The 72,089-nt window shown below is 40.7% G+C and overlaps 1 protein-coding gene across 2 annotated transcripts; it reads left to right on the top strand.

Annotated features, from left to right (window-relative positions):
* The first annotated feature begins 21,367 nt into the window (after positions 1–21,367).
* LOC138821819 (probable G-protein coupled receptor 141) lies at positions 21,368–59,005 on the top strand. 2 transcript variants are annotated; one of them, XM_070014279.1, is made up of 3 exons: positions 21,368–21,490; positions 38,018–38,124; positions 56,442–59,005. In XM_070014279.1, the coding sequence occupies exon 3, from the start codon at positions 56,456–56,458 to the stop codon at positions 57,371–57,373; it is 918 nt and encodes a 305-aa protein (XP_069870380.1). In that variant the 5' UTR covers positions 21,368–21,490; positions 38,018–38,124; positions 56,442–56,455; the 3' UTR covers positions 57,374–59,005. The 2 variants fall into 2 exon arrangements, with proteins under 2 accessions (XP_069870380.1, XP_069870379.1); XM_070014278.1 differs by lacking the exon at positions 38,018–38,124.
* Positions 59,006–72,089: the final 13,084 nt, after the last annotated feature.

Here is a 72,089-nt window from a genome sequence, read left to right as displayed (position 1 = left end):
GAGCTTTTTATTGGTCCCAGTCCTGGGACTTGAACTCAGGGCCTGGGCACTGTCTCTGAGCTTTTGTGCTCAAAGCTGGCCCTCTTCCACTAGAGCCACAGCTTCACATCTAGCTTTTTGGTGGTTAATTGCAAATGAGTCTCAAGGACTTTGCTGCTCAGGCTGGCTTTGAACTGTAATCCTCAAATCTCAGTCTCCTGAGTAGCTAAGATTACAGGAATGAGCCACTGGTGCTTGGCTAGGCTTCACTTTTAATTGTCCATTATAATGTTTAAACAACTCTATCATTTGTTTAGAAAATGTAAAAAATACATGCAGGTGTATATAGACACATATATTCCATATGATATTATTACAGGTGTAATACAAATTATATAGTATGCATAAAATATGTATACTATATATAGTGTGCATAAAATGTGTACATACACATAAATTATGTACATTATATACATGATACACATATATATGTATAGATAGATATGAGAATGATAAAGCAAACACACACTTTTTTTGTTTTCTCTTTTTGGTCTGAGACAGGGACTTGAGCTCACTACCTGATGCTTTTGCTCATTTATTAATGCTATTCCAACTGAGTCATGCCTCTAACCGCTTGAAGTTTGATTATTTCTTTGCTTTCAAGCATAGTCTTCTGTTAAAAAGACTAAGTTGGGTGGAAATGTGGCTTAGTGATAGAGTTTTTGCCTAGCATGCATGAGGCCCTAGGTTTGATTCTTCTGTACCACAAAAACAAACAAATACATAAATAAAAATTTAAAACAGAACCTGCTTAGGTTCTTGAAATTTCTAAGTGGGAAGATACAGCACTTTGTACATATTTTCTCTTCTGTCCCAGAAATCTTCAAACTATATCAGATAATTATGAAAAGCTAGTCATTGGAGCAGAAATCTGGAAGTGCTGCAAACTTGGAGGCACAAGAACTTCGGGAACACAGCGCACATACAAGTTGGAGAAAAGCTATCTCGTGTGGGAATCTTTCCTCCTTGAAGACTTATAGGGAAATGGAAAGGAGTTAGAGATAGAATAACAGCAGACTCCAGCTCATCACTTCCCCAGTCAGGCTTGGGAAACTCTAGTCGCTGGGTCATATCGGCCCTCACAATCACTTGGTCTAGGATGAGGTGGCCCCGTTTGCTTCTTGCTGGGTTTGTGCCCTTTCTGTACATACTGATAATGTTGCATAGCTTGTCAATGATGTAATGATATCCAAATAGTTCTTAGCAAAAGAAAGATTCCCCACTCCTGAGTGAAAGCCAGAGTGTGAGTTCATGCAGAGCAGGCCCCGTGTGGACACTCCTAGACAAACATTTGGGCTGTAGGAAGAATGGAGAATCCTCTGCTCATGTGGCCTCTTGTGTACTCTGCCCAGGCTCACCTTGACTCCTCTCAAAAACACAACCTGCTCCTAGTAAAGAGTTCCATTCACAAGCAAGTGAAATGGAATTGTCTTTTGAATAATAAAAATAATAAAATATAATAATTAAATAATAAAAATAATGTTGGTTTGTGACCAACATTATTTTAATCTAAACTATCAATTTAAGAAGAGGGCATGGGGCTCCTGGAGGGGGAGGATCAACTTCGTGAAAATGGCAATACTTCCCAAAGCTATCTACAAATTCAATGTGATACCTATTAATATTCCAAGCTCATTCTTCAAGGAAATAGAAGAGGCAATCCAAAAATTCATATGGAACAATGAAAGATCCCGAATAGAAAAAATGACCCTTAACATAAGAACAATGCTGGAGGAATATCAATACCAAATTTCAAACTCTACTACAAAGCCATCAAAACAGCTTGGTACTGGCACAAGAAGAGACCTCAGGACCAATGGAATAGAATTGAAAACCCAGAAATGAGCCCACAGACCTATAGCCACCTAATCTTCGATAAGGGAGCTAAAAAAAAATAGAATGGAAGAAAAACAGCCTCTTCAGTAGATGGTGCTGGCAAAATTGGTTAATCACTTGTAGAAAACTAAAGCTAGATCCTAATATATCACTCTGCACCAGAATCAACTCCAAATGGATTAAAGACCTTGGAGTCAAAGTAGACACTGTGAAAACATTACAGGATGGGATAGGAGAAACCCTAGGTCTCCTTGGCTCAGGCCCAGATTTTCTTAATAGAGACCCAGAAACACAACAAATCAAAGAAAGGTTGGACAAATGGGATTGCATGAAATTGCAGAGCTTTTGCATGGCAAAGGACATAGCTAGCAAGACCAATAGAAAGCCCATGGACTGGGAGAAGATCTTCACTAGCCATACAACAGACAAGGGTCTCATATCTAAAATATACCTGGAACTCAAAAAATTAAATCCCCCAACAACAAATCCTCAAGGAAACAACTGCCCAATAAATAAGTGGGCGAAAGACTTAAAGAGAAACTTCTCTGAAGAGGAAAGAAGGATGGCCAATAGTCACATGAAGAACTATTCAACCTCTCTAGCCATAAAAGAAATGCAAATCAAAACAACATTGAGATACAACCTCACCCCAGTTAAAATGGCTATAGTAAAGAACTCTAGTAACAACAGATACTGGAGGGGATGTGGACAGAAGGGAACCTTACTGCATTGTTGGTGGGAGTGTAAACTTGTTCAACCACTTTGGAAAGCAGTATGGAGGTTCCTCAAAAGACTCCACATAGAGCTCCTCTACGACCCAGCAATCCCACTTTTGGGCATTTACCCGAATGATCAAAAACAAGACCATACTAAAGCTACCAGCACAACTATGTTTATCGCACATTATTTACCATAGCTAAGATATGGAACCAACCCAGATGCCCCTCAGTAGATGAGTGGATCAAGAAAATGTGGTATATATGCATAATGGAATTCTGTGCTTCCATCAGAAAGAATGACATTGCCCCATTTGTTAGGAAATGGAAAGACTTGGAAAAAATTATATTAAGTGAAGTAAGCCAGGCCCAAAGAAACATAGGATCCATGGTTTCCCTTATTTACAATAACTAGTATATGTCTGAGACAAGCAGAAAAGGTCAGATAAGATGATGTTAAGTGAAATGAACCCCAAGATAAGGATTCAAATGTTTTTTTTCTTTCTTGCTATTGTTTCGAATATATTTATAAGGTACCATGTGATTTTTTTGATGCTTTGTATGTCCCTCCTCCTCAGTATAACCCCTGTTTTCACTATATTTGATGTTAGTATAATTTGGGGAGGGAAAGGGAAGAAACAAATTGTTTAAATAGGGATATAGGTCGACCCATTGCAACAATGAGATATACAAGACGTTATGTTGAAAAACAAAATGAACTTTACAATTTAGGTGTGGGGAGAGGGGGGACGAAGGGAGGGAGGAGGGGAGTGTAGTTGAGGAGATAGGAGGGAAGGGATGGGAGGGGGAAAACAAAGGAGGAGGCAACAATGCTTGATAAGAAATGTACTCATTACCTTGCTCATGTAACTGTAACCTCTCTGTACAGTATTTTCACAATAAAAAACTTAATTAAAAAAAAAAGAGAGAGAGCATGGGGGCTGGGAAGGTGGCTCAGTGGTAGAGTGCTTGCCTTGCATGCATGAGGCCCTGGGTTTGATTCCTCTGTACCACATAAGCAGAAAAAGCCGGAAGTGGCGCTGTGGCTCAAGTGGTAAAGCACTAGCCTTGAGCTGAAGAGCTGAGGGACAGCGCCCAGGCCCAGAGTTCAGGCCCCATGACCAATGACAGAGAGAGAGAGAGAGAGAGAGAGAGAGAGAGAGAGAGAGAGAGAGAGAGAGAGAGAGAGAGAGCGAGAGAGCATGGGATTCTAAATGCTCAGGAATTTTAAGAAAATGACAACATGAAACAGAGACAGCAATATTACAGAAACTCAAGAACTGGGTGAGGAAACATTGCTAATAGGGGAGGACAGAGAAAATTTCACATTCTGGATAATTCAGCAGATGCTAAGAGTATGTTCTGCCAGATTATTAGAGCCAAGCTGGGCAGGAGTGTGTTCTGGGAGCTACCTGCCAAATGCAGCTGTTTCAGAGGCCTGCTTGGGCCCAAGATAGAATTTATGCAAAAGAACTTTCTCTGAAATGACAAATAGGAGCATTCTTTCTAAACTTTGACAATGTGGATAAAAGAGATGGTTTATACTGAAAACTATTGAATTACTGTGAAAGAAATATTTTTGAAAGAAACTTTCTATTTCAGGAATGCCAAAATGGGAATCATTTTTATTTTAGGTTAATTTGAGGAAAAGGATGGAAAATTGATCAATTTATCAGGGAAGGGGTTTTAAACCTTCTAAAAGTATCTTTTTTTTTTTTTTTAATTTTTCTGGTCCTGGGGCTTGAACTCAAGGCTTGGGTACTGTCCATTACCTTTTTTGCTCAAGGCTATTGCTCTACCACTTGAGCCACAGTGCTATTTCTGGCTTTTTCTGAGTAGTTTATTAGTGATAAGAGTCTCATGGACGTTCTTGCCTGAGCTAACTTCAAAATGCCATTTTCAGATTTCAGCATCCAAAATAGACAGGATTATAAATCTGAGTCACCGGAGCCCAGCATTTTTTTTTTTTAAGGCATTGAGTGAGATCATTTTGTCTGATTCAGTTAAGTTAGGAGTTGCTGAATTGTTTAACAAAAGTCTAAAACTTAAAATGAGTGAGTTTTTAAGTGTCCTTCAGGATTTTATGACTGGTTAGCTGAGCATCAATGGCTCATGCTTATAATCCTAGCTACTCAGGAGGCTGAGATCTCAGAATTACAGTTCCAGGCCAGCCTAGACAGGAAAGTCTGTTTGACTCTTAATTCCAATTAACACCAAAAAACCTGGAAGCGGAACTGTGGCTCAGGTAGTAGAGCACCAGTCTTGAACTAAAAAGCTCAAGGACTGGGCTGGGAAGGTGGCTCAGTGGTAGAGCGCTTGCCTTGCATGCTCAAGGCCCTGGGTTCAATTCCTCAGCACCACATAAGCAGGAAAAAAAAGCCGGAAGTGGCATTGTGGCTCAAGTGGTAGAGTGCTAGCCTTGAGCTGAAGAGCTGAGGGACAGCGCCCAGGCCCAGAGTTCAGGCCCCACAACCGGACCCCCCCCAAAAAAATAAATAAATAAAAATAAAAAGCTCAAGGACATCACCTAGGCCCTGAATTCAAGCCTTATGACTGAAACAACAAAATAAAATAAAGATTTTATGACTGGTTGCAGACATTCATCTTCCCTGAGGACTAGGAGAAGGCTTCATGTGTCCTAAGGAAAATACCTTGAGAGATTTGGGAGGTTTTATGCATCATAGCAGGAGTGAACCTTAGTTGAATCCTAAACCTTAGCTGAATTGTGAATACCCCTTGAATAAATTAGTGTCATTACATTGAAGGAGAAGCTGGAGAAGTCTTAGGAGCAACATTCAGATGGGGTTAATTATTGGGGCAAAAGTTTCACTATGGGCTCTGTCAAATTTATATTCAAAGAGTGCAGACTTTTTTCATATAACATTTCTTCCTTCCTTCCTTCCTTCCTTTCTTCCTTCCTTCCTTCCTTCCTTCCTTCCTTCCTTCCTTCCTTCCTTCCTTCCTTCCTTCCTTTCTTTCTTTCTTTCTTTCTTTCTTTCTTTCTTTCTTTCTTTCTTTCTTTCTTTCTTTCTCTCTCTTTTCTCCCTCATTCTACTTTACTTTGTTAAAGAATAATAGCGTTATATTGAAGTATACTCTTACAACATTGTATATTTCCAAAATGGTTCTTTTTTAGGGAAGTGGTATCTGCATTTCCTCGGCAGATGTGTTCTTCATTTTCTACTATTTCTACAACCATCTTTCAGGAACTGGAAGAGATACTGAGCTGGATGACAACTCTCTAGGACTAAGAAAAAACTTCCTTACCCCTAGCAGACTCCTGGAGATGTTGAGGTCTCCCTTTCCCACTCAAGTCTTGATCATTGCAGATTTGCACACTGATGAACCCTTGAGGACACATCTCTTTCGAGAGTTGAAGGTGGTCTCCAGGGCTGTGGAAATGAGACCATCAGGGATACCTGTCTGAGTGCTTTTTCTCCTTTCTTTAGGTGTTAGCAGGAGTCATCTCAAAGGTCCTGGCTTTCCATCATGCCCGAGACACACCGGGGCTACCTGGGTTTGGGAGGGGCTGGGGCAGCTCTGTGCAGGAATGTTCTCTTTTTAGTGAAAATATCCATGCCTCCTAAGGGAGGAACAAAGGAGTCTGCTTGTAATTACTGTACAGTGTAATCATGGATCCATGTTTATGTCTATTGTGGTAGGTCCAATGGTGGCTGCCAAAAAAAGCTATGTTTGCCCAGAACCACCAAATGTGAGCTCATTGGCAATAAGTTCTGCAGATGGAATAACAGCTAAAAGTCTTGAGATGAAGTCATCCTGCAATGCTGTCACTATAACAGACTGAAGAAGAGTCACAGGGGTCAGGCAGCATCTGATGATGGCAGGGGAAGACTCAGGCTATGTCCACAAGCCAAGGATATCCGGATTGTCCCCAAAGTTGGAAGCGACAAAGGATTCTCCTTGAGTTCCATAGGAGCATGCTGGTCCTTCCAGCAGAGAGTGGAGTCTGACTTCTGGCCTCTAGAAATGGGAGAAAATACATTATTGCTTTTTTAAAAAGTCATCTAGTTTTTGATGATTTGATATAGATACCCATGAAATGAATACACCTTTGGAAAGTGCCTTTTGAGGCTTTGGTACATTATGAAAAGGTAACAACAGTAATAACAAAGGTGCTTGGGTCATGGATGTCTGGAGACTACCCCTATTTAGCCCCAAGAGTTTTGAAATTTAGCCAGGACTTTTCCTTCTCATTGATGGGGTAGTTTTCCTTGCCCTGGCAATAAACCTTGTAAGCAGTGTTAGAAACAGTGATGATGAAGTTTTTTTTTTTTCTATTGTCATGAGCTCTGTTGATGCAAACATTTGCAACGAGAGTGTGTATGCACATGCAGGCAGAAGTTTATCACTAAATGCTATAAGAAGTCCTCCCAGAGAAGGCTCCTGACAGTTCCCTGCCACTAGATGTACTGGCCAACTAGAGGATCATTTTATCAGATGCTCCTGATAAAAATCACCTGATATCAATTTACCAGATGAATGAGGTGACTTATTTATCAGTTAATCAGATGATTTTTCTTTGAAATCCCTAGTAATATCTCATTTCTGGATTTTTTTTCTCTCTTTCATAGCTTATCGCAAAATAGCCTTGTCACCCTCCTAAATTAGGGGAGAATTAAGAAACCAGTTTTATGTAAGGACCAGTTGTCTTGGAATACCAAAAGCTCAGAGCGAGAATGTGTTTGAAAGCCATCAGGCCCCATGTGCTGTTGACATTCCTCTGCCTATTTTTCCAGATAGGTCGTCTCCCAAACATGCAGGCAGATGTGCACACCCGTTTGGTGAGGTAAGCAAACGCAACTTTTCCAACCATCAAAGTGATTTGGGTGTGTTCTTCAGCTTTGTGCAATGGTTTTGAGCTCAGGCACAATGCTAACTTTAGTGGACTAGACGCCCTGATGAGTTGAGCCACCAAGAATCAGTCTCTGCAATGTATTCTGGGTACCAACTCACGAGCTACTTCACCGAGCAAGTCAGCTCCAGGGTGGCCTCAAGTCTCTCTGCTGCAGACTTTTGTAGATGCATGCTGAGTTAAAGCAGGCAATGCTGGTTTAAATGCTCTCATTAAGTAGGTAATTAAAAGGAAACTCACCCTTCCCACAAATCATAGCAGTGCAGTCATCTGTGAACTAGCAGCACGATTCAGCACACACAGAGAGAAACAGGAAGTGGTCATGCTCTGTACACATCCTCACTGAGCGATGTTGGAAATACTGAACTGTAGGGCAAATTTCCAACTGAGGGAGATGAGAAATCACTTGGCAATCTGCCTCCCATGGGTTCTAATACATCTGTAGGGGATTTAAAACAAATCCCCTACAGGGTGATAATCCTGGGGACATTAAGCGTTCTGGCATAGGCTCTCAAGCCTCTGGGGACACCAGAGGGCTCTTGTTCATAGCTTTGGAGCGGTTACTGAAGAGCTAGATGGAAGTTTCTGAATAAGGTCAAACTTGGCAAATCTCAGCACCTCATTCTGTGGCCCTCTGTGTCAGGTTCTGTGTCAGCCATTTTTCCTATTTGTGGGTTACACTCACTCACTCTGTCAGAGGACCTCAACACAGTTGACCACAGGTGACCACCAACTTCCCACAACCCTGGGGTATGCTATTTGAACCTTTATGTTTGAATTCAGTGATATCTGCATTTATTCACCAATGCACTCAGAGTCATTTGATAGCTCAATAGGAAAAGTTGTCTTAAGCTGGGCACCAGTGGCTCATGCCTATATTCCTAGCTACTCAGGAGGCTGAGGATCTGAGGATCATGGTTCAAAGCTAGCCGGGGCAAGAAAGCCTGTGAAACTCATATCTCCAATAAACTACTCAGAAAGAACCAGAAGTGGCTCAAGAACCAGTGTGGCTCAAGTGGTAGAACACTAGTACAAAGAGGCTCAGGGACAGTGCCCAGGCACTGAGTTCAAGCCCCAGGAATTAAAATTAAAATAACTAACTAAATAAATAAATAAAAGTTGTCTTTTTGCATTTTTCACTTTTCACTCAAATGAATTTTTTTTTATTTCACTTGTCAAGTTCCAAGGGAAGAAAATGTTAGGAGTTTGATTTGAATTGCTTTTAATTTACAGAATTAACAACTTTACCACATTTATTCTCTATATGAAGGATCACAGTATGTCTGGTTTTCCTCTATTTGAAAAGTTGCTTTCCAATAACTTTGAATAGGTCTTCATTCAAGTCTTTGTATTTCTAGGTGCATTTGTTTCTGGGCATCTTAAGGTTTTAATTTAGTTTTGAATGGGGATGTTTTTTATTCTACTTTTAAAGAGGGCTTTCTCTTAGGCTTGAAGCTATAATTCTATAGCTCCTTTTCCAGAACCATTGCTTTTATTAACTTGCAAGGTAATTTTCTGAGATTTTTCTCCATACATCCATTCATTCATGTCATGAGAAAATAATAACTTAAAAAATTCTTTTTCAATCTTTATACTCCTTATTTTTTAAATCCATTTTTCTTCTTCATTTCCTAGCAACAAAACAATAGTATCCTTGTATTTTTACAACTTTGATAAGAATTCTCCCAATATTTAATCATTGTAACTCTCTAAAAGCAAATTCTATTTTTAAGTTAAGGACATTCATTTTTTTTATTCCTTGTTTCCTGAGAATTTTCACTGAAAGGCTGATTTTTTTTCCTTTTAGGATTGATATAGCAAATGTTTCCTTCTTTAGTAATTTATGAATATTGTGACTATCTACACAAAATTCTAGATGTGGTACTATCCTTGTATCTTTTTGTATGTGAATGTGTGTGCCAATCCTGGGGCTTGAATTCAGGGCCTGAGTACTGTCTCTGAGCTTTTTTGCTCAAAGATAATCTTCTATCACTTGAACCACAATTCTTTGGTAGTTAATTAGAGTTTTTAAACCATTACATTTAAAGTCCTTAGTTTAAAGAGTTTATGATTGGCCAGTTGGTTTGTGTGATACTAAACCAAGAAGCTGTGATAACTCCTCTCTTTTGCCACTTCTGATGCTGGGGTTATGCATATATTCTTTTTCCTGTAAGTGAAATGTGCAATTTCTATGTTTTCCCCCTCATTTTCTAAGAGGAACAGTTTAGGTATCAAGATATATGTCTTCCTGAAGGTCTAATAGAATGTGCTAGAAGCTTATATGTTCTTGAATGTCATATCATGTTTGACATCCATTTGAACTGAATGAAAACATGTGCAGAGTCAGCATTGTGTGGTGGTAATAACAAAGATGGTGGCAGTATTAAAGCAGCAACAACAACCATACTGAGGGATGTTCAGGTTTTGGTTTGGGTGTTTTGTACTCAGGCTCTCACACCTACTAGGCTGACCCTCCTCCAACCACCAAGTCAGGCCTGCAGCCTTTTCTGTGCTGGCCATGGTTGAGAAAGGGACTTGCTTCTGCTCTAGGCATGAGCCAGAGCCTCCATCCTCCTATTTTTCACTTCCTGTCTCATCTGGGATGGCAGCCATGCCTTCCTATGCCCTCTTCTCCCCTTGACAAGGACTCTCTTGCACTCTTTGCCCAGGCTGGCTTCAACCTGCACAAATGGCTAGGAAGACAGACAAAAGCATTGCACCCAGACTAGATCATAACCCATAAAAATATGAAATAGCAATCAGTCCACACAATGCACATAAGAAAAACTTTTGGCATAACACACACACACACACACACACACACACACACACACACACACACACACAGTAAAGTTAAAGTCAAGTAATGAATACATTTCTTTTTGAACAGTGTCACCTCTTCCTCCTCTCTCACTCTTAGTTTTTTCCTCTCATGTACTTTTTATTATTACTAAAAGTGTCTTGTAAGCCTTGGCTTAAGTCCTGAAAACCTACCTCTCCAGGAGGCTGAGACCTAAGGATGGTAATTCAAAGCCAGTCTGGGCTGGAAAGTCCCTGAGACTCTTTTATCTCCCACTGAGCACTCAAAAGACAGAAGTGGAACTGTGCTTTAAGTGGTAGATCACCAGCCTCGAGGGAAAAACTAGGCATACATGTAAAATAAATGTCCTTGATGTCAGACACTGACATGATCACTATGGCTCTGAGTTCAAGCCCAGGACTGGCACAAAAAAAAATGCCCTAGCTACTCAGGAAGCTGATCTATCTGGAAGAGCACAGTTGTATTCTAGCCTGCACAGAAAAGTCACTAGCCTCTATCTCCAAAATAGTTAGCAAAAAGCAGGTCTGGAGGCATGAGTTGCGTGGTAGAGCACTAGCTTAGCAAGCAAGTTGAGCCAGCGGCCCTGTGTTCAAAATCTAAATAAATAAATAAATATAAAATAAATAATGTATCAAATTCATGTAGTTTACAAGTCAAGGATGTAAGAGCAGCTGGAACATTTGAGAGTGGAGACAATGAAGTTTCAACTGAGAAAATAGTTGCAAATATTTTAATATTTGGGCCAATGAACTGAATTGTACCTGTCTTTTTTTTGGGGGGGGGTGTCAGTCATGGGGCTTGAACTCTGGTCCTGGGCATTGTCCCTCAGCTCATCAGCTCAAGGCAAGTGCTCTACCACTTGAGCCAGCGCCACTTCCGGTTTTCTGGTGGTTTATTGGAGATAAGAGTCTCACAGCCTTTCCTGTGCAGGCTGGCTTTGAACCATGATCCTCAGATCTCAGCCTCCTGAGTAGCTGGGATTACAGGCGTGAGCCACTGGCACTTGGCCTGACTTCTTTTTTGACCTATAACATTTTAAAAATGTATTTGGAACAATTTTGTTACTTCAATTTGTAGTAAATAATTCTTTTTTCAAGCAACTTTCTGAAGTAGCAAGTAGATGGCATTTTATCACTGTTCTTACTACAAAAATATTGTGCCATAAACAAATTTTCCTTTTGAGTTATCTGGAAGAATGCAAAGATTTATTCTAACTAAGGAGAACTCATGATGATGCTGGTTCAAGGAGATAATGTGGCTTGTGATTTCCTAAAATAATAATAATAATAATAATAATAATAATAATGGCTAAAATAAAACACTGTGCATACTAGCATAAGAAGCTGCAACTAGCAACATAGAAGAATCGCATGGAGGATAAGAGAAGGATGGTATCTTGTGGTTGGGGTGACTGGAGACTGGTTTTTATTTTCTTTCCCTTTCCTCATATTGATATATGACTGTTCAGAAGTTCTTCCACGGAAACGAAGCTATGGCTCAAGTAGTAGAGCACCAGTCTTGAGGAAAAAAGCCAAAGAGTATGAGGCCTTAAGTTCAAGCCCCAGTACTGGCACCAAACCACCACCCAAAAGATTGTTACAGAATAAGAAAACAGTGAGTTTGTTTGATTGTTTGTTTATATATCCTTAAGAAGGTTACTGGTCTAAAGAGAAACCTCAGAGACAGATGCCCCAGATTTAGGCTTTTTCCAGGCTTGGAGAGAGTAAAAGAAAGAGGTTCATGGTTGTGACACAGCAGATCTCCTATGTTGTCCTGGCGGGCAAGGTACAAGAGGAAAACATTGCTCCTTGCTTATGAGCAGATGGGGTTGTGGGAAACCTGTTGGCACTGTGTTTCTTGTCAGGCTCCAGTGATGGAAACTGGGATATTTTATTAAATCCACTCAGGTGTAGGTGCCTGTGGATAGCAGCTTGACCTGGGCAGCACTGAGACCTTAGCAAGAGTCACTAAGGCAGAGATGGGCTCTCGAGAGTTTTTTCATCTCAGTGTTTTCATCAGCCTGCTGGAATGTGGTCTTGACATCAGAAAATACTCGACTGGAAAACAGAACACATTTCAGAGCCTGGGGTGTGAATTGAGAGTCCTCTATGTTCTATGACTCTCTTTTCTTGAACATTCTTTGTTTTTTTTTCCCAATTGCATTTGAAAGGTTATTCTCAAATACTATTCAACAATTTTTCAATCCTGTGAGTAATTTCCTCCATGTTCAGCAAAAGCGATTTTTAGTTTGATAGGCCACTATTGGTTCACATTAAAGAATATGTGATTGTCAAACTATTCCACAGAGACAGATAAGCAAAGGAATCCTTAGGGAGTTCCAATGAAAACTCCAAACTTGGTTCTCCTAATATCCTCCTGGGGTAGCAAAGATTCCCTTCCTCCAGCCTCCTCCTTATCCCAGTCTCTTATCCCTTTCCCTCCCTCTCTTCTCCTCCTCCCTCCCCTTTCCTCCTTCTTGTCCCTCCTCCTCCCTTCTCCTCCTCCTCCTCTTGGTATTCTCCCTCCTTCCCTTCTGCTCCTTACTCAGCCCTTCTCCCTCCCTCCCTCCTCCTCTCTGTTGCCCTTCTCCTTCCCTCCCTTCTCCTCCTTCCTCGTGGCCCTCTTCCTCCCATCTCCTCTTTGTTGCCCCTCTCCCTCCCTTTCTCTTGCTCCTTGTCTGTCATTTTTCTTCTTTCCTGTGTTTTCAACCTGACACAAGTTTATGAAATCACAGGAAATAGAAGCACAGGGGTTCTGTTCAAGAATCTCAGGAATAGCTTCCTGTTGATAATTGTTCGTGGTAGGAAATGATTTAGGATATACTTACTGTACATTTTCAGCGACAAATGCAATATGGATACTGATAGGAAGTGAGAGAAAGCATAGTAAGTGTTTAAGATGCAGAAAGAAAGGAACAAGCAACTGGTTAACATGTAAGATATTGAAATAACAGGGAAAGCTAACTGCTCCCATCTCTTTTATTATCTCCCCATGACTGGATTTATAGAGACAAAAGATCACAGGAGAGGGAAGGGAGATGATCACCAATAGAAAGATGATTGGAGACAGTGTATGCGGGCCAAATGGATGCTCTGATTTCATGGCCACTATACCATATCAGCAGGAAGGATTTCGGATCACAGATGCCCATCTTTGGCACCTGGTAGAAGAACAGGACTATGTCTTCCATATGTCTGGGGCTTTAGATGAACTCATTAGCTCCATCTTAAATGGAAATGTCAGCCACCTAGTATTGCTCACTACTAAAATAATTATTCTCACCTCTGTGGGCAGGACTGGGATGAAAACTCATCTCTAGACACTGTCTCATATTTCTCTGGTGTTTCTTGTCTTCATTCAGCAGGTTTTGTGCTGTTTCTCATCTTCACACAGGGGAGATGATAATCCACCAGCACAGTTCTGCTTCTACCTCTAAGAGGCTGCTCCTCTGACAGCCACCATTGCTTGTCTGATGCTTCTCTATAATATCTTCTAACAAGACTTTGAAAAGTGTCAGAAAAAATTAGATAAATTAACCCACACCCAGTCAATTTTCAAAACCCATCATTGTGTTTGCTGGATTACCCTGCAGACAATGTAGTGTCCAGTAATATTATTAGATAAAGGCTTTCTGAACTGATAGCAAATGATACCTTCAGAATGCTGATTTGGAATATAAGTATCATCCAATATGATAACCCAGAGTGAAAATTCAGTCCAAAGATTAGATTCTCTTGCAAGTTAAAATCCAAGCACAAGTAAAGATGTGAAGAGGCAAGGAATGAAATTCAATTCATTTGGCTCAAAAAGCTTAAGTTAAGGAAAAGTTCCAAATTTATCTTACTCATTGAAAAAATATATTTCATTCCAGCTGGATGGGCTTTTGATATGAGGTAGAATTCGTGTATTTTGTCTGAAGTCTTGAGCCTCAGAGTCCCTTCTAAGTTATTAGTTCAAAGTTAAATATGGATTGTTTTATATGATTAAAGGTTGTGCTACTACTTACTCCTCTACCACCAAGGCATTTAGGAAAATAATCTTTCCAAAATTTACTTCTCAAACTTACTCTGGTTAAAGTATGTTTCTATAAAGTATTACGTGTGTGAAAAATCAAAACAAAGACAGAGGATACGAGGTTTGGATCACATGAGTGCAAAGTTGCCTACCGTGTCTGCCATATCTTGCAAGTTTAACAGGTTCAAAGTATGCAGTCAGAGAACTACAGTCACAATGAATATTCTTCATTCAATTCTCCCCAGATGACTTCCTGAAGCTCCCAGTTCCCTAGGGAAAAAATGATGAGAGAAAAAAAAAATCAAACCAAACCTGAACACCTGGAATTGTCACCAACACCTACCCACCACACATGCCTTGTGGTCTTGTGGTGTATTCAGTTTTCCAGTAGAATTAGCCTGATGTTAGAAGTCCTGGTATTGGTTGGGCATTTTTGTTTAGAGGTAGAAGGCCTTGTCCATGAATTAAGACAGCAGAAGTTGAAATAATAAATGACATCCATGATAAAGACTTTTGAAAGTTCTTGGGAAGGTCCTTCAGAGACGTTTCTGGGAACAGAAATATGATTTACCTGCATGTCATATCATTTTTATCATACAATGAAAATTCACGTTAAGGACAACGGAACAAGTGGTTGTCCAGAAAATACCTTGCCTATCTTCTGGAGAGACAATTCTAAAGAAATTAAGGAAATTAGCACACATTAGCTGCCTGACGTGACATATCAGACACTGTGTGTGTGAAGCACATCTCCTTTCACAGTCCTCTTGTGAAGATACATGAAGTGTTACGTTCGTTCTTGCTTTTTCCTGAAGACATTTCAGCCCCATTGGAAGAGGACAGAGGCAGTCTAACACTTTACCTTTCACAGGGCCCTGACTACTGTGGGCCAAACCTGAACTCAAGCTGCCTCCAAAGAATGCTCACTCTGTCTTCTTTTTCCTTCAGTTGCCAGTAGCAATGCATATTGATTAAAGTTAGGGCTTACTTTGAACTTAAAGAAACCGGAAGTATCCAGGCATAGTGGCTTAAGCCAGGGGTCAGGGATCATGGTCATGGGATCATATCTAAGTCCATGGCTGGGTGTGGTGGTGCATACCTGTCATCTCAGTGCCAGAAAGGAATACAAGTAAGAGAATTACAATCCGGCCTTGGCTAGGCATAAAGCAAGAACCTAACCTTGAAAATCACCGATGCAAAAAGGGGTTAGAGGAGTGGTTCAACAGGCAGAACATCTGCTTATCCAGAGTGAGGCCTTGAGTTCAAACTTGAGTATAATCCCCCCTCCTCACCCCTGAAAAAAATGAAACAGAACATATAATTGAAAGAAATAGGAACACAGGAATCAGAATCAAAGTGTGTCTTTCATTGGAAGAATTCCTGAGGCAGGGTTGTGGTAGAACAGCAGGTTTATGTAGCAACTGCATGGTTATCAAAAATCAGCTTCAAAATGATCTGATGTATCAAACCCAGAGAGTTGGCTACTTATTCTTAGACTTGTTTCTGTATAGTTAAATCCATGGATGCTGTTCTCATTCATCTTAGTTTCTCAGCAGAGAACCAATACTCTCTGTTGTCTTTTATTTCTTTCCTAAATAGAAAACAGGAACTTCCACCAGCCAGGCCTGGCTTGTTTTGCCATCTTTAGACCAATCCCAAGCAAAGAGGATGTATGTCACCAAGCTTGGATAAGAACTTACTGGCTCAGAATGCATCTTTGACAACAAAATTGACATTCCTTTAGAAAGGGAAGTTTCTGGGGAGGAATTGAAGGTCAGCTCATGATGATTTGTCCATACTTTAATTTGTGCAGACAAATAAGAAGAAATCAAAGACTAAACTTCAATCTCTGGAAACATTCAATAGAGATTTTGATCTTGATGTATTTACAGCAGGAATGATGAAGTCCGATGTTTCTGATTTGTAGCTGCATTCTCCTATCATAAAAACATTCTGGCTTAACTATAAGGGAAAACCAAAGTATATTTACTACTATCCTAGTTGTTAAAACATTGTGGTCCTTTCCCAATGTGTCAGGGAGGTTTGAAATGAGCTGATGATGCAATTTAACTTTACCAGAAAGAGTTCTCTTTCTGGTAATGGAGAAGTAGTGGAGATATAAGAGATTGTGTGTGATAAATCTTATTTCCAGGAAAAACAGAACTTTTCTTTGCTTGCTTCACTTTGTCAGCTGGCCCAGGAGAGGGAAGTGTAAATTAGTGAAATGATAATCTCAGTGAGATTGTCACGCACTTAAAGGATGCATTTGAGTGTGTCACTAGTAAATGCATATAATGGGACTTTGATGAAAATACTTACTGAGGGCATAAATATCCAATAAATACTAGGTATTATGACTGTAAATATCATCAATACAAATCTGACAATCAAGCATAACACCAAGTTATAATATCCTTGCGTTAATGTCTTTAGTAAATTCCCATAACACTTCTAGTTTATTTTCCCATCTGTAAAACAAGACTAATCATAAATACCCATACAGTTGTTGTGGGGAAAATACAAAGTTCTTAAAGTCTGCCTCTCATATTGCATCTATATCTATACATTCATTAAGCATACAGTGTATTTGGTGTTTTTGTGCTAAGTATTGGTGAATCAGTCCCAAATTGATTACTGCTGGGCTGTTGATTGATAAATCAGAGTCCTTACTTTCATAAGCCCCCTTCTTTTCTTGGACTAGAAACATAGCATGAATGTGAAATCCAGAGCTGGGGATGAAACCCAAAGCCTTGTGTATGTGAGGCAAGCACCATATTACTAAGCTACTTTCCCAGCCAACCCCACCCCCCATGCTTATTATGGTAACTATATTCGTTAAAGATGGAGTGATAAGAGTGTGCAAGAGCAAAAATTGGTGTTCAGAGGGTGGGGGAAGTTAGAGAAGGAGACTCATTGGTACTCAGAGATAGGGGAATTTAGAGAAGGACACCCTATTTTGAAGAGTGCTAGAGCATAAAATGAAGCCCAGAGCAGAATCTAAGTCACAGGCAGAATCTAACAAGCAGCTCTGGGTCCATGTTGCTAAGTGCCATGATCATTCACTGAATTAATTAATTCATCTTTGGAAGAATTTCACTCTGGAATCCAGTACCCAAAAATAGACTATCATACAGTGTTATATAAAATATGCATGTAACCTTTACATTATATGTTATATATATTATAATATATAATTATACTTAAATATTACAGATATTTTCTATATTCTCACTGTTATATATATTATCTCTTCTATATGTTAAATTATCTCTCTATATATTCTATATAATATCTCTATTTTATATATTCTACATATTATCTCTATTCTATAAATAAATTCAATATTTTCTCTATTATACACATAACTTTACATAATATAAATGATAAAGGGATAAAAAATTACCTCAATTGTCTTAATTAGTACAAAGCTCAAAGTTTATCTCAGCTATTGAATAAGGAGGGTTTTAGGTGTGGATGAACTTCCAAATCTCTGTGTGCTGGTACAACTGCAAAGTCCACTCCTAATTCTTATGGCTGGTAAGTTAGGTAGCAATGACAATATCTTAGGAAGGTGACTAGACAGAAAATGGACCTTATTCATTAGTTACAGCTCCTGTGGGTTTCAGCCAGGAATTTGTGAGGTCCCTGCAGGCCCTGTTGACATTATGAATGAATGACTTTTGGGGAATGGTTCCATGCAAAGAACACTCACAAACCGATTAGTGCCCAACTGGATACTTTTTGTTTTTATTGTCAGTTGTGGGGCTTGAACTCTGGGCTTGGGCACTGTCCCTCAGCTCTTCAGCTTGAGGTGAATGCTCTACCGCTTGAGCTATAGTGCCACTTCCGGTTTTCTAGTGGTTTATTGGAGATAAGAGTCTCACGGACTTTCCGGCCTGGGCTGGCTTTCAACCATGATCCTCAAATCTCAGCCTCTTGAATAGCTAGGATTACAGGCATGAGCCACCAGTGCCTGGCCCAACTGGACACTTTTGGAACTTTGAGCCTGAGTTATAGTTTTTTTTGACAATTTTTCATTTTAAATGAAAGTGCAATGGTCAGAGTTAAGATCCAAAAAGTAATAAAATTTTTTTTTGTGAAAATCAGTTCAAGGGTCTTATAGATCCAAAATGTGAATATTGGAAGAAAGGCTGTTAGGTAATGCTTAAAGAAAGCACTACAGAGCAAGAGCCAAGACTTCATTTCCTTCAGGCTGGGAAGGTGGCTCAGTGGTAGAGCGCTTGCCTTGCATGCCTGAGGCCCTGGGTTCGATTCCTCAACACCACATAAGCAAAAAGAAAAAAGCCGGAAGTGGTACTGTGGCTCAAGTGGTAGAGCGTTAGCCTTGGACTGAAGAGCTGAGGGACAGTGCCAGGCCCAGAGTTCAGGCCCCATGACCGTACCCAAAAAAAAAAAAAAGACTTCATTTCCTGAGTTACTGCACAGGGTGCAGCTCTGAATGAATTGCAAGAAGGAGGAACTTGAGTAAACCAAAGGATATGGGAAGCGAACTGGCCAGGAGGGTAGAGGAACTCAAAACCATAGCACATTGTTTACAAAAGATTACAGCTCCAGAAATGGAGAAGACTTGTAGCCAGATAAAGCCAATGCTTTATCTGTGGAGAAGAGATTAAACTTTTTCTCTGGTGCTATTAAGCAGAAATTAAATGTGGGGGTAGGTAGGAGAGGAAAGGACAAGTTTCAACTTGTAACTACTGAGTAACTTTTTGTTTTGTTTGTTTGTTGGATTCAGGGTCTTGTTGCATAGCTCAAGTTGGCATCAAACTCATGAATCATCCTGCCTCACCCTCCCAAGTACTGGCATTATAGGAATGAATAGGCTGTCATGCTCAGCAGTAGAAAAAAGTTTAAATGCTAGAGCTGTCAGTAGATGAGGAAGTAGAACCCAATGATTCCTGTAAGGCCGTTTCTGTCTTCAAGGAGAATCTTCCAATACTGACATTTTCCACTTTACAGATCTTTCTCCTATTCTTTAAATACACCACTGTATAACCAGAGCCTCTCTCAATTTTCTAGAGGACCCCAATATTGGAAATCATTCCTTTATATAATCAAGATGATGGTGAAGATCTGCAGCAGAGTTCTCCCAGAGTTTACTTTGCAGATTGATTTCATAGGTGAGAGCTGGAGGCTTACAAATGCCATATGCAAATTTGTTCCAGATGAGCTCTAAATATAGGACCTGGCTCTAGTTGTTCTGGCTCCATTTCACTAGAGAGGAAAACATTGGCCAAACATACTTCAGAATGAGGGAAGAGGTGTTTTAGCATCACTCAGGACAATGAACAGTGCCATAGAAGTCATTTAGGAAAGAAAGACAGTCAGTCCAAAATCTAAAGGGAGACTGGAGAACATGGGCTAAGTCTCTATTTACAGGTAATTAAGCCTGACCAAAAAAATAGTGTTTTAAATCACTTATTGCACTGAATTTTCAAGGTATGCTTCCCTTCCTCAATGGGAAAGTCCTATGTGTTTTCCTAGGAGGTCTTATCTCCCTTAATTTTGTTCATGCAGAGAAACTCCATGCACCCCACATGTACATATGGTCTATATCTATGATGTTGTTACAGTGGATTAATATATTCTGTTACAGACATTTGTAACTTTCTATGTCTAAGTACGCACATGTATATGTGCATTTTCAGTTGGTTACCAATCTAAGAAGGGAGAAGCTGGATCACACTGTGGGGCTATGTTCAGCAATTTGTACTTTCTTTACCTTCTCCAATATTTGGCATTGTGTGCCCCATGCTTTTTTTTTGGTCAGCTTTGGGGCTTGAACTCAGGGCCTTGGTGCTGTCCCTGAGTTTTTTTCTCAACGTTAGAGCTCTACTACTTTAAGCCACAGTGCTGCTTCCAGTTTTCTGGTAGTTAATTGGAGATAAGGGTCACACAGACTTTCTGACCAGGCTGGCTTCAATTATTGATCCTCAGATCTCAGCCTCCTGAGCTGCTCAGATTCAGGCATGAGCCGTTGGCCCCAAGGTGGTGGGCCTTTTGAATTTGGAATTCCTGGTGTGTGTTTTGAGTGCTAGTTCTTGACAATTTATGGTCATTTACTAAATGACTAATTTGAACAAGCAATATTTCATGTGTTTGTTTAACAAATCTTGTTCCAACAGCAAATTGCTATTTCATATATTTTGTATGTCCTAATTTTACTATATTAGTTCTGTTTTTTTTTCTACTTTGTATATATTTGATCTGACTCCTTTGTCAGTTATATGCCCTGTAAATATCTGCCCTCACTCCATGGCTTGCTCCTTTAGTATTGAATTAAATGGATGACAAGTTAGACAGTTTTAGGGAACTTACTTTTCTTGCTAGCTCTGTACTCTTTGAACCATAACATCACTTCCAGCTTTTTTTTTTTTTTTTTTTTAATGTATGTGGTTAATCGGAGATAAGTCTCATGGACTTCCCGGCCTGTGCCAGCTTCAAATTGCAATCTTCAGATTTCAGACTTCTGAGTAGCTAGGATTACAGGCATGAGCCACCAGCACCCAGCTACATATACATTTTTGAGATTATGTTGATTGTAAAAAGAAATTATGGATAATTCCCTCCCGTCCTTCATTCTGTTATTTGTTTATTTGGTTGGTTGGTCGGTTATGTCAATCATGGGACTTGAACTCAGGTTCAAGTGCTGTCCCTGAGCTTTTTTGCTCTATCACTTTGAGCCACAACGCCATTTCTACTTTTCTGGTGGTCATAAGTCTCCAATGCAATATATAATAATTTTGTGAATATTTCTTATATATTGATATATTTTCTCATATCCTCTTCATAATCTTCTGTGAATATCACTATCTTTCCCTCTATTCTCTACAACATTTAGCTCAAATGAAGCTAAAATTACCAAGCTCCTAGAAATCATAAAACCTGACAGTTTGGCTTTCTTGTCATTTTTACAACTTAAGAGTGTTCATCTTTAGGAGCTGAGCTTTTCAGTGCTGTCATGCTTGAAATGGTTTTGAGGTTTTGTGGTCTGTTGACACCCAGAGGAACTTAGACAACTTCAGTTTCCTTTTCTTTGTGAGCTGAACAGGGGCTTGAACAGGGGAGCATGGCAGGGCTACAGCAATCTGGATGGTACAGAGGCATCCCTCGGGACAAGTCAGACTTGTAGCTCATCCCTGCACCCCACCTTGAAAAGCATGGCTCTTCAAGGTAAGTCCAGAGGGCTGGGGGTGAGGGCCTGGGATGCTGAACAAAGGTGATCTGAGCTTGTCTATCTGGTTCTGATTCAGAAGCTTCATCTGTGCTTGTCCTACACAGAAATTATCTTTGCAGTGCCCACCTACCCTCCATTATTAGAAGAATATTTCTATTCTATTCTTCATGTGGGGGACACTCTGCCCTGGGTAAAGCCTGGTCTGTATTCAGAATTAGATACAGACAACAACCTGTCTTTGCTAGGGGAATCTGTTCCTCTTCCCTCCAAATTTAGCAAAAAGTATCACAGAAGATCTGGTATTATAGGGCTGGGAAGGTGGCTTAGTGGTAGAGCGCTTGCCTTGCATGCATGAGATCCTGGGTTCGATTCCTCAGCACCACATAAGCAGAAAAAGAAAGCTGGAAGTGGTGCTGTGGCTCAAGTGGTAGAGCTCTAGCCTTGAGCTGAAAGCTGAGGGACAGTGCCCAGGCCCATGACTGGACCCCCCCCCCAAATAAAAGATCTGGTATTGTGTTTATATATACACAACTGATTCAATGCTTATCTTTTAAATGATATGTTTCTTTTGTTATTATCAAAATCTTTAAAGCCTGTCATTGGCACTATGGTTAGATGTAGTTTGAAGCCATCTGACTATCCCCAGTCAATTCAATCAGATGCTTAGGATTTTCTAAAGAAACACATACAAAATACTGTGTGAATAATGGTTAATATATAATAATTATAATTATTTGTTATTACTATTTTTGCCATGCTGGAGGCTGCACAAGGGGTCATATATGTACTAAACGAACAGTCTACCACTGAGCTATATCACCCAACTGTTGTAATTCTTGTTACACTTTCAAAGTACTGCATGACAAGAAGACTCTGAAAATAAATAAATAAATCATGTAAGTAGTAATTATATCTGCTCATTTGATAGGTAAATTCCTTTATCATTATTTCCACATAGGAGCAAAATGGTTCAAATATGTGATATGAAATATAATGCAGAGTTAAAAGAATAAGTCAGTAACACATAAACACATGTTTAGCTAGCTTCTCTAAGGTATGATTTTCATCAATAGGAATAATGAGATGATAAATGGATGGGAAGTCAGATGATATGAATTTGATCCTCTGTTCTCTGGCAATCAGATGATTGCTTTGGGAAACATTATCTAAACATTCTAGGTGAGGATTCTGGCAAACTTTTCCTATAAAGAGCTTAGTAGTAAATATTTTGGGATTTGTAGGCCAGAGGTAAAATTAAGGATAACAGACATGCAAGCATGCGTACACGCATGTGTACACGCACATACACACACATAGCCATTAAAATATAACAATTAAAAAGCCAAAAAGGCCTTATTTCACAGATTGTAAAAATGAAATATAAGCCATGAGCCAGATTTGGTTTCAGGTTTTTTGCTTTCCAACCCCTGTTCTAGATAAGAATTCCCAGGAATTATAAGAAAACAGAGACTAGATCAGAGATTTTCAGCTTGATCTCATGGGATGATAGCAGAATTCACAGATAGCTTTAGAGTGGTCCACCAATCCCATAATTAGTATCCAGAAACTTGATTGTATATAAATTTGTGGGATTTTTTTAATTGGAAAAAAAACAAATTTTATCAGGTTCTCAATGCTCCAAATTTCGATTTAAGTGAAGAGCCACAGGAGTGGGTCATTTCTATAAGTGCTTTCCAAATCTAAAATGCAACAAACCTATGAAAGGATATATTGGTATATATTTTATATAACCCATTGTGCGGGAACTATAAGAAATGTAGCCTGTGGTGACTAAAATAATGTGTCAAAAATATCTTTTCTTTTTTGTGCTAGTACCAGCCTTGAACTCCAGGCCTTAGGCTCTCACTCAGCTTTCTTGTCTAAGCCTGGAGTTCTGTCAGTTGAGCTATATGCCCAGTCCAGCATTTAGTAGGTTAATTGGAGAGGGAGTCTCATAGATTTTTCCTTGTCTGGCTTCAAATGATGATACTTCGGGTCTCAGACTCAAGAGTAGCTGAGATTACTAGCATGAGTTACGTTTCTCAGCTTTAAAAATACTTTAAAATGATTTTTAAGTAATTTCCCAAAGGAATTTCAATTGAACAAATCAGTTTATAAATGCAATGCATCTTGATCAGTATCACCCCTTCCATCATTCTCCCCTCTCTCAATCCCATCCATATAAAAAAATACTTATAAAAATTAGGACATTTTCTTTTTTATTTTTTCTTTTTCTTTGTTTTTTGTGTCAGTCATGGGGCTTGAACTCTGGGCCTGGGCGCTGTCCTACGCTCTTCAGCTCAAGGCAAGTGCTCTACTGCTTGAGCCACAGCACCACTTCCAGTTTTCTAGCAGTTTATTGGAGATAAGAGTCTCACGAACTTTCCTACCCAGGCTGGCTTTGAACTGCGATCCTCAGATCTCAGCTTCCTGAGTAGCTAGGATTACAGTTGTGAGCCACTGGCGCCCGACTAATTAGGACATTTTCAATTAGATGTGTATGTGCTGTTTTGTTTTTGTTTGTTTGCCAGTCCTGGGGCTTGAACTCAGGGTCTAGGCACTGTCCCTGAACTTCTTTTGTTCAAGGCTAGCACTCTACCACTTGAGCCACAGTGCCACTTCTGGCTTTTTCTGGAGACATGGTACAGAGGAATCAAATCCAGGGCTTCATGCATGTTAGACAAGCACTTTACCACTAAGCCATATTCCCATCCCTAGATGTGCTCATTAGTTGAGTTTGAGAAAAGATTCATTTTAGCTCCAATACTTCTAAAACATTATTTTATAAATTATATTCAATGCCAGATTAATTACTGGGCCTTATTGTCCTCCCTTATTTTGGGTGTCAATAGCATTCATGACCATCTTAACCAAATGTAATCTAATAAGTCTCTTTCATAAACATCTGATTTACTTCAAGGTAAAACCTGTGCTTTTCTCACTCTGGTGCAGAGCAAATAGCCAGCATCCTTGAACATCTGTGTGAATTTCTGAACAGAATGATAAAAGGTATCAGCATTGAGATGTTGTGCTATCAATACTCAATTCTTGGGACTCCTAATAGTAGCTTTTAACCCCAATGATTGCTTCTCTTTTCATTTGGCTGTAACCATGATTTCAAAATACTTGATTAACTAAAAGATTGCAGTTCCTGGGAGTTAAGTCATTTGGTAAACAAGAATAACGATGGTGATATGTTCCCCACATGGAAGAGAGGAGTAGACTGACAAAGGTGCTTGCAACCTGCTCTGGGAGGAGATGAGTGGAGAGTGAAGTATTGTTAATGGTCATCAGCATCTGAGCTCTTCCTGCTCAGAGTTTGGATCTCTTGGGTAAAGCATTATACATGGCTGGAAGGTAATCCAAAAGTCAGATCAAACAGAATGAGGGTACCTCTAGGCTCCTGGCATTCTGACTGAGCTCCATCCTCTGGCAATCAATAATGCAAAAGGAATCCCAGAACACCACAGAGCAGGGCAGTGATTTGTGACACATAATCCTCTACTTTCTGGGAATAATTTTATTTTCTTTATAAGGAAACTTCATCTGCCATCGCTACAGCAATTCATTTCTACGAGAACATTAAAATCAGAAGATTTTTAATACAACATATTGACAAAAGGCGCACTGAGTTATGTAAATAACTGGGGTTGTTCTTGAAATATCAACCTATGTGGAGATGGCAAATAATGCAAGAAAGTTGTTGAAGGGGACAAACAAAAAAGCATTGTGCCAGGGACTTTGGACTGAAGTTATGTTAGTCGGAGCACATCTCTCTGTCAGGGGATGGAGATGCGCTGAAGGGAGGGGGTGGTAGTTGTGTTTAAACACTGTGAAAAGTAATAGAGCACTGTAAGCAGGATCTGTGTGTGAGCTAGGGTTGGCTTGGAGCAAACTGGCTTTGTGAGATGGAGCTGCACTGATGGATTGATGCATGAGAAGATGGATGTTGCTCAAAGAGCATTGATCTGTAGCACCTGGTCAGAGTCATTCTGAATTCATTCCTCTTTAAGGAATATTTTTACTTGGTGCCCCAATGTCAAGACCTACATTGATAACACCTCCTATACATACAAATAGTGTTCATCGCCCAGAGTCACATGTAGATGAGGGCAGGTATGTAAGCCGCTTTCTAAAGATTTGGAGGACTTCTTGTTCCTCTCACTCTGATGTTGCCTTAACCTCTGTCTCCTTCCAGTCAAACCCTTACCTCTCCATTAAGCTTTACTCCAAATGCTTGGCAAAGCCTCTTGTGTTTCCATTTCAATACAACTGACTTAAACCTGTGACAGCTACTTTTATTTGGTGGGGTGAGCAAAGGTCTAAGAGGGACCTATACTAAATACTTCAGGTTTGTAAGCCACACATTAACAGCTGGAGCTAGTTGGCAGGATGGCTGTAGTGTGCAAACTCCCAAGGGCACTGGCTGTAATAAAATAAAGCTCTAACTTAGAACAAGTTGACTCCTGCACAGTACTAAAGGCTACATGACAACTTAAAAACCTGCAGAGCTGACATACCTGTGGCTCATACCTGAAATCCTAGCTACTCGGGAGGCTGAGATCTGAGGATTGCAGTTCAAAGCCAGCCCACATAGAAAATTTTGTGAGACTCTTATCTCCAATTAACCACTACAAAAACGAGCCAGAAGTGGAACTGTGGCTCAAGTGATAGAGCACTAGCCTTAAGCCAAAGAGCTCAGAAACAGCACCCAGGATTCCAGCTCCAGGATTGGCATCAAAGACAAAACAACAAAACATAACAAAACAACTAATTGCAGTATAATAGAGGGAACTACACACCTGGGTTTGAAAAAATTCTGGAGGTACCAGCACTTCTTCCCTAGAGTTTTCATTTAAAATTTAGCCCTAATCTCCTGAGGCCAGCCTGCTAGGACTTCTTCAACCTCTCTGGGCAGAAGTCCTTTCTCTTCTTTGCTTCATTCAGTCCCATTATCTCCTTCCTGAGCCCCAGATCAGTATTCTTCTGTGTTCAATCTCTATAAACCTGGCCATGTTGGAGCCTTTGCATAAATGAGTTTGTGGAATATTTGTTCTTCATATAAAGACAATATTTTTGCTTCTGTTCTTGGAGTCATGTGAAAGAAGCATTGTCTCCTGTTATCCTCCAATTTCTTGGAACACACACAATCTCTGCAGCATACACACCACACAGCCTTTCCTTTAGAATGTCTTGATAGATGCCTGGAATGCAAGGGCCTCATCTTTCTCTGTGGGGCTCATGGCCAGGTCACTCAGCACAAAGACCACTGATGTGAACAGAGGAATCATTCACACCTCTCAGAAAGCCACGCAGTATACTGGTACTCACATGCCAAATCTACACTGCCTTATACTAAAGAGAATTTAAAAGCAAATCTTATCATTCCACCGTAATCTTCTTGCAGAGGAGAGGGTAGAGCTGCAGGGTACATTCTTCATGCAGTGGCTTAGTGTAGAGATTCAGACATAACGTGAAAAAAAAGATTAATTTATTTAATTCTCTTTCCCTTTCCTTCCCTCCTTCTCCTTACTTCTTCTTCCTCTCTCTTCTTCCTCGTCCCTCTCTTCCTCTCCCTTTCTTTCTCCCTCCCTTTCTTTTTTCCTTTTTCTTCCTTCCTCTCCATCTCTTTTCCTCTCTTTCATCCATCTCCTATCTCTATTTCCATGTATATATAATTTATCCTATGAACATATCTACCAAGAAAAAATTGTTGAATTCTTCTATTTCAGATCTACTTCCATGAAGAAAGTTGACAACAAAATATTTACAATCTCTTAATTAAGATTTCTGTAAAAAGTAATATTTAGTAGTAAAAAGGGGGGCTGTTACCTATTTCATTCTTTATGTTGAAGATAATATATAGGTAGGTAGGTAGGTAGGTTTAGATAGATAGATAGATAGATAGGTAGATAGATAGATAGATAGATAGATTAGATAGATAGATAGATAGATAGATAGATAGAGAGAGAGAGAGAGAGAGAGAGAGAGAGAGAGAGAGAGAGAGAGAGAGAGAGAGATCTTTAAAGTGATTTGTAACTGAGGAACTCCAGAAGACAAAAATGTTTTGGAAGGACACAATTTATATATATAAAACAAACACACAATGTAATCTGTCATTATAAAAATTATGTACTGTCAAATGCTTTACATATTATAAAGAATAGAATAGGCATAGCCATTCTCATTTTTATTCCTAGGAATTTTAATGATGAGAAATTACAAGTTTAGTATCAAAAATTTTTTTAATTTAATTTAATTTTATTTGTGAACATACTGTACAGAGGAGTTACAATTACATGGGCAGGATAATGCGTACATTTCTTACCAAGCATTGCAGCCTCCTCCTGTGTTTACCCTTCACATCCCTTCCCAGCCTCCCCCCTCCCCCCAATCCCAATCCTTCTCCTTCCCTCCCCTTCCCCGCCCCCGCACCGACTTTTTAAAGCTCGTTTTGGATATGACAACTTGTACTTCTCATTGTTGCAACAGGTCCACCTGTATCCTTAAACAACTGGTTTTTCCCCATCTCCTTCACAAGTTATACTGACATCAAATATAGTGAAAGCAGGGGTTATACTGTGGGGGAGGGACATACAAAGCAACAAAGAGATAATCTTATAAATGCGTTAGAAACACATGCATGAAAGAAAAAAACATTAAAATACACATCTAAGGGTTCATTTTCCTGACATCACATTATCTGACCTTTTCCGCTTGACTCATACATATACTAGATATTACAAATAAGGGAAACCATGGGACCTATGTTTCTTTGGGCCTGGCTTACTTCACTTAATATAATTTTTTCCAAGTTTTTCCATTTCCTAACAAATGGGGCAATGTCATTCTTTCTGATGGAGGCATAGAATTCCATTGTGTATATATACCACATTTTCTTGAGCCATTCATCTACTGAGGGGCATCTGGGTTGGTTCCATATCTTAGCATGGTAAATAATGCTGCAATAAACATAGTTGTGCTGGTAGCTTTAGTGTGGTCTTGTTTGTAAACATTTGGGTAAATGCCCAAAAGTGGGATTGCTGGGTCATAAAGGAGTTCTATGTGAAGTCTTTTGAGGAACCTCCATACTGCTTTCCAAAGTGGTTGAACAAGTTTACATTCCCACCAACAATGAAGTAAGGTTCCTTTCTGTCCACATCCCCTCCAGCATCTTCTGTTGTTAGAGTTCTTGATTTTTGCCGTTCTAACTGGAGTGAGGTGATATCTCAATGTTGTTTTGATTTGCATTTCTTTTATGGCTAGGGATGTTGAACATTTCTTCATGTGTCTATTGGCCATCCTTCTTTCTTCTTCAGAGAAGTTTCTCTATGTCTTTAGCCCACTTATTTATTGGGCAGTTGTTTCTTTGAGGATTTGTTGTTGGGGGGGTTAATTTTTTGAGTTCCAAGTATATTTTAGATATGAGACCCTTGTCCGTTGTATGGCTAGTAAAGATCTTCTCCCAATCCGTGGGCTTTCTATTGATCTTGCTAGCTATGTCATTTGCCCTGCAGAAGCTCTGCAACTTTATGCAATCCCATTTGTCCAACCTTTCTTTGATTTGTTGTGTTTGCGGGTCTCTATTCAGAAAATTTTGGCCTGAGCCAAGGAGACCTAGGGTTTCTCCTATTCCAACCTATAATGTTTAGTATCAAAATTTTTCATAGGAAGAAACCACTGAACCAGATCAACTCAAATCTTCCCATCATAAAGACATTGATACAAACAGCAGAGTGGTGAGATCATCTTTGTCAGGCTAATATTGGTTAGCATAATCTTGGTTGGCATAATTATGAAGAATATGGCATGAATGTCATGAGCCAAATGACTGAGTGGGTAGTTAGTTTTATAACTCATTTTTTAAGTTTAGGTCTTAATACCTTAAGCTACCTACCCATATAGGTGAAGCTTTTTATAAAAATAAATTAGAAGCTGGTTCAGTGATTCAAGCCTATAACCTCAGCCACTTAGAAGGCCGAGATCAGGAGGATTGAGGTTCCAAGTCAGCTGGGGAAAATGGTTAGTGAGACCTCTCTACCTCAATCAAGAAGACTGGTTTGGTGGTGCATGTGTATAGTCACTGATATGCTAGAGGCCATAGGTAGGAGAATGTGGTCTAAAGCCAGGTCCCAGCAAAAACTTGAGACCCTACCTGAAAAATAATTAGCATGAAAAAGAGCCAGAGATATCACTCAAGTGGTAGCATATCTGTCTGTCAAGCGCAAGGCTTTGAGTTCAAACCCCAGTACTACAAATTAAAACTATGAAAGGATGCTCCCCTGGAAGAACTAAGTTGGGGAGTTTGATTATATAAGTAACATAGATTTAAGAACTTTTTTCCTTCACATCCAAGTGAGGGGATCAAGACTCACGGCCCCTGACTTGGCCAGTCCTGGAGATCAGGAGAGTCAATTTGCGCTCCAACTCCTGCCTATCCCCTAACGGCCACTGTATTCATAAGTTACCCAATGCAGACCCTTTAGAAGGAAGAAAATCATCAACAGTGGAGCAATCAGGAGGAGAAAGCTGAGTCTTGATACATAGAAAAACTTTTGAGAAACAATGAGGAATCAGATGGTGAAGTACATGAAAACAGTCTCAAAATGAGTTTGAATCTGTCACCTACACCACTTGTTATCAAGGTCTTCTCGTGGATTAAAATACAGTGGTCTGAATAAACTCTGATCTCCTTGGGAGGATTATGAAGGTCAGTGATATATGGCTGGTTCTTTTCCTTTCCATACAATTATAAAGAACCGCGGCTCCCCATTCGCATCTAGGATGGGAAGATATAGGGATTTCCTCCCACCCCCAAAGCATTCAGTAAAGCAGACTTTGCTTCCTGCCCCAGCATCCACCAGTTCATGGTATATACAGGAGACATACACTTTGGTGGAGACAAGGCCAGTCATTTTATTCTGGTTTGCCTAGACTTTGTATATATTGAAGGGAGAACAGTGGGGATTCTGCCCTTGTACAGTTACTTCAACAAACAAAAAGTTCAGTTGTGTCCCAAATGTGTGTGTTGGTAAGCTTGATAATTCTTCAGTGTTTTGTGTAAGCGAAAGAACACCACAGTATCTGACTCACGAGGAAACAAAGAAATACGTTTGAAAACTGCCCAAGACAATTAGTATTCAGTCATAGCTAATTTTCTTCCCTTTTTTCACCATTGTGCATTTATTCATTGTTTTAGCATCCACAAATTGGATCAAGTTGAAACTACCTGATCTCGATCTTCTACCCATCAAAGACTTTTTCCTGAAGACCATAGTGAGAACTTACTCCGTACTGGATGCTGTCAGAAAGTATGCACAAATCGACACGTTAAACTAAAACCCTCTTATACACATAGTTGAAGACAATACTAATAATGTTAGTAATAATGAAGAAATTGCAGACAAATTTATGACTAGAACAGTCATTAATTTTACTCTTAAGGAGCATTTGGTGTATTATGGATAGCCCAGAGACAAAGGCTTTGTCTGAGATGAAATATAATGGCCTTATTTTGTCTCATGGCCTCAATCGTTGTGCTTTTTCTTTCTCACATCTGAATGGAAATAGAGTGTTAGGGGAAAGCAGATGTTTATTTACATTTTTAGAAGTAGGGGAAAATGACCAGGTAGAGTGTTTACTACTATGTCCAACATCAAGTTAAGCCTTAATCTTCTCAACAATCATGCAAGGATAGTGTCTATGTAAAGTGAGGTTTGAAGTCAGATCCAGCTAACATTTGACAATGAAGCTTCTAGTCTGGCATGTTCTTGCCTTGATGCCTTGTGCTTTGGAAACCATTTGGATTTGTGAATGAATCCCTACCTCTTTTAAAACTGCTTTGCTTTTGTTGTTAGTGTTTTTTTTTCAACCAGCAAAGCATCAAGGACTGACGCTTTTGTCTGTAGAGTCAGACAGAAGACAAGTTCGGCTTTGTAGGGCCTACAATCACAATCACAAAGACTGTAGCAAGAAAGCAGCAGGAGATCTTATGTAAACGAGTGGATGCAGCTTTGTTGCAATGAAAATTTCTAAGATTAGGTGGCAGTTGGGATTTGGCCCTTAGGCTGTACTTTGTAAATTGTTGATATAAGTTTTAAGTAAGCAGAAATCCCAAATCACCATGGATTTAAATACATGTGATGCTTTGCATAGTTAAATATATATAAAAGTTAAAATGAATAATAATGCACATAAATAGTAACTTTTACAGGCTTTTATTTGTTCAATGGTCTGTTTATTTATTTTCAATAAACTGCTTATTTCCCAGCATGACAGGAAATTCACATGGCACCTCACACCATTTACCTCTCCACCCTGAGCCAGCCAGGGCTCAAGAGGCCAAAGTGCTTACCGAATGGTTCCCTCTGGCCTTCAATAAATCAGGTACCATACTTGACCTCTTGCCATCAGTATTCTCTAAAGGATAATAAAGTGAAACCGAAGCTCTCAGAGGTTGAACAACTTGGCCTCTGTCGTTCACATATTGTGAGTTAAGTTCTGCCTCTTCTCTGCTGTTCCAAACAAGAATTACTAAGCTGATGAATGCTGGGGGTGTAAGAAGGCCTTGGCTTGCTTTCCCAATCATCGAAGAAAGATGAGATGATCAGGATGCATTTTAATGCAGAGTGCACTTTTTTCACATTGTATGTTTTACACACAATAAAAGTAGTATGAGTTAGTAAAAAAGCAATCAGGGAATTATGGCCTATACAACTTACAGAGGGCAGGGTAAAATGATAAACCAAAACCAGCTTGGCATTGAAACGGGGGTGGGGAGCTCCAAAAGAATGAGGTAAAAAAAAAAAACCCCAAAACACAAGAATGAAGAAGTAAGGACAGGACACCAAAGCTTTGGCAGCATGACCTCACAGGAAATAGAAAGGAGACCCACCAATCAGAAAGTCGTTCTCAAAGACCCCAATGCTCCCTATGTATCAAGGCCAAGTTCTGTAACCTAGAAAATGGCTCAAGAGGTGTGAGATGGGCTGAAGTGCTGGCCTCCTGGGGCATGTCTCTTTCTCTGTGTATTTCCTTCCTAATACACTTTGCCATCACCTTTTCTATGTTCTCGTCTTGCCTAAATTTTCTTGCCAGATACAAGAACTGAGATCCACTTAGCTACCTGAAGTGTTCTGTAACATGTTTGGGTGTTGGCCAGTAATTCGGGTATTAAGCATGTCTTTCTCTGACTTGGACTTAGTGAGTGCATGGTAACAAGAGGAGGAAAGGAAGGTAGAAGTTGAGGTATGCCTCTCCATAGGTTCCTCTCTCACAAACCGCAGCATAATCTCCAACCCAAAAGCAGCTCAGATAGCTGGCATGTGGCCTGAGGGTAGACGGATGGGGTGTGGCATACTGGGGAGATGCTGGCTCTGAATGCCTCTGGCCACCAGCTGTGCCTCTGCTTCCTATTCTGCTTTCTAGTCTATCTAATGGAGCTCTCTGCTAGACTCTCAGCTGTGGAAACAAACACAGTTGTATATGGGTGACTGATACATGTGTGTTTCTACGATTTGCAGTTTGCTATAGCACACTGATATTTTTCATGTTGAATTAACTTCCTAGTCTTAATATGTATACATTACCTTCTACTGTGTGTAGAGACCAGAGTTTATAGATGGCAGTGCAGGCTTAGTAAACTGCCAGGGAGATGGTTTGTAGATAGTTGTTTGGAAAGAATTTGTTTCTTTCCCATCCATAGTTAAATCAAAGACAAGCAATTATGTCTATATCCAGAGTGGAATTCTTTTTTTAAGGCTTCTCTTTGTCCTTCCCTCTCTCCCCCCCCCCCTAAAGTCTCAAGCCATTTCATGTGGCTGAGTCTCATTTGACTTGTTCATATCAAAGTTCTTTGAACAAATGAAAAATAACAATGAGGAAGCCACTGATTTTAAGTATTTACTTACTACCCTATGTTCCTTTGTCACGCTTTAGAAATCCAATTTTTTCTCATTGAGATTTCTATTTATTTCTGCCTCATCCATGAATGTTAAGGAAAGATGCATAAATACTGGGATAGAAGTAGAGTGCTTAACTAATATGCAAAGGCTCAATCCCCAACACCTCCCTCGAAGGAAATAAAAAGATGTTTATTTATAAAAATAATATTTGAATCATTATGTAATGTTCTTTTTTGCATGAAGCCTAGTGGCTAACCACAGACCTGGTCCAGGAGGCTGAGCACAAACCAAAGGAAGCGAGAAGGGCCCCTGCTCACGTGGGTAGCTGTCTACCTGTTCCCACTCACCCACCTGGCATTCTCTTCACTTCCTTCAGAATCCCAGCACTTCTTCCTCTTCCTCTTTTCTCCCTCTGTCTCCCTAACCACGTCTCCTCCTCCTGCCTTTACCTCCTTCCTGCTGCAGGTTCTGGTGGTGGAGCCAGGCAGACTGTGGTCAGACCTGTGTGGGACTTCCCTTGGGGAAGGGGTAACCACAGATGCTGGGCCCACAGGAAAACATCACCATAGCCAGCTACTCTTGAAGCTTCCAGAACTTTTCCGGTCATAGATTGAATGCTAATTGCATGCCAAGATGATTATAAGTGTTCAAAAATATGATGTTAAGAATTAGGATTTACACATATTTACTAAGACACTGAAGTCTTTCAGAGGCCAAATAACACAATTTCAGTTACATTAATTGATAAGCATCCTGCTGCATTCTGAGTTTTCCTAGCTGTAATATTTTTATGCCTTTCATTTGGGCATTAAAACTTATGAAAATGGGGCTAGGAAGGTGGCTCAGAAGTAGAGTGCTTGCTTTGTATGCATGAGACCCTGGGTTGGATTTCTCAGCACCACATAAACAGAAAAAGCCAGAAGTGGCGCTGTGGTGCAAGTAGTAGATTGCTTGCCTTGAGCTGAAGAGATAAGGGACAGTGCCCAGGCCCAGAGTTCAGGCCCTACGACCCACACACACACAAAAAAAAACCAAAAACAAACAAAAAAATACTTATGAAGGTGATTGCCAAGCTAGGTTGTCCAAACAGCCTGGTGACATGAGGAAGAGACTAGAGATCACATCACTTTATCACTCATCAACAATAAACATTTGTCAATTCATTAGTATGATCTCTCTGCCAGCTTCTTTGGTATGCTTTAGATAGATCACCTACATGCATGTAAAATCTGTGATGCAACAATTCTATGAACCAGTTAACAATGCTAGAAATCTTTGTCATTTGCCAAAATTTGGGGAGATAGATAGATAGATAGATAGATAGATAGATAGATAGATAGATAGATAGATAGATAGATAGACAGACAGATAGATAGATAGATATAGTATATGGTAGAGAGAGCAAAAAGGCTCAGGGGCAATGCTATGGCCCTGAGTTCAATCACCAGGATAAGAAAGAGAGAAAGAAAGAGAGGAAGAAGGAAGGAAGGAAGGAAGGAAGGAAGGAAGGAAGGAAGGAAGGAAGGAAGGAAGGAAGAAAGGAAAGAAGGAAGGAGGGAGGAAAGGAAGGAAGGAAGGAGGGAAAGAAGGAAGGAAGGAAGGAAATTAAGAAAGAGAGACACAGAGAGATGGATTGTGGAGTACAAGGAAGCAAAGAAGGTTGAGAGCAAAGTGAGAAGATAAGAGTATTCAGTAGCTGGGCGCCGGTGCCTCACACCTGTAATGGTAGCTACTCAGTAGACTGAGATCTGAGGATAGTGTTTCAAAGCCAGCACTGGGAAGGAAAGTCTGTGAGATTCTTATCTCCCAGAAAACTAGAAGTGGTGCTGTGGTCCAAAGTGGTAGAGTGCTAGCCTTGAGCAAAAACGTTCAGGGATAGTACCCAAGGCCTGAGTTCAAGCCTCACAACCAAGAAAAAAAATCAAACAAATAACAACTACAACAAAAGAATATTTAATGGATGAGGAATCCCCATTTGGAAAGGTCACCTATTTATATTATAAATTTCCAAAACCAGAACTGTAACTACAACCAGGTTGTTATGGGAAAGACAAATGTTTCCTTACCCACCAGGGTCACAGACAATCTGTGAGAACAGAGTGTGACTTCCCCAGCATTGGAAGCTTGCAGATTCTAAAAGAATGCTTCAAAATGAAGAGAATATTAAAGTATAGAAGGCCTCAAAGCTAATATATAACCTCTAAGTTGCATCGGTAGACATTTGCTTATTTGAATTAAATCTGTTGGGGCAGCCCAACAGATTTAAGTATAATATTTTCTTTTTTTAAAATATAAATTCCTTGGTTTATTTCCAGTGGCTTGTTTTGTAAAGGTGCTGTACAGAAAGGTTACAGTTACATAAGTAATAAGTATATTTCCTGTTGAACATTGTTACCCACTCCATTTTTCTCCCACTCTCCCTTCCCTTTCCCCAATCCTCTCCCCCGAAAGTTGTAAAGTTCCTTTCAAACCTAATGTCTTGTAAGGATAATGTTTTCTAAGCATCTGGATTGAAGCTTAATGAGGATGAATGGTTGAACACAAGGAAAAACTAATTTAGTCATTGAACCGAGATCCAATCCAGGCGCTGATGCTGTTGGCATTTCTTTGAATCTGTGTGCTGACAAATTCCTTGGAGAGAAAGTTGACCCAGAACAGCCGTGTTCTAATTAAATATAGAGTTGTTGTTCTTGAATTTAATTTTGTACTTAGAAGACCCGTTTCTTCCTCTATGGTTTAATGGAGGTCCTAGCAAGGTGGTGGCAACGTGAGATGCTATTCTCAGGGATTAGCAAAAACTAAAGCTGACCTTGGAACACCTGGAAAAATGAGCAACTGCTTTGTGTCTGTGCATGCATAAAGTCCTGAATTTCTCCTGGGAGAAGGTAGATTACCTAGGATACTAGTTGGAGGGCAGAAAGGATCAGCAGAATAGTGACCCCAAACAGATTGCGTCCTTCCCTCTTACATAATCATCAGTATAATTATGCAAGAGAAGCCAGAAATGGCAGGAGTGTAACAACAAAATAAAACAAAATAAACAACAAAATAAAATCTCAGATGCTTAGTTTAAAGAGTCCATTCAAAGTCATACTAGTGATCTTTATATTATCCCATGTGTTACAATGCATATTAGCCATAATTTCTCAACATGTAAGGACCTGGTGGAAGTCCTTGCATAGGTAGTCCCTCTTTATCCACTGAGATGGAGAGGTTATTAAATTATAAATTTAATGGCATCAAGAAAAACTATACAGACCCACAGTGTGTACCTGAAACTATTGTCTTGTTTTGATCACCAAAGCCATTATCATCAATGAAGAAATGAAAGACAATTGTGGAGTGGAAAACAATGCATTAGAAGAACTAACAATATAAAACAGTTTTATGATTTTTGAGAATAGTTTTTTTATGACAACAGAAAATTTAGAACACGTAAAAACAGCCCTACAGAAAGTAATAAAAATCATGATTCAATAGCCCAAAGAAGCCATGGACAATTTTTTGGTGTACTTACTTTGAGTAAGTATGTGCACTCAGATTATTTCATGGTAAGCAGAGTATGTACACATTACTAGCTATAGATTTCTCATGAAGATTTCGTATTTTATTAAAAAATTTTGGTAAGCATAATTTAAACAAATAGTACATTGTGTGAATATAGTATAATTTTCCTTTTTTTTTTTTTTTGGTCGGTCATGGGACTTGAACTCTGGGCTTGGGCACTGTCCCTGTAGCTCTTTGGCTCAAGGTGAGCACTCTACTACTTGAACCACAGCACCACTTCTGGTTTTCTAGTGGTTTTTATTGGAGATAAGAGTCTCACGAACTTTCCTGCCTGGGCTGACTTTGAATCGTGAACCTCAGATCTCAGCCTCCTGAGTAGCTAGGATTACAGGCATGAGCCACCAGCACCCAGCTAATTTTTCTATTTTATTGATTAAAAACCTCTTTGCATATAGTGAATATATGTTTTAAATATTACCGGACTTTACTCTTTTTTTTCTGGTCCTGGGGCTTAAATCCAGTACCTGGGCTCTGTCCAAGGCTGGAGCTCTACCACTTTAGCCATAGTTCTATATTGGCTTTTCATAACTAATTAGATATGAGTGTCACGGACTTTCCTGCCCAGGCTGGCTTTGGACTATAATCTTGATATCTCAGCCTCCTGACCATCTAAGATTACAGGCATGAGCCACCAGCATCCAGCTTGGTCTTTCAAAATACTTAGGAGGGACATTTCTGTCCAAAAGAACATATCATGAACTTGACAGACATTGCCAAATTGATTTGTAGAAATTGGGTCCCAATTCAATTCCAATGAACAGTGTTATTTCCTTTTTGCAAACACTGAGGGTTTTCATCATTTTAATTCACTAATTTTCCAGATGAGAAAGATCTCATGACTTTAAAAATTTTTTGCAAATTCTTTATTGTGATTAAGTGATTACATAATTTCCCAAATTTCACAGTATTGTGGGATAGTGATGCTTAGTTCAAGTCACAACCACATTCTAACTTTCATAGAGCAAATTGTCTATCATGGTCTAGATCTCGTAACTTTTAATTTTCACTTATTTGGTGACCACTGATGGCTGTCCCTTAACCTTGTCAATGCAGTTCCTGGAAGACATGGATAAAGAAAACACCTGCAATGAACAGTCTTCCTAGATATTTCTCTCCAAGAGGAAAGGTCAGATAATCGCAAGTAACTTCAGATTGTCTAGGTGAGTACTGAACTGGGAAGTATACTTAGATGTTGAAGTCAAGAACACAGAGTAGCAGAGACTCTTGTATGTCTGTCTTATGTCAACTTACTTTTCTTCCACTTTGAGTATTCCATTTTATTTAACAGTCACTGAGTGCCTGTTGTGTGCCCCTCATACCTGCACTGTGTCCTCTCAGAATTTGTTTCGTGAAGTGAATGGCATTCTAGATTCTTTATGATGAGAGTGGGGAAGGACTCACCACTTGATCTGACACCCAAGCCCTTCCTTTACATTCTGTCACCCCTCAAAGAGAAATCAACAAAGTAAGGAAATGAATGGAGTGAAATAATAGAATAGAGCTACTCCAGATGCCTGCTGCAGGCATCTGAGTTGCCCACTCTGTGCATAGATGCACCCTTGCTAACTGTAACTGGCTCACAGTGGTTCTCAGATTCTAACATGGTCAGGACTCATTGCAGGACTTGCTGACTCCTAATTGCTGAGCCTCACCACAGAGGGTCTGATTTAGCAGGTTTGGTGAGGCTGCTAAAGGCTGCCAGTGTACTGGATGAGTGGAACTCATCCAGTGTTGCCTCATAAACAGACGTGGTGAGCTTCTATGGCTCCAGTCTTGCAAAACACGTATGGATTCATTTTGAGCAAGATGAAAGCAGATACAGGGACAATGAAGCTGTAGGGTCTTGATCAGGTAATTTGTGGGAAACTGTGGCCACCTATTTTGGTAGCATGTGTGGAGAAGTCGCCAAAGCCTCTCTGAATCTAAATTCAGGAGTCTTCGTGAATTTCTTTTTCCTTGCCACACATTGATTCCTTGATTCTTTTCTTAAAAGTCAAATCTTTAAGAAACACTCTAATCTCCTGCAGACTTAAACCATTGATTCAACTATAGTGTATTTCAACCACCACATGGAAGCTTCATGAATATCCTAGCTGGGGGTAGGGGATCATTTTTCTGTGAAATCCACAGCTTTTCTGCTTTTTCTCTGTTTCTTGGTCCTGAATAATCCAAAAGGATTTGCTTAGATATTTTTGGTCAGGGACTTGATCTGACAAAGTAGATATGTCAGGAATGCAATTTGTGTGTGTGTGTGTGTGTGTGCGTGCACACATGCCAGTCCCGGGTGGGGCTTGAACTCAGAGCCTAGGTGCTGTCCCTGAGTTCTTTTGCTCAAGACCAGCACTCTACCATTCAAGCCATGGCTCCACTTCCAGCTTTTTGGTGGTTAAATGGAGATGAGAGCCTCACAGACTTTCTTGCCTGGGCTGGCTTTGAACCATGAATCTCAGATCTCCTGAGTAGCTGAGATTATGGGTATGAGTCACTGGTTCTTAACTTGGATGCAAATTTTAACTCCAGACAAAGACTATACTGACTAGATAGAATGATCGCCTCAAGGTTTGAGTATAGCCAGACGTGCTATAGGTTTTAAAAAACTAAGTCTTGGGCTGGGAATGTGGCTTCGTGGTAAAGTGTATGAAGTCCTGGGTTTGATTCCTCAGTACCACATAAACAGAAAAAGCCAGAAGTGGCACTGTGGCTCAAGTGGTAGAGTGTTAGCCTTGAGCAAAAGAAGCTCAGGGACAGTTCCCAGTGCTTCAGTCCAAGCCCCAGGACTGGCAAAAACACCCTAACTCTTCTCTATATGGCTAAAATTGATTGGCATAAGCTCCCAAGTCAAAGCACATGCTTTCATTTTATACAATTTTGAGAATCTCCATCTAAGACCACTCTGGTGACTTTAAAGTATCTAGAAGTTGTAATACTTGCTGGAGATCTGTCTTCTTCATCTCTCTTCTGTTCCTCGATTGGTGGAAAAATCAAATAGGCATGTAGGTCTTGGCAGACAAAAATCTGTCCTGCAGTGAAGTCCCAATGCAAAGAATGGCCAGGGACATCACTGGCTGGCCTTTGTTCTGGTACTTGGGTTTCAATTCATGGCCTCTCACTTTCACTTAGCTTTTCTGTTGAAGAAGGGTGCTCTACCACTTGGGCACACCTCCATTTCCTGGCTGGCCTTTGAGACACAAGAAAATGGGGATTTCACAAGATCCTGCCTATGATCTTCTTAAGAACAGAGATCGAAGTCTGTCCTCCTTCCCCTCTCCCTCCCCTCTCCCTCTCTCTCCCCCTTCTTCTCTTCCTCCACCACCTCCACAAACCTGCACAAACACAGCCAGAAATACATTCTGCTTTTTCAGTGAGAGGAACTGCAAAGTCACAGCTGGGGTTGTAGATATAAGGGTAGGTAAAGAATTGGGTAAATAATACCCTTAATCCAAATATAGACAATGCTTACTAGTTCAGTTTAATAGACATATAAGAAAACTAAGGGCCCAAGTGGCTTGTGTCTGTAATCCTAGCTATTCAAAAGGCTGAGATCTGAGGACAGTGGTTCAAAGCCAGCCTGGGCTGGAAAGGCTATGAGACTATTATCTCCCATTAAACACTAAAAAAAAAAAAAATCCAGAAGTGGAGCTGTAGATCAAGTGGTAGAGTACTAGTCTTGAGCACAAAAACTCAGAAGAGTACACAGTGCCTGAGTTCAAGCCCTAGTACTAGCACAAAAACAAAAAAACAAAAAACAAAAAAAGAAAGAAAATCCAGGTAGAGTACCAGTGTACCATTGTATATGGATGGCACTTTATAATTGCCTTCTTATAGGTAAGTACAGCTTTTAGCCAATGTGCCCCTATCTGTTTGGTATTGTGGCCTGGTTCAGACTTTGTTTCCTATTTAGATTACTTTTCTATATTCTACATGGTTTCAATGCTTTACTTAACTGCATTAAGCCTTATTAGCCAGCTAATAACATGACTTCATTTCTATATTTAATATGCCCAGTCTTCAAGTAGCTGATAAAGAACTTCATTTTACTCTGCCAAATGCCAACCATTAATATCATTAAGGGACTGAAGCCTTATTTTTCTCTGCGACGGTCCTGTGAAATTTTAGTAGGTTATTATTAAGAATCTCTTGATGCAAGGTTCTAAGTTAGATGCCTTACAACTATCTCTTGGCTGTCTCTTCAATGAATATAACAATTCTGCAATTAATACAGTAATAGAATTTTGTGTGATGTAAACGTTGTTCGAAGAGATCAAATGAATTATTTAAGACAAATTTGATGATGGCACCAGAATGAAAAAAATATTGAGGGGGGGGGCTGCAATGTTCTCCAATGCTCACCTAGACAAGTATGCTTTTAATTTCCAGATGCTTCTCTAAAACACAATGCAAGGCAGATTTTATGCCACATCATTTGGTGGCAAGTGTTGGTCCCACCAACACTTAGAGGATTAATTTCTGTGATACTGAGGGAACTAACACCTTACAGTTCAGAGATGTACATGGCCATTTAATGGTCAGGCTACAATGCAGGCTCAGTGTATTTTTTCTACTCTATCCTTTAAATGATTATATTTAATCATGGTCATTGAAAGTATGATCATCTGTAAATTTGCTAATGAAATCAATTTGTTAACTTGGACTCCAAAGGACTGAGTTTTCCTTGAAGGTTCTAGAAGAATTCAGAAATAGTGAAAGAGTAGGCATTCCTCACATTTAATCAATGTCAAAACAAATAGCAGAGGGGACTTACAAGGAGGCCTTATCCTGTACTAGATTCTAGAACGTTTGCTTTATTTATAACAGGAATTTTTAGTATCTGGGGACTTCTTGGCAACTAGTTCCTGGTTTGCAATTTCCTGAGCAATTTAAGTTAAAGAATAATCCTAAAAGCAGTCGAGCTAATTTACATTGATCTAAGAAACCTTGAAGGAAGAAAAGGTGGGCTTTATTCATTCAGCAATCTTCATGTTCCAAGGAACATATTTTATTGTAAATAGGTAAGTAATGAAGATTTTCTCTTGGTGTTCTTTTGAGCTTCCACGTGGTGTGGCAAGGTCTGCTAGGCCAGGCTCTGCCACTCTGCTGTGTGGAAACAGGATGCCAGCCATTCGTTCTCTGCAATGACTTCCATTAGTCTGCATCTTCCATTTCAGGCATTTCTGAGAAGCCAGTGAGTCTCCTTTGGGTTAGTTTTGCTCTTGTGAACCTTGGGAGATGTTTATTCTGGATTCTTAAAAATAGATACTATAAGAATTACTGGTGGTTGTTGTTTGTTTGTTTGTTTAAAAAATATGAGAAGGATCCCTAGATATAGAAGAAAAGGAAAGAAACATTTATGTAGTAGCTGCTCACCTATGCTGGATGTTTTAATTTATCTTATGACTAGGCCCATATGACAAAGGAGGAAATCATCACAATGCCAACAGAGCAGAATTGTCATTTATCTTGTGTGTTGTTGTTGTTACCAGACTTTGACAGGTTAAAACTTTAAGTAGAGTATTTTCCTCTCCTGTGTACCTTCATATTAAAAATCAGTTCTTATATATGGTATTTAACTATCTGATGCCAAAATATATTAGGCATCAAACAGTATTTGTTGAACATGTTGACCTCTGACCTCTGTAGAGCAGTGACCTATTGCAGCAATGCTAGGTCTCCAGTATCTAGACTCTACTACTTTAAGCAGGAATGTTTGCCTTTGCCCACATTTCCAGAAAGAGTCTTACAATCCATTCTGATCTGACCATGTTAAACCGCATGTCCATCGTGAGCCAGCAGTTGTGACTAAGGGTGCGTTATGTGGGGGGATAAACTTCTCTGTTTAGTTCAGCTCAAGTTCAGAGCTCATCAGTGGAGCTGAGACAGGGAGTCAACATCTTCCAGGTGCTATGGATCTGAAAATGAAAATGCATCTCAAGGAAGGTAAAAAAGGAGACCAAGGAGACAGGCAAACACAAACACAGCCCTTGTCAACATTATTCATTCTAACAAACCTGATAGCTAGAAGTATGCTTAAGGAATGTGAAGGAGAAGGAACAAATTAGACACAGTTCTAGCCCTGGGTGTCTACATTTTATTGTGGAGAGAAAAGTAATTTAACAGCTATAGAAAGAACTTGAGATGATAGGATATGAAAGTAGAATGACTAACTAGTAGGCAGCAGGATAGAGTGAGCAGTAAGAAATAATGGCTCATTCTTGAGGAAGTGAAATGGCATTGAGTATTGAGTTGGCCAAGAAAGATTTTGGGTCATGCGTGATAAGTTGCTGAGAGAAACAGAAACATGGGGGGAGGGCGCGGTGAAAAACCAAGCCATTTTAGGGGACAGAATGAACAGAAAGATTAGAAGAATATGTAATGCTAAGGGATTTAGTGGCAAATACAGTGTTCTAACTAGAAACATTGTCCCATTTCACAGTCTTATTCAGAGATGTTTCTTCCCACATGGATAATCAAATAATTAGGAGAGGGTAGCTGGAATATGATTCTATGCTAGATGGCAGTGGTTTGCATCTACAATCATAGCTACTCAGGAGGCTGAGACCTAGAGGATTATGATTCAAAACCTGCCTACACGGAAAAGTCAGTGAGACCTCCATCTTCGAAATGACCAGCAGAGAATTAGGCTGAAGACGTGGTTCAAGTGGTAGAACACCAGCCATTCAAACTAGCTGAGCAAGTATGAGGCCATGAGAGTTCAAACACTGCTCAGTGGGGCGAGGAGGTGTATAAGCTTTCTTCTGGATGAAAGCAGTAACATCTATACTCACTGGTGAGTTAACTCTCTTTGCTCAGGAAAGCAGTATACTCCAAAAGATATTGCCTTCAATGGACATGATTTCCTCTTAAGAATTTCTCATGTTTGATCACTTGTATCATTTTTGTTCTAAAGAGAACAGAAAGTAGCTGAGCTTTTAGCCATATTTTTAACTCAAATTATTTTCCATAAATATTCAAGAAGCAGGGACAGTAAACTTTACTGTTTGTACATGAGAAATCTTCTGCAATTTGGAATATAAATATAAAGCATATATTTATAATGCTTTATAATATATATAATATAAATATAAGCATTATCAATACTTCCTTAAAAAGATTCACCTAGATCTCAGTGGTTCTGATGTTTTAGAACCAGAGGAATGGCTCTAAGACACATGCCTCTGATTGCCTAGTAATCAGTACTATTACAGGATGTTGACTTGATTGAAGAGATAGAGCAAGACAAAACTGTAAAACCCAGAGCTCTGTCAAGTACTAGAATCTCAGGATTGGCCATTTTATCTGACAATCAACTTACTGATGAGTTTTCTATACACACATCTGCCATGTTTGGATGTCTGTGCCTCTTGTTTTTCCTGCATTGATAATTAGTAGAATCTGCTAACCAATTCTAATTTGAAACATGGATCTCACTTTGTGTTTAACGCTGAAAAAACAGGTCTTTACCTGCTTGTGTGGAAGACCAAATTGTTCCTAGCATCTTGGTGCTTTTATCCAAAAGTGTTGGCACTTGCCATCTGTTGCACACATCTGTGAGCTGTGACTTGCTGTTTCAAGAAGGGACTAAACTCTCTAATCTGAGAGGTCACTTTAGCCATGTTTAGAATGTACAGCTCAGAAGCAGCTGGGTAGAAAAATCAGAAACAAACAAAAACAGGGCTGAGAATCAGATGGAAATCTGAAGAAATCAGTGACACAATCACTCTCCTTTCCCAAGATTCTGGTAGGAAATAACTCTCACCGCTGTGATATGGTATAAAGGATACCTGTTTGGAGGCCAGAGAAGAGGAAAGGAGAGTACAATACGGAGCTTGATGGCAGGGTTCCTGGTCCATTTTAGGCAAGGGTGTAGAAAAGCAGGATCAACCTGGGCTACAAAGTCCAGCAGAAATAACCAAGCAGTTTCCAGACAGCATCACAGCCAGGCTGGAAGCAGTATCTGGGGGACATCTGGTCTGGGGCAGTCATCGATTAATAAGGAACACCCAAATATGGAAGCCATGACATCAGAGAAAGGAGAGGCGAGGGGAGTGGGGGTATGGGAGGATTCAGGGGTGCTCAAGACACAGGAAGAGCCAGGAGGTAAACCATGATCCAAGAAGAAGGCAAGAACAGGATAGTCATGACCCTGGCACGTCTAGAAGGTCACATCTGGTCACTGATGCTGGGCACAGGGCAGAAGGCATGTATACATACCAGCCCTGTGAGCTTTGATGGGTCAGCTGTGGCTCTCCTGAATCTTTACCATCTATGTTGGACCATTGACTAGATCTAACCCTGACCACCTCTCAGACAGATCGTCCATCTCTGTCAGAACGAGGTAAGGACTTGAAGTCAAAAAAAAAAAAAAAAAAGAAGTGAAAAGAAATGAAGAAAGGGCTCACAATTTTCTCCAGGACAAATTAAATTTTGGTGATTAAATTGTGAGTGCAGTTTTTAATTTTTCTCTTACAAGGCAGTCTGATGGATAACTATTCCAACAGCTATTGGCTTTAGAGAATACAGAATGGGCCTTTTTAAATTACTTCTCCAAATCTCCCACTAGTGTTCAAAGTAATTGCCTTTCAGTATCCCAATAACTGGTCATGGAGGTATTAAGAGTATGTTGGATAAACCCAGGAGCATTCTCAGTTCAGGAGGACAGGGAATGAATATCTGTGGTGTGAGCCTGTGACGCATCCCAGGGTTCAAGACCACTGTTGGGGTCATGGCTAGACTTCTCTGAACCTCAATTTCTTTCTATAACATCTGGAACAAAAATATTCATGGTCAAGACTGCCTTGGAGGATTGTAAATAGTGTATATGAAATATTCATCCCAGTGCCAGGATTGGAGAAAGGTGTTGAGGACCCAGAATAGGAATTGTCAACCAATTGTAACTCAAAAGATGCGCAGTACTGAGGAGACTCAAGAAGGAATAATTGTAGACATGAACAAGTATTTCTGTCTACTTGCTCAGTAGCTGGGGTTTAAGGAAAGTGTTGCGGCTCTGGTAGAGCTTATATGTCAACACCACCGTGGATCTGTGGTGTTTCCAAAAGAGGTGCTGAGTAATTTCCAAATGAGAGCCCATCTTCCCCTCAGTAGAGACTGGGCATTTCTACAAGAACTGTGAGTAAAGATTGCTGGTTGAGTGAAGTCATCTGGATTAAATCTTAGATCTCCTTACTAGAAATAACTTGGCTTAGAGAGCAGAACAATCTTTTTGACTTAAGATATATTTTGTGTCTTGCACTTACTATAAATCTATGGCCATAAATAGTTGTGTATTTATGATCACTCTGTTTTTGGATATTACCTTCTGGAAATTGCCCAACATTTATAAACTTCTTAATTCACAGAAATGTCCATCATAGTTATTTATAACATAGAAACATAATGCCACTGACAATTTGATTGGTAACTTGTTGGAGATATCTATCTAATAAGATATGATAGTCATTTTTTTAAAAAGCAGAAACAAGCAGGACACTGTAAATCCTAGCTATTAAGGAGATTGAGATACAGAGAATCACAGTTCAAAGCCAGTCTGGGCAGAAAAGTCCATGAGGCTCCATCTCGAAAATGTCCAGCAAAAAAAGACCTGGAGGTACGGCTCAAGTAGTAAAGCACCAACCAATCTAGCAAGCAGAGCAACATCCTGAGTTCTACTCACAGTACTGCCAGATTAACTAAGTAACTAATACATATACATGCATATATACATATGTACATACACATTAATACTTTGATGAATTGCTAATGCAAATATGGGTTGGAAATTGCTATATATAATGTGATTATAATGATCTAAGTAACACAGATACATAGAAAGATAACAACAAGAAACATGCTAAAGTATTTAAATGAATACAAAAAATAATAATTCTACTTACCTCATTTTTCTTAGGCTTCATTAATGTAGTTGCCTCTTATTTTGTAATAAGATTAAAAGACAAAAATCACAGACAAAAAAACAATCCTGGTAGTTACAGGAGCAAATGTTGAGCTAAGGGTGAGCAGGTGGGGAGATGGATGATGGCAGTGGGGGAAAGGGAAGAATGCCACTGTGGGTGTGTCAGAGGAAACACTTGAGTGAATGGCTGCATGCAAACAGCCTTCTCCAGTGATTTCTTGTTATGTTTTGGTGTTTGCTGGAACCTAAAAAACAAACAAACCAACAAACTTGAAGGTGAAGAAGTTACTAGCAATTCTGAGTGCAGTCTTATTCCAAAATCCCTCCTCAATAGCTGAAACTGAAGATAACCCTATATCCCATAACTTCATGCCTCTTCTACCTCAATTAAGTTCTTGGTATGGCCCTCACGTTTGCATTTGTAAGTCTGAAAGCAAAGTTAGCTTATTTCTTTTGCTTTTTTCAGGATTGCATGCACAGATGTTAGAAACCTTGATCTTAGCAAAAGATATTTTTCTAACCTGAGAACTTTCCCCTTGTCACTTTGAGGAAGCACAGTACTCTGCAGCTTCTCTTTGGCTTTTTCAAATCGCGAGTATCATGATGCTTGTGCTTTGGGACCATTATTAAGTAAAGTTAGGACTGCTGCAATACCATGGCTCTGACACCAACACAGACAAGCTGAAAATCCAGATGGCTTCTTGGTGACCAGGTGTGGAATGCATGTAGTGTGGACACACCAGACACTAGGAGAGATGAAACAGTGTGGTATGAAATTCCTTCACGCTATGCAAAATAGCCTGCAATTGAAAACTGATTGGGGCATTTTGAAAATTTGCATTGAATATTTTTGGAGGAAACTGGACAGACGAAGCACAGAGAAGAGCGAACTATTGTACCGGATTTTGCCTGCCTGAATTCCTCCTCCCTAAAATTTTATATCAGTATGTTTACTTAACACCTTGTGTTTTGGGGCTGGGGATTCAGTAGGTTGAATGATGTGGTGGCAGGCAGGCAGGCTGGAGCATTCAGGAATTCCACAAGCTCCATCTCATCCCACAGACCTACGTCTTGAGAGCAAAGTGTAACCCTCAGACCACAAGGAGAGACTCTTTGAAGCAACACTTGTAGGATCCACATTCAGCTCAGATTCAGATTCCATATCTCCAGAATGACACAAACTATTGCAAAGTTGGTTGGTTGGTTGGTTCCTTGTGGAGAATCAGGTGGTAGAATGAGAGCCTGACAGGTGTGATGGATCTCTGTGGATCTTACCCTGAACAAACAAACAGAAAGACCTGGGACTTTCAACATCCTGAGCCTACATGGTATGAGGCAGTGTACACCGGCCTGGTAGGTGACCAGAGGTCCTTGCCCTCCCAGGCATAACTCCTAAAGCAATAGAAGAAATTACAACTCAAACTGCACCACCACTCTGGCTCAAACAGAATGCTTTGATCACTGAAGCTCACTTGCTCCAAGCTATCCAGACAAACATTTTTTACATTGTACAGAACAGAAAAAAAATGATTGTCAGAGAGTGAAAAACCTGACACTGAGTGTGGGGATCATTCTCTATTCTACTCAGGCATAGCATTCTCACAAATGCATTTCTACAGAGCTGATTTTTTTGTTATTATTGTTTTTCACCTGTTTCCAGTTATTTTTAGACAGTCCCCCCTCCATTTTTCCCTTGTGGTTTGTGTTTTTGTTTTCGGCTCACTCCGAGAGGATGTTTAATATGGGAGCTGTCATTCCCTGGTCTTTTCTCAATGCATATTGGCTAAATTGCTGCTTGACTTTCCCAGGGTGAGTGATTAAATTGGCTGCGCCTAGTTCTTTTCAACAAACACAATAAAATGGAATTGGTTGGAAGGATAGCTCAAAGGCAAGGAAGTCATTTGTCTGTCTTCAACCTCTCCTTAGAAACCCTGTTCTGTCTCTTGTAATTATGCTTGAGCAGCCATCCAGCTTCCCAGCCATGTTCTAGAGATGAGGGCCTCCTTGTGGGCTTACAACAGACCTCCACCTCGTGGGGGCTTCCCTCTACCTCTCTAGGTTTCTGGAGTCTGCTTGTGGCAGTGATGGGCCATAACACTGTTCTGGAAGGGAACTCAGGCCCTGAGCGTAAGCCAGTGACTTCATGTGCTCATTTGTGAAGGCCCTGTGTGGGCCTCAGTGTCTCCACAATAGAATGTGTGCATTGGATGCTGTGGCTTTTATGATTCCCTCAACACTGAGATCTCATGCTTTTTGGCTTGTGATCCTTGAGACAGGAGTTTCTTAAACTCTGCAGCTACAACAGAGACAGGAGCCGGTATGGACAAGGAAAGAAAGGGGACAGAGGGCTGTTTCCTCACCTTGCATCATCAGGAAGCTGAGCTCAAGGGGGCCATTTGTTGAGGTTGCAGCAGGAGGAAGTGAAGCCAAGATGGATGAAGAGCAAAAGGAGATAAGCAGGGACAGGGCCTGGCCACCCAGAGCCCTTGAATACTGCCATTGTCCACACTGAGCTGCCTAGGCAGAGAAGCCATGAGTCATACACTTCCCTGTTCTGTCCACATGAAGGCAATCAGTCCCCAGCTCCATTGACTCACTGTCTTGATTCGGACTTGGGGTGCTGGGGATTACACCCAAGGATTTAAGCATGCTAAGCACACACTCTACCACCAAGTACATTCTCAGCCAGTATCTCTTCCTTTCCTTTCTCATGATCAAAGGTCAGGTTAGCCAGAGCCAGTGGCTCATGCCTGTAATCCCAGCTACTCAGGAGGCTGAGATCTGAGGATCACGGTTCAAAGCCATTTTTCAAGGTTTTCAGCACAGGCAGAAATGTCTCCATGAGACTCTTATCTCAAATTAACCACTCAAAAACCTAAAGTAGAGCTCTGGTTTAAAGTGGTAGAACACTAACTTTGAGTAAAAGAGCTCAGGGACAGTACCCAGGCCCTGAATTCAAGCCCCCTAATTGACCAAAAATAACCCCCAAAACAATATTCAGGTTAGTCTTCCTCTCTCTTCTCCCTCCCTCTCTCCCTCTTTCTCTCTTGCTCAATAATATTGAGATGTTTCATTTTCTTTTACAAGTAGAAGGAATAACTTATAAATAATTTATATTAAGCAAACTGTAACTATTCTGTTAGTTCTAACATGGCATTGGTTTTCCTAACCCAATCCAAGAAGACTTCTTCTCATTTTAAGGCTGCATCTGATAGGAAGATGACGTTATTGCTGGTGGGATGCCTGAAGCACATCCCTTCCTCTCTCACCTGTGGCTTCAGTGACTTTGGTTATGTTGGGGCACATTCTCCCAGGCAGGCACTGACTTCACACCTATTTAAACCTGATCAACATAATCAATCACCAACTCATGATAGTACTTACCACTCTTCATCCTACTGCAAAAATTAGCCTGTGCCCTGGGACATTAAAATGTTATTTGCTAATCTAAAATCTCTTCATCACTCATAATCTCTAGCAAGGCCCCACAGAGTGTAGTTGTAGGTAAGCCGTGCCTGCACATTCTCACCTGTGCTCTCCTCATTCATCTCTTAGTCCCCACAGACAGTTGGTAACTTCCTGCATGTGCACCCAAGTCCTTTCTCAGAGCCTGGTCTTTACCTGGAGTGCTTTATCTCCCTCCTCTCTCCATCCAGCATTTGAATGCATCCTTTAAGATCCCGTCCCCGATGCAAACCTGAAACCAAGCATCTGTTACTCCATTTTCATACCTTTCCTCTTGAGTACATCTTAAAATAACTACTGCCCTTCTTGAGTTCTTGAAGCATGTTCACCAACTCATTGGAGTGCCTATAAATAATATAGATATTTCTTTCTCTCGAGCCAAACAGAAGGAGATGTAAACACAAGGAGATGCTTTATTCATTTCAGAGTCTTTCCTACACAAGAAACCCTTAAGATGAATTATTTGTTTACTAAATGATAGGAGAAGTCCGCAAGATTATAGCTGCTCATCTTTTTATACAAGGAGAAAGGCCTTGGCACCTGAGGTCTACATACCCATGAGGGTGGGAATGTCACAAACTCGGCAGGACTCTTACTTTGTAAGACTCTTATTTTGCAGGACTCTTGTAGATTATTCTCTAAGAGTGGGTCTGTGGCAGGTTTTTTTGAAGCAGCCACAGAAGTCACTTCCACCTGTAACTGCTGACATTGTGGTAGTCCTGAAGTCCTGGGCAGTGACCACCAAAGCCCAAAATAAGTCAGCCATTGGGAGGGGTTCTGTCAAGACACAAGAACATTGCCCCCAGCTGAGCCTCATGCAAAGCTACTGCCTGTGGGGTGTGGTTATGGCAGAAGAAGCAGCAATATGCAGGCAGGACGGGAGAACCAGAGTTCAGTGGAATGAGCACAGGCTGACTTAGCACAAACCAGTGGACTCTGGTTTTACACAGGGTGTCTACCTTCCATAAACTATGAGGGTCCAAGGAGAGGTTTTCAGAGGAATGACATCATTTAAGATGCAATGTGAACTTCTGTCTAGTGTTTAGCTGTGCAGTTGAAGTGTATAGAGAGAAGAAACAAGCTGGGAACATGAAAGAATATTCTAGGAATGGTGAGTCTGGAGCTTGGGTGGGTGGGTGAAGCTAGGACTGGAGAGAGAGGAAGTATGCCCTGAAATGTAAAGGGCTAACAGCACGATAGCTATTCAGACTTCATTCTTCTCATGGAAATAAACCAAGTAGGGCAAATGGAGTAACAGATGCTTGGTTTCAGGTTTGCAATGGGTACCAGATCTCGAAGGATGTACAGGAAAATTGGAGTTGGAGGCAATGGGTCATACTGGCTTTCTCAGGTCAATCCAAGAGATCAGGAAAGGCCTCTTGCACAGGACTTGGTGGTTCATAGGCAACTAGAAAGGCAGCCATGCTCCCTGGAGACAGCTTGCACAGGGTCTGTTGATGATTTTGGAAATCCTGACATCAGTTAGTGGTCTACCAGTTATGACTCTGTCAAAGAAAGGTTTCACAATTCAATATGGTTTCCACCATAATTTTACCTATCTAGTTAACAACCCGTTGAAAACAAATACGATAGTGTTGAAAGAAATCTGAAGCACAAGTGCACAAGCCCAGGGCTGGTGGCTCATGCCTATAATCCTAGCTACTCAGGTGGCTGAGATCTGAGGATATGGGTTTGAAGCCCGCCTGGGCAAGCAAACCTCAGAGACTCTTATCTTCAATTAACCAGCAAAACATCCAGAAGTGAAGGTATGGCTCAAGTAATAGAGCACTAGCCCTGAGCAAAAAAGCTCAGGGACAGCCCCCAGGCCCTGAGTTCAAGCCCTAGGAGGAGAAAAATAAAGCACACATAACTTCAATGTGGAATTAATGAAACAAAGAAGGAAGGAATGACATGCCTATGCAGATTCTTTTGTGAAGATATCTGGGGATGTCTGGGAAGACCAGTGGACTCTATGAGCAGTAGAATCTGAGCGGAGACCTCAAGCTGAGAGTGTTTGAACATGGTGAATGTATTTAGGGGAAGAGAAAAATGATGAGATTTGTGTGAGCAGCCAAAATAGAACCAACAAATAACTGTTGTTAATGTATTTTTTTTTAAAGAATTCTCAGACTCCCTGTATTTCAATGGGTTGTTTCCATGGAAACAGAAATGGCATCCCATACCCTCTTTCAGGCTGTACCTGGATGGACTGCTCTGCCTGGCAGACAGTATGTATTATATTAGATAACCAGCTGGGTTTGTAATTAAAGACCTGAGTTCATACTAACATCCCAGTCAGCTTCAAGCCAAAAAGGGAAAGAAGCATTGCTGGCTGGGACTCTCAAAGCCTAATTTACTCTTTTCCCTTTCTGTCTCCTTTCTCTTCTTTTTCTTTTCCTTCATTTTTAATTTTGTTCTGATTTCTTTCTCCTCCCCTTCTTTGTTCCATGTTCCTGATGAATCTTTTTTTTCATAAGTTTATTAAATCATTATAGATATAACTCTGTACCAAATACCAGCTACCACATGTTATTTATTTTAGTTTGTGTGTGTGTGTGTGTGTATGCGTGTGTGCGTGCGTGGACACATGTGTGTGCCAGTCCTGGGGCTCAAACTCAGGGCCTGGGCCCTGTCTCTGAGCTTCTTTTGCTCAAGGCTCACACTCTACCACTTGAGCCATAGAGCCACTTTTCTGAATATGTGGTACTGACGAATAGAACCTACAGCTTTTTCTGTGTATGTGGTACTGAAAAATAGAACCTAGAGCTTCATGCCTGCTAAGCAAGCACTCTACCACTAAGCCACATTCTCAGCCCTTTTTGATTTTTAAAGCAATATAGAGTCTTTATATCATAATAGTATGCCTGAAATATTTTATTTGGGTATCTTCTGGGTTGTTCTTGATTCATTCTTCAAAGTATCTGTGATCCAGACCTCAGGGAAAACTTCAAACCTGGAGCTTAAATATTGAACAGTCCAAACACATATCACATACACTTAGCATTCAAGAAAAAAAGAACTTCTCACTTAATAAAAGCACATTCATTTGACCATGCTTGCCAGGCACAAAGTTCAAGATTCCACATAGAACACACTTAAAAGTTACCAATGATCCTTGTTCTTAAGCACAGTCGCTCTCCCTGGGTATCTCCAGTGCTCCAGGTCCCACGTCTTGGCCATGCATTTATGACCCTGGCCTGTCTGTCAATACTTCATACCCCACTGCTTCTCCCAGACATTTTAGCTTTCCCAGTCTGGGGGTTATTCTCATCTCTGGATAGCATTTATTCTTTTTTTAAAAATATGTTCTTTTAACTTTATTTAGATTTTGTTTATGTGGTACCTAGGAATCAAACCCAGGGTCTCATGCCTGCCAGGCAAGCACTCTACCACTGAGCCACCTTCCCCCCCAGTATCTATTCTTATGTGTGTGCTGAAGTGTTTTGCAATGAGGACACTTTTTTCCACGATTTTAATCTTTGAACTTTTTATTTGTGCAGAAGTAGTTTTTGTAGTCGTAGGGCCTGAACTCTGGGTCTGGGCACTGTCCCTCAGATCTTCAGCTCAAGGCTAGCGCTCTACCACTTGAGTCACAGCGACACTTCGGCTTTTTCTGCTTATGTGATGGTGAGGACTCGAACCCAGGGCCTCATGCATGCAAAGCAAGCACTCTACCACTGAGCCACCTTCCCAGCCCCTTGTGCAGCCATTTTAATCTTCTACATTCTTTTTTCTTTCTTGATGGATGCTCAACTCTTCCAGACCCACAAAGGAACAGATTAGAAAATCTTTAGTAGTCTAGGTTTAAATAAACAAATTTGCTCTGGTGGAATTGATGTTGCTATGAATTGTTATAGAAAGAAACCACTATACAAAGATATCTGATCTATAAGATGTATAGGACACCATTAAATGTGAGTGAGAATTGTTTCAGCTTGCAATGTTTCAATTTCAGTACTTAGAATATAATTCTTTAATGTAATATTAACAGAATAATGTCCATTTTTTCTTATGCATCAGAGCAGAAGCTTTTGTATTTTGTCTGTGTGTGTGTGTGTGTGTGTGTGTGTGTGTGTGTCCTAGGGCTTGAACTCAGGACCTGGGCACTGTCCCTGAGCTCTTTTGCTCAAGGCTAGTGCTCTGCCACTTGAGCTACAGTTCCTCTTCTGGCTTTTGGGTGTTAATGTGAGCTAAAGAGTCTCACAGACTTTTCTTCCTGGGCTGGCTTTGAACTGAGATCCTTAGATCTCAGCCTCCTGAGTAGCTAGGATTACAGGTGTGAGCCACTGGCTTACCTGAAGAGGCTTTTGTTAAATTAGCATGCATTGGTAGTACAAAAGGTCTTCACTTCCATATATACAGATAATGTACTTGGCTTGCATTCACCCTCTCTATTGCTCTTTTCTTAAATCCTAGTTTTATTTTTTACTTTCAGTTTTTATTGGGTTTCCTCATCTATTTCCATAGGTGCATATGATATACTGAGATCATATCACCCCCATCTTTACCCTCACCACCCTCTTCTTTCTCCATTCTCTCCTCCTAGTACCCCTACCAAAAATCCCCCTTTCACATTCATGTCTTATTTGTTTTCTAGGCCTAAATTCCACAGATGAAGTAAGACATGAACTATTTATCTTTCTGAGCTTGGCTTTTCAAATGTGGGGGGTCTCATATATATGTTATATTTTACATATTTTTCCCCTGGTGCCAGACTCAGATCAAGATCCTTTTGCTTACAACCTATTCCATAGCTGGGATTATGGCTATGCACCACATGGTTTATTAACTGAGATGAGGGCCTGTTAACTTCCTTTCTAGACTGGCCTCAAACTGCAATCCTCCCAACCTCCACCACCTATATTCTGGATTAAAGGTAAACCACTGTACCCAGACATAGATAGTTCCTTGGATCTGGTTTTAAGATAATTACCACTATAACACAGAATATCCTAGACATGCAAGACTATTCATCTTTATCTTTAAAAAAAGTGAGAAGCCATTGAAAGAATTTAAATGTGACATGACTTATTTAGTGAAATTTAAAGGATTTGGTGCCTTAAATCATAAATTAGAATGTGGGATGAGAATCAGGGGGGGTTGAGTACTTTGGAGGAAAAATGACAGTTGCTTTGTTATGGAATTGCCAGGCATCTAGAGGCAAAACATGAAAATGTGGAGCCATGTCACCTTTCCAATGAGGAGAACTTAGCCAAAGCCTCGCTGGATGACAACAGACCCATGATAACGAAGCCAGCTAAACCCTTATTTTGCTTGCCTACTGATTTGACTTAACTGAGTTTTTTGTCAAGTTAATTGGCACAAGTTAGTCACTGGTGGCTCACACCTGTAATCCTGTCCTCAGGAGGCTGAGATCTGAGGATCACAGTTCAAAACCAACCTGGGTAGGCAAGGCTGTGAGACTCTTATCTCCAATTAATGACTAAAAAGCCAAAAGTGGAGCTGTGGCTGAAGGGGTAGAGCACTAGCCTTGAGCAAAAAATCTCAGGCCCCAAGTTCAAGCCCAGGACAGGTTAAAGAAAAAGGGTTACCAGCTATGATGGTTTGGTTCAAAATGACACCAAAGTGTGGTCCTCAACATGAAATACAACTCCCATAATGAAATATTAGACACCAATGATGGTACTTTTAGGTGGGATCGTCCACAGGTGATGAGGATTAGCTGACATCATTAAGGTAGCACCCCTGTGGCCCAATCACAGAGGCTTCTATTGAAAGAAGGCAGGACCAGAGGAGATGCAGACACAGGACCGCTGCACAATTCTGCTACCCTACCCGCAAGGAGGTTATCACCAAGGTGGCCCTTGGCCTTACAGAACTGTGAGCCAAAATTAATTGCTTTTCTTTATAAAGTCACCAGTCTGAGGGGTTGTGTGTTAGCAATCTAACATGGACTACTTCTCATGATGGCTTACTCCATTCTCGGTCTCTGATGGACACACAGGTGAAGTCATCTTTACTCTTAAGGCACATAAAGTTTATGTCGTGACCAAAGACAAATCCCACAGCCTTTCAGCGCCCAGTGGGAACTCTGCACAAGGCTCTGGGGGCTGGCGGGGCACACACCTGCCTTTTGTCTTTCAGGAGACATCTGGAAGATGGCTGAGCACAATACTTCTGGGAATTCCTCCTGCGATCCTCTTCTGACGCCCCATCTCACCAGACTCTACTCTGTCGTGCTCCTGGGGGGCCTGACAGGTATCATAGCTATCTTGTTCTGGCTGGTGAAGATGAACTCCCGCTCAGTGACCACCACGGCCGTGGTTAACCTGGTGGTGGTCCATGGAGTCTTCCTGCTGACCGTGCCATTCCGCCTGGCCTACCTCATCCAGGGTACGTGGGCATTCGGTTTGCCCTTCTGCAAATTCGTGAGTGCCATGCTGCACGTGCATATGTACCTCACCTTCCTCTTCTACCTGGTCATCCTGGTCATCAGGTACCTCACCTTCTTCAAGGGCAAGGACAAGGTGGAATTCTACCGCAAGTTGCACGCTGTGGCTGCCAGCGCAGCCCTGTGGATCTTGGTCATCGTGATTGTGGTACCTGTGGTAGTTTCTCAGTATGGGAATCGAGAAGAGTATGACGAACACCACTGTTTCAGATTCCATAAGGAGCTTTCCCGTGACTATGTGCAGATTCTCAACTATCTGATAGTCGTGTTTGTCATCGCCACAGCGGCCCTTCTCCTGGGATTCCAAGTCTTCCTCACCGTCTCCATGGCCAGGAGGCTCCGCCACTCTTTACTGTCCCACCAGGAGTTCTGGGCTCAACTGAAAAGCCTAGTTTTCATAGCTATCATCCTGGTTTGTTTTCTGCCCTACCAGATCTTCCGGATCTATTACCTGTATGTGGTCGGCCACTCCAAGGGCTGTAACCACAGCTTTGCCTTTTACAATGAAATCTTCTTGAGTGTGACAGCAATCAGCTGCTGTGACCTACTGCTCTTTGTTTTAGGGGGGAGCCGGTGGTTTAAACAGAGGATCACTGACCTGTGGAACTGCCTTCTGTGCTGTTAGCCTATACCAGAGTATTCACTTCTTTATAGGCAGGGCCCGGGAGGGAGGCTGGATCAAAACCTTGCTCGATTCAGCAAGACTAAAGGATTATAAAATATCAGAGCACTTGTCCCTGCTCATACTTGGTCCCTGTGGTCTCTGAAGGAGAAGACCCAGTAAGCTACAGTTGTACAGTGCTGGCCAGGACACAATGTCTACATGCCCCACCCAGGCAACATGGTCCAACAGGTGGTAGAGATTCATTAAGACTTTTTAAATTTTGAGGTTTAACACATGATCTTTTTTTGGTGGTGGAGGGATGTTCAACTACTTTTTTATTTTTTACTTCACTTTGATTAGGTCAATCCTAATCAGAAGCTAGCTCCAAAGGCACAAAACCACACTTGGATAACCAGACAAGAAAGTCCATTCTGTTCACGGCATGGCAAAACGCAGATAAGGAGATGAATAGAACAAAACATTTATAGATTATCTTAATTTATCCAGATCAAAGAGAAAGTCAGGACTAACACAGGTTTTCTTGATTTGTGTTTAGAAAGATTGAGTTCGACATGGGGAAATAACTGCTCAAAACCACCAATTTTGTTCTGTTTTTCAAAAAGTTCTAAATATGCTGAACACACCTAAATAGTGGTAAAACTACCCACAGAACATTCTGGCTGAGCACAGGTGCCTCACGCCTGTAATCCTAGCTACTCAGAAGGCTAAGATCTCAGATCTTGGATCAAAGCCAGCCCCATCAGGAAACTCCATGAGATTCTTCTCCAAGAAACCACTAAGAAACGGGAAGTGGTGCTGTGGCTCAAGTGGTAGAGCGCTAGCCTTTAGCTGAAGAGCTGAAGGACAGTGCCCAGGTCCAGAGTTCAAGCTCCACAAACAACCAACCAATCAACAAACAAACGAAAAAAATTCTGGACCAGTGGGCTGCTGACAGTCAAATGAATTCCTAAGGGAGATAATCTCTCCCTTTCTCACCTTTTCTCTTTTTGTGTGTGTTTGTGTGTGTGTGTGTGTGTGTGTGTGTGTGTGTGTGTGTGTGTGTGTGTGTGTGTGTGTGTGTGTGTGTGTGTGTTCACGCACATGTGTATGTTTGATTTCTGGTCAACTTTGGCCACAGTTTAGTAGAAGGGTTTTTTCGGGGGTAGGGGTGGGAAGGGGACATGAAGTTATACTAAAATCTTTAGAGTTCAGTCACTCTTAAGTTTATATAGCTTTTTGTTTGCTTGCTTTTGTTTTTGTGTTGGTCATAGGGCTTGAACTCAGGGCCTGGGTGCTGTCCCTGAGCTTTTTTTCCTCAAGGCTAGTGTTCTACCACTTGAGCCACAGCTCTACTTCTGGTTTTTTGGTAGTTAATTGAAGGTAAGAGTCTCACAGATTTTTCTGCCCAGGCTGGCTTTGAACTGTAATCCTCAGATGTCAGCCTCTTGAGTAGCTAGGATTACAGGTGTGAGCCACCAGTACCCAGTTAAACTATGTGTTCTTATATAAATGAAAACTACGTTATTAAAAAAGAAACGAAAAAGTTTTCAGAAACACTTGGAATAACCATTGTTTTAGACTCTATGAAATTATCCTGCATTTAGAAGTTTTCTGAATATTTAAAGAATGAATGAATAAATGTACTTCAAAGTAATAAAAAAATTGTAGCCTTTAAAAATATTGAATCATGTGGGTTTTCTTACCACAGTCTGAGTAATATGTTGTAAGTTGATTCATAACTTACAACATATGCCACATTGAACTATATTAAATGATTATCTTTAGAGCTTCTATAAACATTTGTTTGTTCCTTTGTTTTCTTTTCCTCCTACTCATATAATACTCCACAGCCCTCACGGTTTCATTAACTTGAAAGTTCCCAAGGAGCTATTCCACTCTCATACTTAATGCTTCAGAAAACCTCAAGTGATTCATGGTATGAATAGAAGAACAAGCACATTAAGAGACCTTTCTTGTCCCAGAAAAGGACCTTTTTCCTTTTCATCTCCATCTCCTTCTCTCTCTCCCTTTCTCTTTCCAGTCTCCCTCTTTTCTTTCTTACTCGCTTTTGTTTTTGTTCTCAGGAAGATATCATCTTAAATATCAAAAATAAAGCCAGGCTCCACTGGCTCACACCTGTAATCCTAGCTAGCTACTCAAGAGGCTGAGATCTGAGGATCACAGTTCAAAGCCACTCCATGAAGGAAAGTCTGTAAGGCTCTTATCTCCAATTAAGAACCAAAAAAGTCAGAATTGGAGCTATGACTCAAGTGGAAACATTCTAGCCTTGAGCAAGAAAGCTCAGAGACAGTGCCTAAGCCCTGTGTTCAAACCCCAGGACCAGCACACAAATACACAAACACACACACACACACACACACACACACACACATCAAGAATAGATGCCAAAAATTCAAACATATCCTTTCTTCAAGTCTCTCCACCTTCTGTCAGACCTGCAGTGTTCAGTTCATGAGGATCCAACCCTACAGGCCAGCTCTCAACTGATGCTCAATTCAACAGTCCATTGGGCTGTCATGTTCTTTGATTGCTCAATTGCCTTGCAGAATTTCAGTAACAGCAGTGCACATGTGCACAGCAATGACCACATTACTGAGCTGAGCAGTGACGCAAACCTGACCAAGGCACTGGGTTTTGTTAGGTATATTTGCCCCGGTTAAGATGCTTTACAATTAGGAGATCTGATAGATGTAGTGGGAACTCAGGCCTGCAAACACTAAGCAGAGAGAGAAAGTTCACAAAGGAAAAGGAACTGGGAGATGTGAAAGGAATGCTATTTTCCCAGTAAGACCTCACACCTGAACACATCCTAGTCAAGGATTTGAATTGTAAAGACAAAGAACAAATGTCATTAAAGCTAAGCAAGAGAAGGCCTTATTAGTAAGATATCAAACAATTAGGTAACTGTTAAATATTTTCTCTCACAGTATAGAGGCTGGAAGATGAGGAACTTGGGGTGTTGGGGAGATGAATACCTATTGGGTTTTGTTGATCATATCATGGCTGTACACTCTGGGAGCAAGCAAATAGTTATGTGTGCTCCTTGTGAACAAAGGGGATTCGGGGGCATTTCCCCCCGGGAGATTGTGGATGATCACCTGGTAACCAGGGTTTCTCCAACATCATGATTTTTCCCCTCTCCTTCACCTTGAGACCCTGTCATCACTTTCCCAAAGTTGCTTGAAAATGCCTTCACAATAGGATTCCTTTCTTCCCACCGAGTCTGTTTCTTCTGTGGTTCCTTCTGTGGTTCTTGCAGGAGAAAGGCCTTTTCCAGATTCCAGCTGCTTGGACTCATGTCTGTGCCCATCACCTCTGTGATATTAAGGAAGTTAATATTTCCTTGGTCATTTCAGTTGGGATTGGTTTTGTATGCTCTTCCCCTTTGAACCATCTTCAACATTTTGCCTTGCATTTAAATTTTATCTTCATGTTTAGTTTCAGAGCATTATATCCTAAAATGTTCTACCATTGTAGAAAACTTCCCTTTCATTGTCTTCATTTTTATCATAACCCACGGACTTATAAATTCACCTTGAACCTCTTTATAGGAAACACATACTTTGAATTTTATGAATATTTCAGAATTGGCTGACACACTTCACAGGTTTTTTTTTCCTTGTATTATTCCAAAAAACATTTTCCCAAGGTGCTTTCTTTACCATTAGAATAGTTCTTGTGGACTTGGTCCCACGTTATCTTTTGCTCCTATTTAGGTGTTTCTTGGTGATAAGAAATCAACCAGGCCTCAACAGTCCCTTCAATGGAGGTAGTGACTTCCTTTCAACAACTGCTTGTCAAGGTCATTTCTGGTGCCCGTAACTAGCCTAGAGGCAGACAAAGGCTACAGGGATTTTAGAAAACTCTCCCAGACTCACAGATTCTTACTTATGATTGCTAAGGCCACTGTGCAGATGCCAGCTCTGTGTGCCCAGACTAACTCTGGGTGAAGCTCTACCTTGTAGCCAGCCCTCCTCCACCCAGGAACAATGAACTTCTATATAACTTATTAGTCTTAAATGGGAGGTGATGGAGACAATGAGAAATGCAAGGGAGAGAGTCTTTTCTGAAGTTAAATATATTCACTGTTACATCACAAAATAGAATTTCATAATCTACCTGTATGGTATTACAACCCAATGGAAATATCAAAAACACAAATTATAAGAATATGTTTATATGACTTACAAGATGTTGGTTGTGGTTCTAGCAGCACAGAGATAATTTTCTTGGCAATATCAGTCAATTTCCAGTCTTTGGCCTCGGGTTCCCCTTTGGCTCAGTTTTGTGTATCATAGAGATATGGAATCTTGTGACTGCTGTTGCTATGACAACAATTTAAGATTGAAGTTCATGGTAGATATCCAAGAAGTGAATACACATGGAATGGAAAGAACTTAATTGGGGCATATTAAATTTTTAAATTAATTCTTTAATGCATAGTAGAAGGTTAAAATGCTGAATTTATTTTTGTAAGTATAATTTTATTGTTATGATTAGAGTGCTGTTCAGGGTGGTTACCATTCCATAAGTCAGGTAATGAGTACATTTCTCTTTGAGGACAATGTTACCCCTTACTATGCTTTCCCCAGTTTACCCCTCCTGTCCCTGGACACAAGGTGCATAGTTCATTTAAAAATGCTACATTTGCTAAAGGGTAGTTTGGCCTAGAATATTTGAATTTTCTTTAAAATATCCAATAGGGTGAAAATGTGCACATGATATATCGTGTTAGAGATAAGAAGGGCAGAGAAAATTCTCTCTACCCTGCTGAGGAAACACAGTTACTAAAAAAAAAAAAAATGAGGTTCACATATTCAGTTTCGACTCACTGAGCTCAGTGAAGAGGATCAACTATAGTGCATGATATAAATGGACTTTCTCTACTGTGACGCTTTGTAACCACAAAACTTTTTAAGATTCTGAAATATCAGACCCAGCTCTAAATGATCATTTAGCTCAAAATGTTAAAACCACAAAGTTGTGACAGTTTCACGAATGCCTCCATTATTTTAGGTCCTATCCCTTCTCCTCTATGCAAGACTTTGCCCTCGCAACTGCAGCTTCAAACTCCCATCGCACTGTTTTCTGTCCTGAGAACACCCACATCTGCAGAAAAGACACTGAACTAATGAAACAAGACCTTCCCCCAGATTTGCACCCGAGTCTCCAGTCAAAGCCAGCTCCTGACTTCACTTCCTTCTACGGTTCATATCAAGAAATAGTTGTGAAAAGCACTGTCTACATTCTCTGCAGCCCCTTTATTATCTTTGCCCAGTTCCACAGTTTCCCGGATATGCTTACCACCACACCCATGCTGCCAAGGTCATTAACTGTCTTAGTTTACAAGTGCAGTGGTTAATAATAAGTCTTCATCTAAATCTCTAGGAAAAGCATGATACAGTTGAGCAATTTCTTTTGATTAAAACAACTTCATTTAGGTGTTGGAAAGCTTCCTGTTCTTAGTTTTTTTTCCCCTCTATCTCTTGAGTTACTCCATTTCATTTTTTTGTCACTCATTCTCCTCTCTTCAGTCTCTAAATATTGGGGTGCCACAGGATTCAGTATTCCAGAACTTTCTGCCTCTCTCTACAGCCTTTCTGAAAAGATTTCAGACAGTCTTGTGACTTTCAATATCATCTATAGTGAATGATGGAAAAGAAGGCATTGATCAATATGTGTTGTCATATAATGACATGTTGAATTGAAACCCCTTTGTACCACATCTTAAGGATATATATGTCACCTATAAGCTGAATTTTACAATGTATATCTCTTGCCTTTTCCTCTCTCCTGGATTCCAGCCATGAATACAGAACAAGCAATTTAACCTAACCAGAGCAGAACACTTGATTTCCTCCCTTAAGTGACTAACCTTCCTCATCTCAGCAAATGGTACTACTTCTTACCCATTTAATCAGACCAAATACCCAGAAATTATTCACAATGCTCTTTGTATCCATCAAGGTCCAATCAGGAGACAGAAACCAAATGGTAATTTAAACAGGGAAACCTTAACATAATGAGTCATTAGCTATAAAAGCAGATTGGAGTAATTAGGAATTAACCACTAAGAGGTAAAGAGAACTGAAGAACACAGGAATGGTGTGTGGCTGGGAACAGAAACAAGCAGTAGAGAGATGAATATGTTCCAAGTACTTCATATGGATGTATGGAAATATCAGGATAAACCTTCACTTTGTACTGGTAATATTAAACAACAACAACAAATATATACCTATAATCCTAGCTCCTCAGGAGGCTGAGATCTGAGGATCCTGTTTCAAAGCCAGCCCAGACAGACAAATCCAAGAGACTCTTAAGCCCAATTAACCAGCAAAAAAAAATTGGAAGTGGAGCTGCAGCTCAGGTGCTAGATTACCAGCCTTGAGCAAAACAGTTGAGCAAGAGCACAAGATCCTGGGTTCAAGCACCATTACCAGTACATACACACACATGTACACACACACACACGCGCACGTGGGCGCGCACACACACACACACACACACACACACACACACACACACACACCTTCCAATCTGAGGCAGAGAATGTGGAAAGGAAATACACTTGGATTATGGAGCCCCCTGAGCTCAGGAGCACACAAACCTACAAGGTTCAAAATTCAGACCTTGCTGGAAAGTGGTACTACTCTCAGGATAAAGGAAAAGTTCACAAAGCTGGTCCCCAAAGACAATCTATGCTGGGAATTTATCAAAGAATAGGGATTCCTAAAGTGGGGATCTTTAAGGAGTAGGGTCCCTAAGGAATGGGGTCCTTAGGACCCACCCTCTAAAGGGCTGTAGCTGTTGCCCCCACCCAGGAGGATGGATACTCCTGATTGGGAACATGCAGATCAGGGACCAGCTGCCGAGTGAGGACCTGTCCTTCCTGTGTCTCTTCAGCACAGGCTCAGGACAAGCACAGTCCTGTACCTGGCCTCTTGACCAAGGAGATGTTCCAGTTCTGCAGCAGGGCAAAGAGAGGACAGACCTGGATCTAAAGGCAACATGGCCCCAGACAGCCTCTCTCCTTCACACTCCTATGCACTCTGTGGCCTGCACTGATGACCCTGCCTTGGAATACAACGCTTATCTGACCACTTCACAGAACCATATACTGCTGGGGTTGGGGACTTAGAACAGCCATTCTCAGCCTCCTTCAACTTCTATTACACCACCACCAGTTTTACACACACACACACAGACACACACACACACACAGACACACACACACACACGCACAAGCCCCCCTTTAAAAGCATAGATTAGATTTTGTTAGAATCCACCCCAAATTTCCCACTACCTTTTCATTCCACCCAGCTTAAAATGTAAGCTCCAGAACTGGGCCCTGCTTCCATTCCGCTCAATTTCTTCCCTTTCTATTGTGTTGTTGTTGTTGTTGGCCTCTGAAACTTTGCATATGCTGTTCATGTGGCTGAGAGCATAACCCCAGGTTCTTCTAGATCACCACATCTGCTCCAACAGCATCTCAGCAGAGAGAGGCTGACTGCTGAAAGGTATAGATCTGCATTCTCTACCTTTCAGATGACTTTATATTTCATCAAATGTTAGCATCACTTACATATTCTTATTTATTCCTGCTTTTTATTAACCAAAAGGTTAATAAAACTACACTTTAGAGTTGCTGAAGGAAGGTATATTTTTAGGCCTTATTTGTTATTACAAGCTAGGGTTGTATTGCATTCAATACATATATGTTGAAAGAACAAATGGGTGAAGAAATGAATTCTTACTTTAACTGACAGACTCTGGTGCATCCTTGATCAGACTTTATTAGTACATGAAGTCTAAGTATGTTTCTGAATTACTCAGAACCTCAAATTCCTCTGGTCTGCAACAGTATTTTAAAACATTCGACCTTCCGAGGAGTACTGTGGGAATTTATTGAATCAAATGATAATTCCTCCAAAATCCAGCCGAAAAACTTGTTACCAAGCAAAGCCAGCTCTTGATAGAATCCGACGACAATCTGGAAAAGAGAAACCAAGGTACAGGGTTTATAGAGTCTTCATGGCTGGGCTGGGTGATTATAAAAAGTGGCTGTGGATAGAAACTTTGCTTTGGTGTTTACAGTAAGACAGGAGTGTACAAGTGTGCCTAATTGACAGCACTGCTAGCTTTATTAGGCAAATGACTGCTATATGGCTGGAGTTGAATAGAGTCAGTTCTTCATATCTGAAGTTCTGGAATTAATCAACTGCAAATTGAAACTACTGAGAGGGGAAATGATGTTTATAGCAGAACATGTGCAAACTATTTTTTATTGTCATGGTTTCTTAAACAATACAATATAAACACTATTTACACAGCATTATTTCATTTAGTCTCCAAAAAAAATCCCTGTAGGGCAACTATAGCCATAATAGTCAATGTATATATGAGAAAAATGTAACTAGGTAAATGGAGGGATAAGTAGGTTTGGGAGAGATGAGGGAAATGCTGAAAGGGTGATATTGATCAAGATGCATGGTACAAACTGACATGCTGAATTGAAACTCCTCTGTACAACTTCTAATGGATATATTTTTTAATCCTTTTTATGACAGGGGTGGGGAATCAAGTGCTCCCTATTTTTAAAAGAATTCAAAGATCTTGTAGTTTATTTGAACTCACCCAGCTCAAATTCAGTTGTGCCATGTTCTCGTTGGCATTCCCTGTCAGCCCTTCCTTGCCACTTTGCAACCCAGTGTCACAATGGGCTGCTGGCAGTTTGGAGCCACGTAGAAGGCAATATTCTGAGTCTGCCAAAGACACCATGCTGCCCTGGGGAAATTAAACCTCGTCTACTCAGCCTGCTCTGTATACTATTCTTCTTGAGTGGACTTTTGTGGTACATGGAGAGAAAAGTATAATCACCCTTGCACTTCACTGAGTTCTCTTTGTGTTCACTAATAATAAGGCAATTAGTATAATTTTAAGAAGTATAATTTTTTTCCTTGAGAAAAAAAAAAGCTGAACTGCTCAGTTAATTAAAACTTTCACACTCAGAATAAGGGAATCAGACTTCAGTTGGCAAAAAAAAATCCCTTAGGGCTTGTCCTCTCCTTGAAAACGGGTTTATTTTTTAAGGGTCTGGTGAGATTTTTGAGTTAAAAAATAAAAAGATTAGCCAAGGCTCTTCACCCTCATTGGAGCCTCAAAAGAGCCAAGAGTTCTCTAGTCCTTGGGGTTTTAAAGACAAAGTAATTTTTTTTTTCTACTTAGCCAGGAGGAAATGTGAGGTTTCTTTGAAAGCTTGAGATCTGTTTCTTAGAACTGGAGATTCTGAAATCCTTGATGGCTAATGAACGGTATTTCATGGATTCCTTGGAACTGTCCAAGGACAAACTAGGTCATGGCGAGGGCACACTGTGACTGGATACATTCACACCTGTGTCATCCTCACAGTCAGCATTCTGCCTGGCCAAGAGCAAGCATGGCTGAAATTTATCATCAGAATAAACAGAAAGCGTCCATCTTCACAGTTCCTTGTTGGAGCTTGTATTCTGCCATCTCCTGCTCTCTCATTCTGCCTAGCTCTTTATGGTCTGGTTTGTGAACACTGCACATCTTTATCCTCTCAACAACCTTGGAGACCCTGGGCCATGCCGTGCTGGAGACCCCTTCATCTCTGGGTTCATTAACCATTCTCTTTCAAACAAGTGTACTTACTCAAGCCTTGCTTGCTAATCTCCAAATATGAACTCGCAGCCTGCTGCTAGGAAAGACGTGAGATCCACAGGGATTAGGAATTATTTCATAAAGAGTTTCCTATTTTTTCTTTTTCTTTTAAAAAAATGCAGGATTAGGATTTAAACTCAGGGCCTTACACTTGCTTAGCACATGCTCTACTGCTGAGTCACAACTCCAGGCCCGCTTTTTACTGTTTATCTTTGAAACAGGGCCTCACTTCCTACCTAGACATGTAACCTGGACTGCAATCTACCTATTTCAGCTTTCCAGCCCTTGTTAGGATGACAAGTACAAACCATCATACCCAGCTTGTCAAGAGGGAGTCTCTTGAACTGTTCTGCCTGGCCTGACCCAGAACTGTGATCCTCCCAATCTGTACGGGATGACAGGGGTTTGCCACTGCACCTGTCCGTGGGATCGGAGGGCATCTTGTGGACTTGTCTGCCCAGGCTGGCCTGGAACTATGGTTCTCCCATCCTCACCCTGACAAGCAGCTAGGATTACAGGCCTGAGTTGCCAGCACCAGCTGACACTGTTTTCTTTGGTAAATCCATTCAACCCAAGTATCTGTGAGAGAGAACCGGAAATGTAGCTAATGTGACTGAGGAAGTGAATCGTTAAAGTCTGTTGAACTTAAAAGGACTGAAATAGTTACTGCTGGCAAACAGCTGCCACATTAGTTAAGGGCCCAGTCTTGCCACACTGAGGATGTGGCCCCTTTCTTCATTCCCCACATCTGCTTGTGAGTTAGAATTGCCAAATCTCAGGTCCAATGACCTGAGCTGGGGGGCCCTATATTAGCAAAACCCAAGATGGCCTGTGAGCACAGTCAGGCTGGAAGAATATTGCTCTAGAAGTTTTTTTCTTGATAGGTTTTGGGACAGATTCTCATATATACCCCCAGGTTGGTCTCAAATTCATGAACCAACTGCCTTAGCCTCCCGAGGGCTAAGATTATAGGCATGTGCCACCATGCTTGGTTGGAAAGTTGATTTTTTTAAAGCCTATGTAAGACACGTGTTTGTATCTCCGTACATATCTGGATGTCATTATAGCCTGAAGGATTCTCTTCCAGTGGATTTTCTCTAAGTCTTTCTTGTCACATTAATCAGATAACACTGTGAAGCATATCTTGATTGAACTCCTTCTGGGTGTCAAGATCTGAAGATAATTATCATTTCAGAGAGCAGTTGAGTCTAATCTATGGATCTGAGCAGCATCTCTGTCTTTGCTCTAGCACAGATCATGTGTTAGAAAAGCCACCGGCTCCTCTGGGAGCTCTGGGCCTTCTATATAGGCCCAGAATGAAGAAGGGGAGGACAAGGCTAAACCACATTATCCTCTAACTTGCAAAGGGGTAAACAACCCTTCCTATAAGAAGATCAGACTTGGACCCTCAGGGACCAGAGCAGATTCACATGATGTGTTGAAAGATCTGAAATACAATTATGGGAGAAATCTTACGTTGAATAAAATGTTTCCTTATCCTTGATTAGATGTCTCCATCCTCTGGGATGCTTCCAAAGAGTGAAGAGATGGAATACCCACCCCAAACAAGAACTTATGGAAGACTGGGAGCCTCTGCCTGCAGTGCCTGCCATAGAGCAGATCAATATATATTTATAAAGAGGCTAGCCTAAGAGGCACAGCACTGGCTCTCTGTGTTCCTTGATAGTCTGCCTCCGAGTACCCAGTTCCTTCCCTGTAAATTGACTATGCCTAAACCAGGCCCCAGTGGCTCAGGCCTGTAATCCTAGCTACTCAGGAGGCTAAGATCTGAGGATTGTGGTTCAAAGCCAGCCTGGACAGGAAAGTCTATGAGACTCTTCTATCCAATTCTGCCCTGGGCCATGCAGGCCCTATGCCGACACCTCCTTACCTCTTGGCTAAGTTTCTGCCCAGTACTGTTACCTAGGTAACTGGCACACCTGGAAGCAGTCACCTCCCCCTCCTGCTAGGTCACATCCTGGACCACCTCTGGTCACCAGCCTCCCATGTGACCATAGGAGGGTCCCAGCCCCTGAGGTCACAGATCCTGTGTGGCCACACTTTTCCTCTACCTGGCCACACCTCTTCCTGTCCCTGGCTAGATAAGTCCTGGCCTGGGGGTGGGCCTCCCTTTTCGATCATGGCTCTCCACCATGCATGGCAGGGGCAGCAGTTTGGTAAAATAAACTTTTTTCTGCCTGAATACAGTGTGGTGTTCTCTTCATGGGCTACCTAGTCAAACCTACCTATTTCATACACCTTATATTCACCACCAAAAGCCGAGAGTTAGAGGTGTGGCTCAAGGGCCAGAGTACTAGGCTTAAGTGCAAAAGTTCAAAGACAGTGCTCAGACCACCCTCCCCCAGCAACAACTAAAATAAAACATTCATTTTAAGAGCTTAGTTCAACTCCAAAGAGAAAATTCCAGAGAAATGGAAGGTTATGCCATAGGCTATCCACACATGCACAGAGCATGACCTTGCATTTCTTGCAGTGTGTGTCCTGGTGAGGTGAGAATAAAACTCTGAACAGGGATCATGGCTTCTCATTCTTCTCGAAGGCCTCCTGGTGTGATTTCCCGAACCCTGAACTCTGTTAGCTTCATTCGTTGAATCGAAAGCTTATATTCTGTCCAGAGTAAATTACTATCATTAAAGATCTGTTGATTTTCTTTAGCGGACTGGAACTCCTGCCTAGAGAGGAGACTTAACTCTGTCTGTAGTTAGAAAAAGGATGGAATACTTAACACTCTTATAACTAGCTTGCAAAAGCCGCATACACACCTGTGAGCAGGTGGCCTTAAGTCATCAATAGGAACAATGAATATGCATGCAGCTCTGTTGTTTTTATTTTACTCTTGGTCATATCTATCTTGTCTCTCATTCTGTCTTCCATCAGACAACCATCCCCTAAATATAGCATGGTTTCTATGGAAACGTACTTTATCCTCCATACCCCAAGAGGACATTTTATTGGGGGGTGGGGGATAGAGGGAAAAGGAATAGCAGATAGTATGTCCACATCTAGGCCTATAATCTGTATTTTGTGTTTTGAAATTAATTTGATTTAGGGACAGATGTTTAAAATGGGTTAAAAATTTGTGGCCAGATGAAATTTTTCCAGCTGAGTTGAGATGGTATGAAAGTGAGTTGATAATAAGAGTTGGAATTTTATCTTTCATTGGGAGCCTTTCTTGAAATGGTTTCACATTCGGCTCCCACAATTTCTATTCTGTTCTTCTGCATCTTTGTGTCCATAAGCATTGTGGCAGATGGTGCAGGTAAAGATAATACCTATTCTTTTTCAAGGCAAATGAGAATTTTATCACTTGGTACTTAAATGGAAGCCATAATGCACTGGTATTACAGGTGATAAAGTCTAAGTCATTTTTAATTTTCAGAGCTGAACAATAATATGATTCTGGGTTTGGTTTGACTGCAAGTGTTAAAGATGTGTTGGTCTCTTGTGGTGTTTATGTTGTAATAAACCTAATATTTCCTTAAAATTATTTTCCAGGGCCTTAGGATGCTTCGAGGTGAGTGTGAGGTTAGGATAGTGAGTAACACAGAACAAGAAGAACATGAAAGAGAGTTGAGAAAAATGAGCACCAGAGGCTCAAGCTACAAAGCAACCACCTCTCCAAAATGGCAGCCACCCAAGAGAGAAAGGAAATCACAAATGCAAAATGTAAATGCAGAATCTGAAAGTCATAACAAAAATACTTCCTCCTACCATTCTCATTCTGAATATAAAACATTTTGAGCAATCCATAAAAGTATTTCATTGCATAAAGGAAAGCTTGTGCAAAGAAGAACTTCACCGGAATGAAAACTGTGACTTAGCGGAACAACTGTGAATCTGTGTCACCATGCAAGATAAACATCTATTTGTGGTACAGATGGTTTATCTAGGTCCTTTATTTTGGCTTATAAATTTGGCAAGACTTTATTGTAAAGCTTGAGAGCTATTCCTCCCCTTGTATCTCTGAGCCATGGGTTTGCTCCACTGTGGTGCTGAGCAGTCTTGTTTCTAAGAGCCCTGGAGTCCATCAACAAATGGCACCCAAACTTAGGACTTCCCACCAAAGAACATCCAAAAAGGTAAAGAACAAGTAAACTCCTTTGAGCAGCTTGTTTTTTTTCTTGGTACAATGTGCACCTAGAAATTTCAGTACTTGATTTTCATGAGCAAAGAAAGACCTTCAGTTATAGACTTTTGAAGGATAATGTTAGAAGTGATGTTGTAGTCACCAATTTAAGGTGTTGAGGAAAAAAGAAAAAAAAAAGGAAAGTGGTCTTTTGGCTTCTTCTTTCTCTGTGCTGTGAACTTCTCTCTGGAAGCGTAGTATTTGGAGGAGGTGGGTTGTGTTTAGGGAACATCTTTGTGCCCAATATAGATGGAGAAATGGCATAGACACTTGAATGATGTGTAATATATGAAAACATGTTAAGTTCCTTATAGATGTAAATTAGTACTCTGTGTGTGTGTGTGCGTGTGTGTGTGTGTGTGTGTGTGTGTGTGTGTGTGTGTGTGTGTGTGTGTGTGTGTGTGTGTGTGTTGGTCCTGGGGCTTGAACGCAGGACTTGGTCACTGTCTCTGAGCTTTTTCACTCAAGCCTGGCACTCTACTACTTGAGCCTTACCTCCACTTTTGGCTTTTTAGTAGTTAATTGGAGATAAGACTCACACAGACTTTCTACCTGAGCTGGCTTTGAACCACAATCCTCAGATCTCAGCTTCCTGAGATGCTAGGATTATAGGTGTGAGCCCCCTGGTGCCAGGAAAATCTTGCAAAGTAGATCTTCTCATCCCATTATTTTACAGGAGAACTTTAAATATCTGTCTCACTATTAAGCAGAGATCACTAGCTGTTTGTCTGCTTGCACATACCTTCAATCTGCTTTAGGACATATCCTCATTTCAGCTGATTTGGGCTTTCATTGTTTCACAATAATTTCAGATTGAAATCTTATCTGTTTGGCTTTGAGGATAGCCAACACTTTAAAACAAAATCAGTGTCCTATTTATTGTTC

Source organism: Dipodomys merriami, unplaced genomic scaffold (genome assembly GCF_024711535.1).
Source record: "Dipodomys merriami isolate MVZ:Mamm:240054 unplaced genomic scaffold, mDipMer1.0.p SCAF_94, whole genome shotgun sequence".
Classification (NCBI taxonomy): Eukaryota; Metazoa; Chordata; class Mammalia; order Rodentia; family Heteromyidae; genus Dipodomys; species Dipodomys merriami.
The sequence above is the reverse complement of the archived record's forward strand: the minus strand, read 5'-3'. Positions and strand labels throughout refer to the sequence as shown.